The sequence below is a fragment of the Lethenteron reissneri genome, chromosome 35 (assembly GCF_015708825.2).
Source record: "Lethenteron reissneri isolate LAM-NWPU_2019-01 chromosome 35, ASM1570882v1, whole genome shotgun sequence".
Lineage (NCBI taxonomy): Eukaryota > Metazoa > Chordata > Hyperoartia > Petromyzontiformes > Petromyzontidae > Lethenteron > Lethenteron reissneri.
The window spans coordinates 11,593,960-11,665,565 of NC_083813.1; the positions used below are offsets into that span (position 1 = coordinate 11,593,960).

The 71,606-nt window shown below is 52.4% G+C and overlaps 2 protein-coding genes across 3 annotated transcripts; both read left to right on the forward strand.

The window, feature by feature from the left end:
• The first annotated feature begins 2,058 nt into the window (after positions 1-2,058).
• Positions 2,059-11,461, forward strand: LOC133350935 (interferon regulatory factor 8-like). Its single transcript, XM_061565780.1, has 9 exons — positions 2,059-2,197; positions 3,061-3,891; positions 4,662-4,899; positions 5,748-5,803; positions 6,399-6,513; positions 7,290-7,364; positions 7,754-8,155; positions 9,661-9,773; positions 11,319-11,461. Exons 2-9 carry the CDS (start codon positions 3,067-3,069, stop codon positions 11,457-11,459), a joined length of 1,965 nt encoding a protein of 654 aa, XP_061421764.1. The 5' UTR covers positions 2,059-2,197; positions 3,061-3,066; the 3' UTR covers positions 11,460-11,461.
• A 14,965-nt stretch (positions 11,462-26,426) lies between these two features.
• LOC133350937 (beta,beta-carotene 15,15'-dioxygenase-like) lies at positions 26,427-42,677 on the forward strand. 2 transcript variants are annotated; one of them, XM_061565782.1, is made up of 12 exons: positions 26,427-27,607; positions 30,379-30,507; positions 31,269-31,398; positions 32,037-32,184; positions 32,529-32,676; positions 33,980-34,197; positions 34,662-35,042; positions 36,413-36,518; positions 37,318-37,412; positions 39,384-39,495; positions 39,882-40,026; positions 40,896-42,677. In XM_061565782.1, the coding sequence occupies exons 1-12, from the start codon at positions 27,538-27,540 to the stop codon at positions 40,897-40,899; spliced, it is 1,686 nt and encodes a 561-aa protein (XP_061421766.1). In that variant the 5' UTR covers positions 26,427-27,537; the 3' UTR covers positions 40,900-42,677. The 2 variants fall into 2 exon arrangements, with proteins under 2 accessions (XP_061421766.1, XP_061421765.1); XM_061565781.1 differs by having other exon boundaries at positions 39,882-42,677.
• Positions 42,678-71,606: the final 28,929 nt, after the last annotated feature.

Below are 71,606 nucleotides of genomic sequence, written 5' to 3' on the forward strand. Positions count from 1 at the left end.
CCAGCTCTGCCACTGAGTAAATGCCACTGCACATGCAGGGGCGATTTCTCCTCTGCCTCGCTGCCCACACTCGCGAAGGTGCATTCACAATCCTCAGTCATGCGTTTGGGGGGTATCGCAAGTATAAAGCAACACACTGTCATACATTATTATTATTATGTTTTACCAAATTCCTTCCCTTCAACCTACTCCCTGTTTATCCTATTCTGCGTACATTCATTGCAAAATGTGTGTGTGTGTGTGTTGCGTGGGTGGGGTAGTGGGCAGTGTGCTCATGACCGGTTCTGGTTTGACATCAGAGGTCTCACTCTGAAGCAGTCGAGCGGGATTATCTTTTCATCGGCTGCCTGACGCTATATGGAAGATACCTGGTCTGTCGCTCCACAGGGAGCTTTGGGTCTTCTTAGTCATGGTCATGCCCACCATTCCCTATGCTTGCGAAACCTCGACCCCCTAATGGAGCATCTTCACCGGTTAGAAACATTTAGACTGACCTGACAACGATCCATCCGGTGTTTAACTAGGCTGGATTGTGTGAGGAGTTCACAAATCCTTGACAGATCTGGACAAAGTCCAATCGGTGAGCTCCTTCGGCAGGCAAGGCTGCGTTAGCTGAGTTATGTAGTCCGCATGCCCAGCCACCGCACGCCTGAACAGCTTTTGATCGGCTGGATAGAGGGGGCTAAATGTGCACGGAGTGGGCTAGAGAAGAAATGGAGTGATGTGGTACAAGAGTTTGCAGGGTTGAGTGGACTTGCTAATGACGGGTAACAGCGGTGTCAAGATCGGCCTCTGTGGAGGAGGCTCGTGAAGGACGCTACTGGGCAGTTGGAGGCAGTCACCCTCCAGCAACAAAGGAGGGCAGAGGAGCGACGCTCACAACGAGTGGAGCACCAGGTGGCGACAACACAGCAAGTTGGCACAGTAGGGGGCACAAGTGGTGCATTGGCCAGTCATCCCAGTCAGTCAACCCATGGCACCTGGGTCTGTCCCGTGACCTACTGTCAACGGGCATTCGACACTTCACGTGGCATTAAGGTGCACATAGCCTGGTCCAAGCGCCATGGTGACATCACCACCCCTTACTGGCCAAAGGCAGTTGTTATTGTAGTCGTGGGGAGGGGAGGTATAGCCGTGCGTGCCCCGTGACATGAACCTGGTGACGTGAGTTAAAATCCTGCTAACTGCTAACGCTAGTGACGAGTATCTAAACCAGTCCAGGGCTTTCCCAGATCAACTAAACCTCAAATGTGTGTCATATGTCAACATCGCCTTCGTAGGTACTCACGAGCAGCAACTTGCTGCAGCAGCCTGTAAAGGCTTCACGGAGGGATTGTTTTCGTCTGAAATGCCCGTGGTTTTCCTGGTTGCGAGATTCTGCATCCAGTCACCATGCAGTTGGTTGCTGATTACTTACAGACTTGACTGAGATGAAGATGCCCTATCTATTGTTTTTTGTCACGATTTGTAAAAAAAAAATTACATGACATTCATAAGTTTGTCCGTAAATTCGAGATTTGAAGCTTTCGTGACTGCAAGGATTCATACTCTTAGGTTTTTTTCGGTAAAGTCACGTAGGTAAAAATAAATAATAAAAATAATAGAAATAATAATAGAAATAAAGTAATAAATCACGACGTTTCGGAGGCAACACAAGTCTCCGTCATCAGGTGGGACCGTCACAGCTAAATTTACTGTATCAAGTGAGCTTGATACTTGCTCTGGAAATACCGCTAAAAACAAAAGCTAAAAGAAGAAAACACTACCAACAACTCATTTCGCTGAACAACGAGCATTCTGACGTTTCTAAAAATAGCAATTCCTGTAAATGCACAACTTCCATCAACAAATGTTATCAAGTCATCCCCCACCCCTATCCCGTGACCAACTCCCACACCGACAACTCCTCCCCCACATCACCACAACACCTCCCGCTCACAACTTTAGAAGGAAATCCACGCACCCATTCTCCCTCCTCGACTCGCCAGCCCCCTCACTCGCCCCTCGTCTCCCTCACCTCTCACTCCTCCCCGTGCACCTTAGAACCGCTATTTAAGATCACTCGACCCAGCGTCGGATCCTCAATCGCTTGCCCGGACAAAAGTCGTGAGGCTGCAAATTCTCTCTGCTTCCAACATCATCATCATCATCAGCCTCGGTATTCTTCGTCATCCTTTGCCGACAACTCCGTGCAGAGGTATCGCTTTTTTTCTTCTTACTACCTCCTAACACGTTGAAGTGTTCGTCTCAGACTCCACACTCGACCAAGTGTTTTTACTTTTTTTGTTAATGTTCGCTTCTGGAGTTTGAATTAATTCCGTGCTTTTGTCAATTTGGTTTTTCCCCACACTCCAGTCCTCAAGCGACGTCTTTCAGCGTGTATCAATTTACCACCCCTTCTAGTACAAATCTATTCGTTACACGCTGCACGCGCCCGATGATCGTTAAACAGTCCCACGAGACGCGTAAGCGACTAACGATGTCTGCCGCTGAACAGTTAGATTGAGCTCTCATTGTTCGTGTGTGTGTACACGTGAACACTTGTTCAACGCGTGTGTGTGTGTACATGTGTTCCGTGTGCGTGTGTACACTTGTTCAACGCGTGTGTGTGTGTGTGTACACGTATACAAGTGTACACGCACACATTGTCTCTCGCTCTCCCCGTGGTCGCGTGGATTTTTTTCTCCGGGTCCTCTAGGTTTTTCCTTCCACATTAAGAATCGCGCGCTTCGAGTATTCGGCTGCTAGACATTTCCACACGATGAGCCAACTTCGTTGAGCCATCATTTGTGGCCACGTCGCTTCCGAAAATAGAGCCGGATATCTCAGTGGGCCTTACCTGCTAAACAATCAAATATCGCCCCCCGATTTGCCGTACCCCGGGGACTTGCTCTGGGTCCCTACAACCCCGCCTCTTCCAACAGCACATTCTACAACGGGGCGCTCCGACGCGAATTGTTGCATGGGCTGTGCGATTTGACAGCAACTTTCGCGTTGCTCACGGCGTTTCCACGCGGTCCCCAACACCACCACCACCACCACTGGTTTCTCGCTCAGCAGGCGCAAATGTCGTCCACTCTCTTCGGGTCATTGGAGGACGTCGGATATCGCCCCGCACCGGTTCTCGACACGTGCGCCCAGCTCTCGCTGCACGGCGCACGCATTCCCGACCGGGTTGCCACGTTGCCAGCAATCGGCAACACCATCACCCGCAACTTCAGTTGCACCGACACCGGCGGCGGCAGCAGCAGAAGCAACATCGGCTGCAGCAGCAGCAACTTTAGCTTCGACAACATGGGCTGCGGTAGCAGCAGCAAATTTCGCTTCGGCAACATCGGCTGCAGTAGCAGCAGCAGCAACGTTCGCTTCGGCAACATCGACTGCAGTAGCAGCAGCAGCAACTTTCGCGTCGGCAACATCGGCTGCAGTAGCAGCAGCAGCAGCGACTTATTCCCAAGCAGCAGCAGCATCATCGGCTGCAGGAGCAGCAACTTCATCGCCGGCAACAGTAGCGCCGAATTATTCGCGAGCAACAGCAAAATCGGCTGCAGTAGTCGCAGCGGCAGCAGCAGCAGCATCTTAGCAAGCAACATCGGCCTCGGCAATAACAGCAGCAGCAACAGTCGAATTGTCCCGAGCACAAGCAGCAGCAGCACCACCAGCACCAGCCCGGCTGTGTCCCGCCGTCGTTCCGTGGAACCCGGCGGGGTGACGGCGCGCGCCTTCAGGGGCTCCGCGAGGCGACTGCGCTCCTGGATCGTGGAGCAGATCGACAGTCAGCGCTACCCGGGACTCGCGTGGGAAGACACAGAGCGGAGGACATTCCGGGTGCCGTGGAAACACGCGGCCAAGCACGACTACAACTTGGATGGCGACTCGGCGCTCTTCAAGGTGAGAGCCACGAGCCGTCTGTTCGGACGTCTGTGGCACGGGGAGTCTCTATGCAGGCTCTAAGAGTCTGTATGCAAGTGGGCGCCACGGTGGCAAGGATATATTAACCAGCTCGGCTGGTATACAGGAGATCCGCGGGTTCGATCCCGACCCTGGCTGCTGTCTATTTGGAGTGCGCGTGTCTCTATCTCTCACTCACCGTGGTCGCGTGGGAATTATCGTGCTTCTCTCCACCTCGCGCCTCGCTCGTCACCCCCACTGATGCCCCCCCACCCATGTGTGCAGATACTGCTGACACACGAGACACTACTGACCGTAGACGCTACTGACTCGATTGCATGTAGGGTGTGTAGGCATTTCTGCCCTACATGCTATAGTCAGTAGATACTACCGTTTGTTCGTACATGTGTTCACGCGTTCGTCTGTACGTCGGTCGTGGGTTCATGGGTTCTAGGAGTGTGTTTGTTCCTGCGTTAGTTTGTGCATTCGTTATTGCGTTCATTAATTCATTTATGCAAGTGCTCACACGTTGGTTCGTTCACGTGTTCATTCGTTTACGTGTTAGATTGTTCACGCGTCCGTTTACGTGTCCACACGTTCATTCGTTCCCGTTCGTTCGTTCATGTGTTCATTCGTTTGCGTGCTCGATCGTTTTTACGCGTTCGTCTGCCCGCACGCTCGTCCGTTTCACACGGTTCGCGCGCGCTCCGTCCACGTGCTCACGCGCGCGCGCGCTCCGTCCACGTGCTCACGCGCGCGCGCGCCTGCAGGCGTGGGCCGTGTTCCGCCGGAAGCACCACGAGGGGGTCGACGAGCCGGACCCGGCGGGCTGGAAGACGCGGCTGCGCTGCGCCCTCAGCAAGAGCCCCGACTTTGCCGAGGTGGTGGAGCGGCGGCACACCGGCGGTGCTCGGCCCTACAAGGTCTACCGCCTGCTGCCCGACGAGACCGCCGCCGGCATCAGCGGCCCCCCCACGCACCTCACCGGGGCCTCCTCCTCCCCCAGGGGTGAGCGCTCAAACTCCCCTCGCCGCTGAGGTGGCCCGGGGCGACTTAGGGGTGAGAGCTGAGGGGGTACAGATGGGCGCGAGGGCGGGGGTTAGGGTAGAGATTATAATGGTTAAGATGAGGGGTTCGGATGTGGGCTCAGGGGCAGGGTTAGAATTAGGTGACAGGGCGCAGGTTATAATAGTTAAGATGAGGGGTTAGTACGCCTTTTGGCGTCCTCTGGAAGAAAGCTGTTTCTGGTGTGGACCAATCAGTTTCAAAGACAATGAATATAATATCAGAGTATGTTTTTTGTTTGCATTCTGACCACAAGCATTGTGGTTAATGCACACAAGATTCCTTGTAAAAGGTTTCAGTTTGGTGTTTTAATATTTTAACACCTGTTTTGTTGCCAGAAAAAAAGGGGAAAACCTATTCTCATGAGGGGTTAGGGTTAGGATGAGGGGTTAGGGCTGAGGTTATGGTGAGCATGAGGGGTTAGGGTTAGTATGAAGGGATAGGGCTAGGGCTAGAATTAGGGGTTCGTGCTAAGGTTAGGATTAGGGCTATGGTTAAGGTTAGGGATAAGGTTAGGATTTGTGTTAAGGTTTGGGTCCAGGTTAGGATTAGGGTAAGGACACGAGATTCGTGCTAAGGTTATGATTCAGGCTGAAGTTAGGGTTCGGGCAAGTCCCACACTCCCGGTGTTAGGGCCCTGGCTGGAAATAGGACCAGCATTGTACCGAGTCACAGTGTTCGTGCTTAATGGGATGAGGATTGACTAGGAGTCTCAACAACTCCGCGCCCACCACATCGTCCCGTGCCGTGACCCCGTTGTGACCTCGTCGTCACCGATATTGCCCGTACAGGTCAGAACAACCGCGTCAGGAATGAGCGAGGTGCAAGCGGGGTGACAGATCTGCCGGTGAGCCCACGCAATCTTGCTGCTCTCTTGCGCGCTGAGCCATTGACGCTCGTCTAACATTGACGAACCCTGCAAAGCCGATGGTGGGAACTCCACCACATTCCAATGGGCCTCTTCCGCGAGTCTACAGTCCTCGACGCGAGTCCATGGGTCCTCTGCGTCAGTATATGGGCTTCTATGTGAGTCCATGGGCTTCTATGTGAGTCTATGGGCCTCTGTGTGAGTCTATGGGTCTCTGTGTCAGTATATGGGCCTCTATGTGAGTCCATGGGCCTCTGTGTGAGTTTATGGCCCTCTATGTGAGTCTATGGGCCTCTATGTGAGTCCATGGGCCTCTGTGTGAGTTTATGGGCGTCTATGTGAGTCTATGGGCCCTATGTGAGTCTATGTGCCTCTGTGTCAGTATATGGGCGTCTGTGTGAGTCTATGGGCCTTTATGCAGGTCCATGGACCTCTATGTGAGTCATTGGTGATCGGGCTTGGACCATGACCTCGCTATACCCTTGAGAGCCCCCCACTGCCCCAGTTTAATCAGGGTTTAAATGGCAAGCACAAGTGGTGGCGGAGTTGAACTCAGCCGATGTCTCAACCGCAGGCGGAGAGCTCGGAGAAACGCCCGCCACCTTCACCGTACCCAACCATCATCCCACCACTCGCCAGAACCGCAGAGGCTCCTCTACCCCAAGCATGGCGGCCCATCCTTGAACAAGGTGAGAATAACGAGTGACACATATTAACAATGTAAAGATCGGCATGTTCGTAGCAAAGCGCTATCCGCTACACTCCCACTCCCCACTCAAACACCCAAACACTCACACACACACACACCCACTCACTCAAGCACGCGCGCACACCCACTCACCACTCACTGCAATTCACGCCACTTCCTCTTCACGCTTCTTACCCTGCCACTGCTCCACGTTGGAAGTCTCCTCCAATCGCCTGCTGTCATCCAAAGCTCTTGTCAAAAATAACATTTCTCAATCCAATAAAAAAAAACGTATTGCAATGCTCGTCTATCTACGCCTCACATCATGCTGTTTGTTGCTGGCCGCTTGGTGTTGTGGACCTGTGCTCAGCAACCGCGATTGGAAATTACTTACCCCCCCCCCCCTGCCTTCCCAGCATAACCAACATCTCTAAACTCTCCCATCTCCAAACATCTTCCTTTATCACTATCTCTCATTTTGTCACTCGCAAAATGCATTTGCAAATAAATAAAAGCGCGGTCCATACACCTCCGTCACGTATCGTTCTCTCCAAATATGAAAATAGAAAAGTAGAAATGTTTTGCACATCCCATCAGAACCGTATTATCCAACAGGAACACGAGGCACTGGGCCTACGGCCTAAGAAAACTAAAGGACCTCCGTCAAAAATGTGACCATGTTTTTGGTTGTATGATAAAAAGTGTCACCAAGATATCTTCTAGCATAAATATATTTACATAGCAAGGGTGGTCAGCGTGTATGTTATTCTTCTTCAGATGACCTCTGCAAAGCTGAGGTCAGTGGCTTCACCCGCCCGATCACATTCCCATCGCTGCCTTTTCCCTGCTCCGGTGAGTGAAAATCTCAGCACGCCACCGATCGCTGCCGTGCCCATTGAGCGGGTAGATACAGAGAGAGATTAAAACACATTAGCACACCGCAACAATTCCAAAACATTTGTGATAACGCAACCACCAATCCGTATTCCATGCCCACTTTACTAACCACTACACTTCTGCTCTGCTCCCTCCATTGATAAATCTACCACCACCTCCCTACCACCAACACCATCCCACCACCACAATTCTACCACCACCACACCATCACACCACCCTGCCACCACCACCACCACACCACCACCACCACCCTACCACCATCACACTACCACCACAACTATCACACTATCACCACCACCACCACCACCCTACCACCATCACACCACCACCGCGGCCACCACCAGGCGAGCCGCTCGAGCTGGACGTGACGTTCTTCGTGCTGGGGGAGCGCGTGGGCCCGGCGCGCCGCGTGCGCAACGGCCTCGGCTGCCGCGTGGCGCAAGGGCAGCCGCCGGTGCACGACGAGGCGGTGTTCGGCTCGCGCGACCTCGAGCAGCTGCCCTTCCCTGACGTGGAGGCGGCGCTGAGCTGCCCGCTCCAGAGGAGCGCCTGCGCGCCTTTCCTGTCGCACCTCGAGCGGGGTCTCGTGCTGGAGGCGAGGGCCGAGGGCGTGCGGGCGAGGCGGCTGTGCGCCGCCAGGGTGTTCTGGACGGGGCCGCAGGTGGCGGAGGCGCAGGGCCGCCGGCCCAATAAGCTGGACCGCGGCGTCAGCGTGCAGGTGTTCTCGACGCAGCGCTTCTGCAAAGGTGTGTGGGAGGGGGGTGGTGCTGCGTCTCTCTGTGTCTCTCTGTGTCCCGCGTGTGTTGGGTTTGTGTGTTTCTGGCCTTCGTAGGCGCTGCTCGCCAACAGAACTTGCACCCAAAATGTCTGTGGCTCATGCTGCCAGCCGTGGCTGCAAGTTTGGTCGTACATGTTCTGTGTATCGTTTATTGTTACATTTGAATCACAGTTCCAATGATCACTGTTACATTGTTTTTATAGCTTTATTTTGGTGATTTTTAAAACGTTTTCATTTAGCCTTGTTTGTTTGTTGTAGTACAGAGTTAGCCTGATAACTTTAATCTGCATTGTCTTATGGTTGTTATTGTTTGACTTGCATCCCACTGGGATTTTTGCACACAGCGTTGAAATGCGGTGTTTTTTCTGGAAGACTTTGCTGTTTTTTCATGAATTTTTCTGTTGCGTGTAGTCACTTTAAGATGTTTCTTGTTCATGTTTTTGTTTTGTCAAGAGCCGCATGGCTCACAGGGTTATCTCCATCTCCATATATATAAAAGACAAATTTGTGAATATGTGTGTCTGTTAAAAATGTTTAGCGTACTTCCCGACATGCAACAAACTTGAAATTTGCAATGTGGGTACTTTCCAGACTGGACACCATGCAAAAAAAAAACTTTTTTGGGGTTTTTTTTTTTGGGGGGGGGAGCTCAATAATGCATGTATTTTTTTGCATTTCAAGTAAGCTGTGACGTCAAATCTGTCACGTGACCCGCACATGTGGAAGTGTAACGCATTGTAGTGTAGTGGTTAGCGCGCTGCGCTACGAACCCGGCGACCGGAGTTCGATTCCCGCTCACGGCCACCGCCGGTGACGTTTATTTGAACCGGTCTTGGGCCTCCCCTAGGTCGACTCAGCCTCAAACGAGTAACTGGTGTGGTTTGTGAACATCGCCACCTGGGGGGGGCAAAGGCGACCGGGCGTGGTGAATCCAAGTTACGGGCGAAGCCGGGAAGTAAAGCTAGTACATAATAAATTAAACTGAAAATTAAACTGTTAAACTATTTAAAACTGACTACTGTATGAACTTTTTTTTGCTGGGTAAGGACCACTGAGTTGTACAGATGTTTTTTTTTTTTCGTCCAGAAACTACCTGGTCACTAATGATAGCTCAACGAAGTAGTTCATCACGTGGCAATTATCGCAGCCAAATACGCTAAACCCACGTTTCTAAATGTGGAGGGGAAAACCGGAGGACCCGGAAAAAAATTCCACGCGACCACCGGGCGAACATTCTAACTCCAAATATACAGGTGTCAGGGTGAGGATCGAACACCACGACCTCTTGTAAACCAGGTGAGGTAGTTAACATCTGGCCACCGTGGCGCCAGGATCTACAGAGCGCTTTGTCACCGTCACCAACACCAGTGACTCAGTGAGTCGGGAACTCCTGGGTGGGAACAGGCGTAGCAGCAACGGTAACGACACGAAGAAGCCAACACGAGAATTCAATCACGGCGTTTGTGTTTTCAGAGCTGGAGGCGTACGCGCGTGGAGAGGGGCCAGTACCTCTGTTTGAGAGCATCTTCTGCTTTGGTGAGGAGTACCCGGACTCCGGAAAGCGGAGGAAGCTCCTCACAGTGCACGTGAGTGTCTCACAAGCGACGATTCGGCGTGCGGCACACCACATCAAGTATCGACCACCACGCCGGCGAGATTATTAGTTCATCAGTTCAGTTCATTAGGTATAGCCCTGTGAGCCATTCGGCTCTCGAGATGTTAACTACCTCGCCTGGTATACAATAGGTCGTGGATTCGATCCCGATCCTGACATATGCTGTATATTTGGAGTTTGCATGTCTCTCTCTCTCTCATCATCATCACGGTGGCTAGGAGATATTAACTACCTCGCCTGGTATGCAGGAGGTCGTGGGTTCAATCCCGACCCTGGCGCCTGCTGTAAATTTGAAGTTTGCGGTGTCTCTCTCTCTCTGTCCGTGGTCGCGTGGTGTTTTCCTCTCCACATTTAGAACCAACATCACGCGTTTTGGAGTATTTGGCTGCTATAACTTTCTACACGATGATAAGCCACTTCGTTTAGCTATCATGTGTGGCCAGGTCGCTCATTAAAAAGAGCTGTACAGCTCAGTGGGCTTTACCTGGCAACGTAATTTATTTTTTTGTTCATAGTAGACCTCTCGCTGCGGTTGCAGCTACTACCAGTCACGCGCCACCTCCCCTTATTATCATCTTGACTTTATAACCTGTAACACATGTGAAAGTCTAAGCCACGGGTGCGAGTGCGTTGATAGAAAGCAGAGATTCCCCCGTTTAGCCTTAGCGGAGTGTTGGGGCTAGCGAGCAGCAACTTAGGAAGGAGCACCTATGAAGGCCGGCACGGCACACGAGGGGCTGGGTGGCCAGCACCACGCCCGGACGCCTTTGTCTCCCGAGTGGGTGATGTTTACACACTGCGCCAAGTACTCATTTGATGCTGAGTCGACCTGGGGGAGGCCCAGCACCGGTTCAGATAATCGTCACCGGCGTTGGTGGCCGTAGCGCAGCGTAGCGCTCTCCGCTACATTACACTGGTCAACATAAAAAAAAAAAATTCTGGCCTGGACTGTTGCAGCTGTTTTAGACTAATTTCAGGGTGCTGATTCCAAATATGTTCTCAGATTTGCTCTATCACATCTCATTTTTATGCTATCGGCATACCCCATTTTCATTGATTTTACCCGAAATTAACTCTGTCACTTATGATTGCAAGTTGTTGCGAGTCAGGGACTGCTTTAGTGTTAAAATATGGTGCTGTATTTTTAGGATAGTGTGTTTATAAGATCATTTTATGTAGATATCCACATTTATTTAATATTTTTCTTCTGCAGTTTTTATTGAAAATGCAATATTTGATATCTCAAAATCCTGATGTGATAGACAAAAAATGATGCCAGATTTGGAATTAGCACCCCAAAATTACCTTAAACCCGTTGGAATACCTTGTGCCAGAAAAAGTGTTGACCAGTGCTACTGCTCCGCTACCCGCATCCACCACCACCACCACCATTACCACATTGCTCAGCGGTTGCCACTTTTTTTTCTTTTTTTTTGCCGAGAAGTTTGCGGCTCGAGCCCCGGCGAGCGCTCTGGTCACCACCGCACGCGGTGTCTGCGGCGTGGTTCCCGTGCAGGTGGAGCCTGTGTTCGCGCGCCGGTGCTGCGAGCTGCTGGAGGACAACTGGCAGGCGTCTCCCGGCAGCTTCCAGCTCTCGAGCGCCGACAGCGAAGACGAACTCGCCAACATCTTCAAGACGTTGCAGAAGTTGTGCTGAGACCTCCGGAGGGACGGTGGGGGGAAGGGAGGGGTGATGGGGATAGGGTTTGTTGGGGGGTGATGGGGGTAAGAGTTGGCAAACACGGGGAGGAGGAGGAGGAGGAGGCAAGAGGAGGAGGAGAATGAGATATAGAAGAGGCTGGAGTCACAAGGAGGCAGTAAGGGTCAGACAGGAGTGGAGAAGGGAGACCTGGGCAGCCGTCAGAATAAGAAGAAGACTGGGAGAGAAGGGGTGCAACATCAGGGCCTCTGCGACACAAGCACAGCCCCTCGTGTCAATCCACTGCTGGATGAGGGCCTCTTATGTGCCGTGGTGGCGAGATATGAACTACCTCGCTTGGAATGCAGGTGGTCGTGGGTTCGATCCCGGCCATGACGCTTGCTGTGTGTTTGAAGTTGATATGTCTCTCTCTCCCCGTTTTCGCGTGGAATTTTTTTAAAATTTCGGTCCTCCGGTGTGTCCCTCCACATGTAAAACCATGCGTTAAGATAATTGGTTGTTTACCCTTCTATCCGGCAACAAAACTGACACCTTTTTACAAGGAGTCATGTTTGCATAGACCGCAATACCTGCAGTCATAATACAAACAAATGACATAACTCTGATAATGTGCACTGTCCTTGAAGTTGATTTGTCCACACCCGAGACAGCTTTCCTTAGAGCCTAGTCTCACATGAGTTGGACCAGATGATGCCAACCCATGTGAGACTAGGCTCTAAGGAAAGCTGTCTCGGGTGTGGACCAATCAACTTCAAGGACAGTGCATACATTATCAGAGTTATGTCTTTTGTTTGTATTATGACTGCAGGTATTGCGGTCTATGCAAACATGACTCCTTGTAAAAAGGTGTCAGTTTTGTTGCCAGATAGAAGGGTAAACAACCAATTATCATATTTTTACTGGCAAATGAGGTTCCCATAGTCATGCGTTTAGAGTGCAGTATTTGGCTGCGATGAAGTTCTACGTGATAAGCCACTTCGTTGAGCTATCATTTGTAGGGGGGGGCGTATGGGGGGGGGGGCATTGAGGGGGGGGGGGGGTGGAGATCTTCGACGAGCCGATGACCCAAAGCGACCAGAACGAGAGGGGAAGGAAGGCTGAGATGGCGACAGACGGTGGGTGGTGTCTGGTGGACACTCGGGAGGGTTTGCCCACGAATGTGGAACCGGCAAACGTGGGCGGACAGACGATTACGGGGGGTGAGGGGGGGGGGGCGCACCACGTGGCTTGGGCAACACGTTCTGCTGCCACCTTCCCGTTCCTACTTTGTCCGTGCAATGCCATATATCTACTGCGTTATGTATTCCGTACTCGTGTCGCAGGTAAGGGGCCGTCCATAAATGACGTCACGCACCTGGGGGGGGGGGGGTCGGACATTTGTGACGATGTGTGACGAGGGGGGGGGGTGTTTGAGAAATGTGACGTCACATCAAAATGCGCAACTTTAAGACAGCACGTTCTACTTAATTATACTTTTTATTAAATGTTTTCTACTGCAACATCAGAGTGCAGCGCCACGTTAAATACGCACTACAATGACAATAGTTTAAAGCGATTTGAAGCATGTTTTTTTTTTGGGGGGGAAGAGCTTTGTGACGTCATATTTGAGGGGGGGGTCTGACTTTTTGTGAAGCCGTGTGACGAGGGGGGGGGGGGACAAAATCATCGACGGCGTTTGGGAATGCGCCTTGCGTGACGGACGCAAGGGTTGAAGATGGAACAATTAAAATGTTTTTTTTTTCAGGCAAAGGTGTAACCACCCCACCCCCTTTGGCTTTGGTGGGTAACGGTACCCCACCACCACCTCGCCCTCTGTTTCACGTTATGTCACCAGTGTGGTTTGTGTCATTATAAGTCACGCGTTGTGTCACGAGTGTGTCGCACCGTGCGCGTATCGTCCCGTCATCACGAAATGCCGTCGCGATCAACGTTGCTGATGTTGTCCTTCCGAAACGTTTTGTTTTTTTACACGCTCTATACTTACACCTGTGAATGACGAACTCGCGAATGGAACGTGTAAATGAATCGTCTGTCCAAAAAAAAAATTCTGATTGATGATTGGCGGGCACGGCGATTGTAAGGCGTCTCCGTTTTAATATATAAATTGTTATAGTTTTTTTATATTTATATTTAAATTAAGTTCTTCATTAATTTCGCGGGACAGCTGCCACTGGGGGTTTCCCTTTGAAAACGTGTCTGAGATGAGACGTGACGTAAGTCGCTTACAGACAGCCCCTGCGTGCTAGGAGACCGCCGCGTGATAGCCAAGACAAACAACACGAATTGTCATTCATGTACGGAGGGAAGTTAATTTGTTTTGACACCACGTGCCACCGGGGTAAACTTTCAGAAATAAAGCACGCGCACACAGCGCATGCCGACATTTTTATTGATGTGTCTGTTTATAAATGTCCACATTTCGCACCTGTACGGTCACAAAGGTCAATGATTTCTCCGCGCAAATAAGCCGACAGATTGATGCTCATCTGTTTATTTGATGCACCGCAAAGCCAATGGTGGAAATTCCACGTTCCATCAGATAACGACTGTTGAACTCGCCCACAAAGTGGTACCCATTTAATCGACCCGGAGAGATGTTGGGCTGGATCAATATCTCCCATCCCACCACCGGGATTTGACTCCGGCAGTCGATTGTACCCTCGAGTCACCTGGGAGGCGATCGCTATGCAAGCGGAATGCTGTCGCTCGTGCCGCGAGAAGCTGCCGTCATCAGCGCCGTTGGCAATGCTCGTGGTACTGTGGCTGAGCGGACTGGGTTTTAGCGGCGAGATCGTGAAAGCAAAAGTGACGTCGTAAGACACCACTTTCAGCGATAATAATGCGAGATGTCAGTCAGCTGGTCAAGTTTATTTAGGATGAGACCCACTGAGCTAATGAGATCTATTTCAATGAACTAAAACTAAACTTATTTTTTTTCATTTATCAGGTAAGACCCACTCAGCTATACAGATCTTTTTGTCAAAACCAACCTGCCTATCACAAATGAGAGCTGAACGAAGTGGCTTATCATCATGTTATAAAACAGCCAAATACCCGAAGCGCGTGTTACTAAACGTGGAGGGAGAAACCGGAGGACCAAGGAGAAAAATTCACACGACCACGGGGAGCGACATGCAAACTCCAAATATCCAGGTCTCAGGGTCTCGATCTAACTCACGTCCTCCTACATACCAGGTAAAGCAGATAACATCTCGTCACCGCGATGCCCAATAGCGATCCGGCCATAGTGGCAAGCAGGGAGCACGGGAAGGGAGGGTTTACAGGGGCTGCATAGAAACAAAAGTAGGGACGTTTCATCAACATAACTTAATTTAAAAAAATTACACACCAAGTATAACTCTGGACAACGGAAATGTAGATCACGTCACCCATTTGAGGAACTCACGAATGGCATTTCATAGCGGCGAGAATGATGTCACGGAGCTGACGCCACGTCCTGTGATGACACTTTAGAATTAGAAACTTTTTTTTTAATTCGGAAAGACCGAGGGTTCCGTATCTATCGCTGCGAAAGAGAGTCGTCTGACTCAATGATCACTGTTATTATTGCATCGTGAGAAAAAAACTGACAGAGATAAGATACTGTTGGATTTAAGCTGGACACAGAAGAGTGACCAACGTAAAAGACAAAGGTTGCACGTAGAATAAGGCCTGGTGATGCAGGCAGTGATGAGAAGGAAAGGGACACTATTTGGACACATTGGCAAATTCTAAGTTTGTCGATTCAGAAAAATGGAAGGAACCGGAAAGAAAGGAAGACCGAACAGAGAATGGCTTGACCACTACATTAAGAGATTGGTGCCAGAATAATGTTGCTACTACTTGAGCGTATCGGCACTACAATTGGAAACAAATGACGAAATGTTGCAGTGGACACCTACCGCTGAAGGCAATCTGCCCATGGATCGTGATGATGCGTAATCACGATGACAGTTAAAACGATCGCCCCGCTCTCCAAACAACCTTCACCATTACCGCCACACCGCAGAAACCCCAACCTCGTCTCTGGCTCGCTCTTGCGCAACTCTCAACCGCGGCGGCGGTGGTGGTGTTGGTGTTGGGAGGGGGGGTGAGGTGCTTCCCCCGAGATTAGCGCTCTGCAGCCTTTTCCTCGTTGCCCTGCCGCGAACAAAAACCTCCGCACCGCCGTCAGCTCGGGGTGCGCGCGCTCGCTCGCAGCGGCCGCGCGAACGAACCCGGCGGGCCGAGCTCGACTCGGCCACAATTGAGTGCCCGGTGCGGTGTGTTAACATCGCCGCTGGGGAGACAAAGGCGGTCGGGCGTGGCGCTGGCCAACGACCCCCGGTCGCGTGCCGTTCCGGCTCTCATAGCGCTTGCCCCAACACTCCATCAAGGCTATAAGGGGGATCGTTGTCTTTGTGGTACGTCGCTGACACGCAACCCCCGGTGTTTAGATTTTAATCTGAATCATCCTCAGGGATAACGCGAAGTGAAATGCACTCCGAAAATACATTCCCATAAGCCTCGGAAGTAAATTGTTACTGACAATCAGCACGCGTTCTACTCCACCCCCCACCCTCCTCTCGCCCGTATGCGGGTAGAATAGAGGCCAATGTCGACCAAATTATTATCGAGGCTTCACCACCCCCCCCCCCCCCGTTTCTGATGCGTACGCACATTGTCAGTAGACCCCCCCATACGTAAGCCTACATATTTGTGTGAACCCCCCTCCCCCCTCCATGCGAACGTACTAAATGGATCGCCCCTAAGGTGAATGTGAGGGACATGTTGTTTGTGTGTTGCTCTCTCTCTCACCATTTCTCTCTCTCTGTGTTAATGCACTGACCGCCATTCCTCCACACCTCGGACAAAGGTTTTTAGGCCAAGCCACTCCAAGTTGGAGGCCTGACTACGTGTTCTCCTAATGTAGGTGAGGTGCAATGTTGATCATATACGTGGTGGTCCCCAGCAGAGATTTGGAAATGGTCAAGTGCAAGCCCCTTGGAATGACCGCTTATCGCTGGGAGTCATTCAAAAGTTGATTGACAGTTAGCAAGTGAGAGAGGTGGGAAGGGTCAAGTCATTGGCGCGGGCGAATCTCGTACGACAACCCCCCTATCGGTATCAATCAGCGAGATAGGGCCCAGAGTGGGCCTCAGCCAGGAAGGGGAGAAAGAGGGTTCAGGGGCGGCTGAGTCTGGCGGTGAGCGAGCTGGAGATTGGTCGCGTGTGAACAAACGTAATGGCGTAGAGTTCTGCCTGAACTCTCACCTTCACCGTGCCATGCACACCAAGGCGAGTCGCCCCAGAAAGTCCGTCTAAGCCCAGCCAAACCCGAGTTGAGAGATCAAACGTTTGTGGGTGTGCAAGTGACTGTTGTGGTTAAGCAGGTATCTAAATCTATGAGAGGGCTTGGCGCGCACTGGAGGCCCTCAGTTTAGAAATCCCACCCTGCAGCCAGGGAGGCGTGTACAGGGTCCTCACCCCGAGGAGCCGTCTCCCTGAGCCGTGGGAACGCCGCTTAATGTCGGGTGGATGGGGTACTGGGTGGCGTGTGTGTGTGGGGCAAGGAGCCAATTTGAAGCGTTGTGCACGGCGCACGCAGAGGGTCCACCGCCGAGTAATTTACATCGTCAACAAATTTGTTTCAACCTCTTACTAGGCGAGACCAGGCACGTCCCGATGTGACCACGCCTCGCGCCGTCAGAGGCGGGACAAGTGCAGATTGGCCGGGAGCCCGAGGGGCCGACCTTAGGTTGTGTTCACGCCACCCCTGTGGAGAGATACACATGGACACATCCCCACCCGCCAGTTAGGTTGCACTATAGGTGCATACACGCATAAAGCACACACGGGCGCCTCCGACACCACATAGCAGGGTGTGGAGGATTAACCCCGGGGTGAGGTCGGCAGGTCCAGTGGTTACCCAGCTGCGGTGTGGGATCGTGAGTGTGTGGCGTATGCCGGTGCACTCGGAGAAGGGGGGGATGCCTCCAGAAGTGCGTTGCTTGGAGCAAGGACTGTCCTATACAGAAGACGAGGACACTGAGGAAGAGATGGAGACCTAATCTTGATTTGAAGCTTTCGTGACTGCAGGAATCCATACTCTTTGGTTCTTTCGGTAAAGTCACGTAGGTATAAAATAAAATAAATACCTACGTGACTTTACCTAAAGAACCAATGAAGATGGAGACCTGCCAGAGGCCCAGCGGCATGGTAGAGATTCGCACGATGCGCCCCCAAAGGAGTTGCTCGCGGACACTAGCGATGATGGTGCACGAGGGCCTGGCAGTGGCCAGAACTGCCCTGGGCAGGCATTCGCTATGCCAGCAAGTCCTCGCGTGGAGTCGGCCCACCAATCCCCCCACCCCTGCTCGCGTAGACTTCACGTTGCGTGACACTCTCTCTCTCTCTCTGTCTTCGGGAACCAAATAGCTTAAGCAGAAAAAAAAACATCTCTCTAGGTAATGAACAAGTACATGTGTAGAGACAATGAGCGGATAGAAGGACTAATTACGGGTGGGAGAACAGCACACAAACAACAGAAGAGAGTATGCACGCGAGCGACCACAAGGGGGGATAACTATCCGGAAGCTCCCAGAACCCGCGGGAGAGTTCGAGAAGAGGGGCGTGGCCAGGGGCGGGGCATGGCCACGCTGGGAGGATAAAAGGGCGGCGAGGAATGGGGTTTTGGGCTGCCATGGGGGTTCGGTGTCCTGGCTGTCGTTGCTGTCATCGCTGTCGTGTCGCCGTCGTCGCTATACAGTCAACCAGCTATATATTCAGTCAGCGCTATGTCCTACAGTGTGACTGTGTCGTCAAGTTGTAGCAGTAAAGTGGACGAGAATTAATAAAGAAGCCCTCTACGATGGCCCAGCTCGTAGATGGGAAGGGTGCAGGTCGGGTCAGTGTGCAGATGAGTGTGAGGCACAATTACAGTCATATGCCGTGGCACGGAACGGAGTTCTGCTGATGTATGGCTTCACGCGCGGTGTTCACACTATAACGCGTTTTCGTTCCAACGCGCTTCTCCCATTTGCGAACACTTTTCGCACAACGTGAAAACGCGCACCGTTAGAACGCGGAATGCGTGGCATTATAGCGCGGAACGGGCACCGGTATAACGTGAAACGGGTGCCGTTATAACGTGGAATGTGCACCGTTATAATGCGGAACACGCACCGGTATAACGCGGAACGGGCACCATTAGAACAACACAGTTTCTGAGCAGTCGATGACGAACTACTTTATTGAGCTGCGTGGCTTAGCAGTACATGGGGAAATTGTTTTCACTCAACGCATTTTTCGCTTAACGTGGCACTGTTCAGGAACGCATCTACCGCGTTAAACGAGGAGTTGCCATACTCCACAACAACGCATGATAAGTTTGTGTACAACATTGCTTTTTTGGGGGGGTTGAACAGGGGGCCCCATAGTTTTGATGGAGTCCTCGTGCCAACAATATCTGGTAAACAAGCAGCATTGTCTATAAGCAAGTCGGACAGCTGATGAGCACTCACAAGGTTGAAACCGGTCGAAATATCACTTGCCACTGACGTTAGTCCGGCGGCGTTAGCTGCTGGGTAAACCTCTGTTTAATGTTTGTTAATAAAAATGTTATTGGCCTCTGTGTCGATGATGGTGCAAGCAATTTCCACCGCTGTACTATTAGGAGAGTTGATTGCCAGCAGTCCAGACCGATTACGAATTGGCAGCCGAAGGTCCGCTGTTGGCAAATGAATTCGGTGTGTTGGTAATTTCCAATGTTGTACCGTTAAGTAATGGTGATGATGATGAAGGCAACTGTTGCTAATGATTAGAGGCAATGGGGTTGATGCTGTGACACGATTAGTGATGATAAATGCAATGACTATGGCATGACTTCACAGCAATGCAGATGAGGATGTGTGACGGGCTGTCATGAAGGCAATGGTGACGGTAATGATGCAACTGTTCATACAATTAATGTTGACGGATAATGACGTGTTGTATTTGTACAAGCGATGCTGCTGATGGTGACAATGATTCGATGATAATGCACAAACGATGATGATGATAGAACAAGTCAAGGTGATGTCCTGCTCAAAATAAGGACTGAAGGCACTCAGTGGTCATCTCCCGTGCACAGCCCTGAGCCAGCGGTCGGAAACTCCACGTCCCTATGCCAGGGGTACGAATATCAAAAATACAAAACCACCTTTGATCTCTCCACAACGTGGTACATATTTAACGACCCCTGAGATATGATGGGCTGCGTGAACCCCTCCTCCTCGACCAGGATTTGAGAGCGCAACCGCTGAAGCCACCTGGCAGGATCTACAATCGCAGCATGGCAATGATGCTGATGACACTGATGATTACGAAGTAAGTTGATGATGATGATGATGATCACGAAAAACGAAGCTCATAAATTGGGGCACTTCACGTTTTTGTTTGACGTTGACACTCACCGACAGCTGATCAGAAAGCTCGGTCGAGTGTAGCGATGACGCCGATGGCTGTGAAGAAATGTTGCGTTGTTTTTTTCGTCATGAATCTCGCCACGTTAAATCGATCCCGTGCCATTAATTCGCACAGCTGACAAGCGGGGCGGGTGACGATGAATTTCCTAGAAAATAAAACCGGGCCGGCATCCGCCTTTCCTTCCACCACCACCACCATCACGACCACCACCACCACCACCAATAACAACTCCTCCACATTCCACAAATAACCACTAAAGTCACAGACAAAGATCCCTCATATAGCCTCAATAGACTGTTGGGACAAGTGCTGTTAGCGAGCACCTACGAAGGCCAGCACGGTACACGAGGGGGTGGGTGGGCAATACCCCGCCCGACCGCCTTTGTCTCCTTAGTGGCGATGTTTTTTACACACCACACCAGGTACTTGTTTTGAGCTGAATCAACTTAGGGGAGGCCCAGCACCAGTTCAGATAATCGTCACTGGTGTTGACCGTGAGCAAGACTCGAACTCGGGTGGTCGGGTTCGTAGCGCAGCGTGCTAACCGCTACACTACCACCGCCACCAACCCCTCCACACACTACAACCCACCACTTGCCTACCACTACCGAAACCATAACTACCGACACACCATCCACCAACACCACTCATGCCACATCCCACAAATTTCCACCACTACCACCACCACCCACTCCTCCACAAACTACAAGCCACCACTTGACTACCACCACCATCATGACTACCAGCCCACAAACCATGTCCACAACCATCCACTCCACATGCAATACATTACTGTCACTCACGCACATCCAATTCGCAGTCGCTGTTCCAGATGGGGGGTGGGGCAGGGGGAGGGATGAGAAAGACATCGTAGCCTTGGATGTTAACATAGATTATCTGTGCCCACCAGCACCATACATAGCTGTCACTTGACGTGAAAACACGTTTAATGCATTACACATAAGCCGCGCGGCCTTCTGGCAGTCATATCTGTTCGGCGGTATCGTTTTCAAAGAAGCAACCTCTGGCACAGTTTCAGCATTCCGTGTCGAATCGGAAATAGTCAAGTTAGCTTAATAAAAAACCAATGGCTGATTGCATGAAACTAAGTGGACTGGCAATATGGGAAACAAACGAATTTCCTATTTAACTCAAGGCCTTTCGCGACCAGTATTATGATTCACAATTTACTTTTATCGCTCGAGTACAATGCGTGTCAGGCATTTGCCTGACGATGCTGGTTGTAACAACCAGCGTGCGTGGATTGGTCTACAGCATCACCGGCGGTGACAGAACACCATCGCGAGCCTTACACCGCGGTGTACGTTCAGCACGTCAACAAGCTGGCGAAGCCCAACGGCCTAGACGGCATATCCCCTGAACCACAGAAGCACCTTGGATCCCACGCACGGGGACGGCGAGCAAGTTTCTTCACCCGAATTGCGTCAGAACGCCAGCTGCCCACAACTTGGAGGAGGGTCAAAGTCACCGCACTGCCAAAGACAGGGAAGGACCTCAATGTGCCAGCTCGTTACCGGCCCATCTCCCTTCTGAGTGTTGTGTCTAGAACTGTTGGAGTGATCGGTGCTCGAACGCATCTCACGCCGACTCTCAACACAACATCGTGAGCGTCGGAACAGGCTGGTTTCCGCCACGGCCGAAGCGCTTGTTGACCAGGCCCTGCCCCCAGCATTTCCAACGTTTGCTGATGAGTGGTCTCAAAACAGGTGCACAGTGTTGGCGGACCTCACAGCAGCGTCACGATACCGTCTGGCACACTGCACATCAGCTTAAAGCTGTCACGGATCCTGCCGCGCTCAGAAGTCGACACCATCGAGCTTCTCAAAAATAGCTGCTTCCAGGTCAGCTCCCTTGCAGGTGGAAAAAAAAAAAAGGATTCCGATCTTGCCCCCAACACTCATCAACGTTGACATCAATGACCCGCCTCCTACAGAGTCACGACAATTTGTCCAACGCGGATGACATCGGCATTGCAACCCAAGCCTTTGACTTTGGCAGCCCGGAAAATTATCTGAACGGTGGCGTTGGCCATGGTAGCCGACTACTGCAGCAGATGGTGACCCTGGCCGAGTACAAGACCCGTTTGCAGTGCGTTTCACCTGCACAACGCCAGAGCCACCTACGAGCTCAAAGTTCCGGCATTTCTTAGTCGCGATGTTGGACAGGAGTCTGACAACGGCAAGTTGCTGCTCGCGGGACTGTCTGCTGGCCCGGCTGGCTGGCTCAACACTGGGGTGTTTGTGCCCGGTAAACTACGTTCTGCTTCCCTGTAGCCCTGTAGCAGAACAGGGATGAGGCGCCCGCATTACACTGCGCAACCCGTATGGACTCAATCGGCTTCACACCAAACTGGTGAACACTCTCCACCACCCGACACGGCCAATCAGTAAAAAAGTGTCACGTTGACAAAAGACAAATAGTTCACTGCTTTAGCCCACCGGTGTGTTGAAGCGTGAAACCACAACATTTACAATTTGAGTACGACGTTTCGCTGGTAATCGCATCCAGCATCATCGGGCAATTCGACAGAATGGTGGAGGGTTACGACACATTTATAAATAACGCGATCTAAACCCAAAAACGTTGATTATGAATAATATTGGTCGCGAAAGCCTACGTGTTAAACTGGTGAACACTCAGCTGAATGTCACCCTGAGAACCATCTCCGGTGCGATCGGGGCAACCGCACGATCGTGGCCGCCAGTACTCTGCATTACCCCCCCCCCCCCTCTCTCTGCCGCTACCAAAATTCGCCGCCAAGCTGCCGTGGCCAAGATGCTGGACACGATAGATGTGGCATCACCGGATTTGCTCATTCACTTCCATATGCTCCAAGCCGCCACCCCCGCGTGCGTCTGAAGTTCCGACACACCTGGGTGGGCATGGCCACAGCCCGAAGACTCGAGAATGCAGGATACCCGCACTGCCTGGGGCGAGGAATTGTGACGCGTGGATGTACCCAACAAGATCCTCATCAGTGATCCGTCTGTCCAGACGGCCGGCTTTGACCCCCCCACAAATGTGCCAGTGGGGTTCAGTTGAACCCTTTCCGGTGTGACCAGGGCAGGTTGTGTGCCACTTACGAACATCGATGGGACATCATTGTACGACTGTGTGACAGCCCCGCTGTGTGAATGCGTGTACCGTGAGACCGTGGCGCTGTGAAACAATGAAAGCTGAACGAAATTAAAGGGGACACCAGCCGATCAAATAAAGGGAAAACAAAGCGGTGTGCCACTTGACCATGTGACCATCTCGATCCACGAATTAATCGCTGCCACCGATGACATGTGTCGTGAATCTGCTCAATTATTTGCCCGCGAAATTAAATTGAATTTAACCGAAGATTATTAATTACAGTCGCGGAATTTAACTGAAAATTATTCATTAAAATATCTTGCCGCCTCAAGCGGCTCCCAGCTGCTAAGTTTGATGTTCATAAAAATAAAATTTGCTTGGGGAATCATCATAGCAGTCTCGTCTTTGAAATCTCGTTAAAAAAAACACGTTACTTTTGCTCCGCTAACCGCAGGTTATAAGTGTCAATAAAATATCGAACATTTCCAAGATGGGGGCCCCGGACGGGCGGGGTGGAATCGATGGGCAAAAATACCTTCACTTCCAAGTGTCCGCTCTTATTTAACCTCAACTTTAATCATATTAACACCACAGGTGGGCAGAGACACCCTCACTTCCAAGTGTCTCCCTTGTATTTCCCGTCACCTTTTAATCGTATCACAGCCCCGTCATCGTCTGTGATGTTAACGTGAGAAAATAGCATGTTAATGTAATATCGCAGAGGTCGGCGTCCGTAGGTGGCCACGTTGGCGCGAGAAATTCAACCTGATAATGTGAAATCGGAGAGCCGAAGCCACGGGGAAGGGAAAAAAATGTTTACATCGGAAGGTGGTAGGATGGGAACATCACAGCCAGTTATGACTTAAACTGGTTTATAACGTCCTTCCAAGGATTGCTAAGTCTGTACCCATGTTCTCGGATAAAATTGTGTCTGTCTATATGGATGGCTTCATGAACGAATCTTTGTTGATAGCCAGTGGGTTTGCAGAGTACATTCGTCTAAGAGAAATCAATTTCGTGTGAGCCCACCACATTAAAACAATGATCAGCCACGGCCGAGATATTGGTCCTACCGTGTTTCAGATCTGCCTTATGTTCACGAACACGGTCCGAGACATGTCGCTTAGTTTCCCCAATGTAACTGCTGCCGCAGACACAGATTAGTTTGTAGACGCCGGGGTATTGCATGTCAGGGATCACATCCTTCACAGATGGGATCAGATCACAAATTTTATGTACTGTGTTAAATCGAACCTGGATCTTGTGTTTGTTCATGATTTTGGAAATATTTTTGGTGATCCCTGCTATGTATGGCAAGGTGATGGTTTTGATTGGGTCCTCAGATGGTTCTTTCCCAACGGTTGGGGTGATAGCTTTACGGATTGTGTAGTCTGAGTATCCATTCATCTTGAGAGCTTGGTGTACATGTTCCAGTGCACTGGCTAGGTGATGGTGGTCGGAAATACATCGAGCTCTATGGTGTAGAGTTTTGATAAGGGAATTCTTCTGGGATGGATGGTGGTGGGAGTCAGGTTTTAGGTAGGCATCCGTATGGGTGGCTTTCCTGTAGACAGAGTGTCCCATTGAGCCATCTGGTCTCCTTTCGATTAAAACATCCAAGAATGGTAGCTTGCCATCATTTTCTACTTCTATGGTGAATTTGATGGCTGGGTGAATCGAATTGATGTGGTTGAGGAATTGGTTCAGAGCTGGTCGGCCATGTGGCCAGATGACGAACGTGTCATCTACGTCTCTCTTCCACAAGGACGGACGTAGGGTGGATGCCTGGATGGCATATGTATCACATTGGTTACAACTGGATATAAGGGAGAACCCATTGAGGTACCTTCAACTTGTTTGTAGAATGTTCCATTCCGGGTGAAGTAATATTAACAAAACGCCACGGCGCAAACACACCACTATTTGCTGCAAACAGCAAAAACCTTACTTGGCCAATAGCATAGAAGAGGCATGAGCATAATCGTTAAATATTAACATGTTTGGTTAGGGGAGGGGTGGTCAGAAACGCAAGAACCACTGATCATGCTATTCTGACAGTCGCATTTCCACACGCTGTACACATAGATGTAGACGAATATATATACACACAGATACAATTATACAATAAAACACGTAGACGCACAGCCACATGTACAGACATAGATGCACAGATAATATATACAGACACACATGCACATCATTACATATCCACAAATACTTATATAAGAGACACAACGCCCATTGCCATAATGACGGTGATATCACCACGATACCTGTGCCAGATTCACCACCTGTGCTCCCCAATACGCCAACTTGCTGTATTTTATCCGCACAGCACTCTGCTCATTGTTCTGAGCGTTGCTTATATGCCCTGCGTTGTTGCTGGAGGGCGACTGCATCCAACTCTTCAACAGAGCCCTTCACGAGCCTCCTCCAAAGAGGTCGATCTTGACCACCGCTGGTAACGGTCTTCGGAAAGTCCAATCAGCTCCACATATTTCTGTACTGCATCAGTCCATGTCTTTTCTAGCCTGTACCGTGCCAGTTTAGCCATCTGTATGCAGCCAAACAAACTCTGATTGAGCACGCGGTCGCTAGCATGTGACTATGTGACCCAGCCAAGGCAGCCTCGGCTGCCAGAGCTCACTGATCGTTTAGTGTGTAAGTTGGGTGTTCGTTAGTCGGGTGTTCGTAAGTCCAGTGTTCGTAAGTTGGGTGTTCACAAGTACGGGTGTTCGTGAGTCGGGTGTTTGAAAGTCGAGTGTTTGTAAGTGCCGGTGTTTGTACGTTGGGTGTTCCTAAGTCGGGTGTTCGTAAGTCGAGTGTTCGTAAGTTTGGTGTTCGCAAGTACGGGTGTTCGTAAGTCGGGTGTTTGTAAGTTGAGGACTGTCTGGAATGCAATTTGAGGCCACGAGAAGTGTCGAAGGATCGCTGATCTGACAGTTCACGGAATAGACCCAGTTGCCATGGGTTGACTGAAATGACTGGCAGATGCACCACCTACACACGACGTAACACCACACATGACAATATTTACCACACACTACACAACACTATACACAATACTGTAAGCCACACTACACTGTACACATTAAATATGAAAACAAAGATCCCACGTGTAGCCTTGAACGTCTTTTTGTGCAAGTGCTGTGAGTGAGCATCTTTGAAGGCCGCCACGGCACATGGTGGCCAGTACCACGCCCGGCCGCCTTTGTCTCCCCAGTGTGGCGATGTTTGCAGACCTCACCGGGTACACATTTGAGACTGAGTCGACCTACAAACAATGCGTGTATTAGCTAGCAAGCAGCCAAGCCAAAGTAATCTTCACAACGATTAGCCACCCGCCCATACCCCCCACACATTCATCTCCCGCCTCTCTCCCTCTCGCTGTTACAGATCAGCACTCGCAGTGCCCCGGCATCCCAGGCATTCATTCACCTTGCGGGCACCACACACAGAGTGACATTTAGACGCAACATAAACACACACGGGGGACATATCCGTCGACACACACACACAGACGTATACACAGACAATAGACACACACACAGACGTATACACATACAATACACACACAGACGTATACACAAACAATAGACACACAGACGTACACAAAGACAATAGACACAAACACAGACGTATACACATACAATAGACACACACACAGACGTATACACAGACACACACACAGAGTGACATTTAGACGCAACACAAACACACGGGGTATGTGTATACAGACGTATACACAGACAATAGACACACACACACAGACGTATACACATACAATAGACACACACACAGACGTATACACAGACACACACACAGAGTGACATTTAGACTCAACATAAACACACGGGGTCTGTGTATACAGACGTATACAGACGTATACACAGACAATAGACACACACACAGACGTATACACATACAATAGACACACACAGACGTATACACATACAATAGACACACACAGACGTATACACAGACAATAGACACACACAGACGTATACACAGACACACACACACAGACGTATACACATACAATAGACACACACACAGACGTATACACATACAATAGACACACACAGACGTATACACAGACAATAGACACACACAGACGTATACACAGACACACACACACAGACGTATACACATACAATAGACACACACACACAGACGTATACACAGACACACACAGAGACGTATACACAGACACACAGACACAATAACCAACTCTTTACAGGCTGGTCGGAGCAAAGTGTTGCTGTTAGCGAGCTCCTATTAAGACCGGGACGCAGCCACACAAAGACAAAGGTCCCCCGTGTAGCCTTTAACAGACAGTCGGGGGCAAGTGCTTGTCAACTTTGAAGACCGGCACACAGAGTCAGACACACACACAGAGACGAAACAGACGGGTCGAGAGAGGCAAGTGCTGATAGCAGCTGCTGTTGTTGATGATAGCGAGCACCCAAGCAGGATCAGCAGCAGCAGGATCAGCAGCAGGAGGAGGAGGAGGAAGAGGCGCGTGGTGGTGATGATGATGATGCCACTCAGGCGACAGGACGAGGAGGAGTGCACCGAGCCCGTCAAGCTGATGATCTCGGGTACAGTAGAAGAGGAAGTCTCTCTCTCTCTTTGTGCGCGTTGGTTGTGTGCTGGTTGTGTGTGTGTGCGTGATGTGTGTGTGCTGTGTTTGCGCGCTGGTTGTGTGCGTGTCGTGTGATGTGTGTACGTGTCGTGTGTGTGATGTGTGTGTGTTGTGTGATGTGTGTGTGTGTTGTGTGTGTGTGATGTGTGTGTGTGGTGTGTGTGTAGTGTGTGTGATGTGTGTGTGCGTGTCGTGTGTGTGATGTGTGTGCGATTGTCGTGTGTGTGATGTGTGTGTGCGTGGTGTCGTGTGTGTGAGTGTCGTGTGTGTGATGTGTGTTTGGTGTGTGTGGTGTGTGTGATGTGTGTGTGTGCGTGTCGTGTGTGTGATGTGTGTGTGTGTCGTGTGTGTGGTGTGTGTGATGTGTGTGTCGTGTGTGTGATGTGTGGTGTGTGTGAGTGTCGCGTGTGTGATGTGTGTACGTGATGTGTGTGTGTACGTGTCGTGTGTGTGATATGTGTGTACGTGTCGTGTGTGAGTGTTGTGTGTGTGATGTGTGTGTGTACGTGTCGCGTGTGTGTGAGTGTCGTGTGTGTGAGTGTTGTGGGTGTGATGTGTGTATGTGATGTGTGTGTGTGGGTGTGTGATGTGTGTGTGTGTGTACGGGTCGTAGGTGTGATGTGTGTGTGTGGTGTGTGTGTGATGTGTGTGATGTGTGCGTGTGGTGTGTGTGTGTGATGTGTGGTGTGTGATGGTGTGTGTGGTGTGTGTGTGATGTGTGTGTGTACGTGTCGTGTGTGTGATGTGTGTGGTGGTGTGTGTGTGATGTGTGGTGTGTGTGGTGTGTGTGTGATGTGTGCAGTGTGTGGTGTGTGTGTGTACGTGTCGTGTGTGAGTGTCGTGTGTGTGATGTGTGTGTGTAGTGTGTGTGTGGTATGTACGTGTCGTGTGTGTGTACGTGTCGTGTGTGTGATGTGTGTGCTGTATTTCCTTGTCGTAACTCAAAACTCGGAAGTGTCCCAGTATACAGTACAGCGTTTTAAAGACCGATTCTTGCTTTCGCGGGACATAACAATAACAATGATGATGATGAATAAACGCAAATACCGCCTGCCACGCGCCGTGTAATAGACTGTAGGGGCAAGTGCTGTTAGCGAGCAGCACCTATAAAAGCCGGCACGGCACACGAGGGGGTGGGGGTAGCCAGCACCACGCCCGGCCGCCTTTGTCTCCCCAGTGGCGATGTTTACACACGGCACCGGGTACTCATTTGAGGCCGAGTCAACCTAGGTGATCTACACACACACACCACACACACGATCTACACACACACACGATCTACACACACACACGCACTACACACACACTACACACACACTACACACACACCACACACCCTACACACACACTACACACACACACTACACACACTTCACACACACTACACACGCACTACACACACAGACAATGAGCTTTCTGCCGTGCGTGATTCACTCACGCCACTCTCGCAGCAATGCCAGGCCAGGCCCCGGGGGGGGGGGGGGTCGATTCGATCTCCCGGTGCGGCAGGTTTAAACGGTGGGGCGGGAGCGGGGTAAGATTGTAAGAGCAGATATTGCACATGCCAGTACCACGTGTTGTGGCGTTTCTTCTTCGGTGATTGCAATTTCTTTGTGTGGCCGATGACGGTGAATCATATGATAGATGCCCGCTCCAAATGTTCAAAAATAAGTCGCTCTATTTTTGTTATCAACCGCCTCTATTAATTTGTACGCATGAAGTTGTTGCTGTCTTGGGCGGAACCGATGTCAGCTCTGACCCGTGGGCTATTTGCATCAATTTAGCTGGCAATGGTGGTCTGGCGACGCGACAGAGAGACTGTGGAATCTCCTCCAGGACGCTTGCCAGAGTTGAGGGATTTTTGACATGTTTCAACGCATAAATAAAAAATAATAGCTGATGTTTAACGTATTGTGAACGTCCATGCAAACTGCTCGCTGTAGCCTTGGCTCCAGTTACAGCGGTGAGGGGTGCACTTTTGCCGATAAGACATCGGTATGAGGGCTGCCACACATTCGAAACCAATGTTGGTTTTGACAACACGATGATGATGATGGTGTTTTCACTGCCCAATTACATTTACAGCACTCAGGTTTCTATTCTCAACCTCCAAGATGCTTACCTTATCCTGCCACGACATTCCTAGCAGCCTCTATATTTTTGCTTGCACTCATAATACAGAAGCTCCTTTCATGAACTAAATAATAACAATAAAAATAAAGCCATTGATATATGTCCCAACATTTTTTTTCCAAAGTCCCATGACAATTTCGGTGCTTTTAGCTGCGTGAAAGTCACGTGTAAAAGCAATCGCCGAATACACAGGAGGGTCTTGCCCGTTTTTGGTAGTGGGTAATTGTGCTTGCGGAACGCTGCAGCATCACCGGGATTGTTCATTTCCCATAACAAGTTGGCACGGCGCGTCCGACTTGCTTGCGTTCGCTAATCTGCGCTTTCCTCTCTAGGGCCGCCCGGTGTAACTCCACGCAGGGCGTGTTTGCGCCTGCTCGTCACAGCCGGCGTTATTCGCGACAACAACAACAATGGCAACAAGACACAATTCGATGACCGCGCGACACCCTCCTCGTCGCGGCACGTGGCGCTCGGACGACTCGTCGATACGAATTTTGGTGTTGACATATCCGTGACTGTGCCTCTTTGTGTCTCCACCACCCCTCGTCTACTCTTACACCCCCCCGCCCGACCCCCCGCTGTGGTTAAACCCAGGAGGCCTGCCGGAGTGGCTGCGCGGTTGTCTGATACGCAACGGGCCAGGCAAGCACAGTGTCGGGGACACGCACTACTGCCACTGGTTTGACGGCCTGGCGCTGTTGCGCAAGTTCGACTTCAGAGATGGTGAGCGCAGCTGGTTGGGAGCCATCGGACCATCAGGGGGATAGATAAACTGAACTGTTTCGTTTTTTATTTGACGAGGTAGGGCCCACTGGTAGGGCATAGCTCTTTTTTTTACGAAGCGAAACAAATGATAGTTCAACGGAGTGGCTCATCATCATCACCACGTGGAAATGTACAGCAGCCAAATACTCTAAATGCACACGATGTTGATTTTAAATGTTAAAACCGGAGGACCCAGAGAAAAATCCACGCCACCACGAGGAGCGACATAGAGAAAGATATGCAAACTCCAAATAAGCAGGTGTCAGGGTCGGGATGTAACCCACGACCACCTGTATACCAGGCGATGTAGTTAACATTTCTCCACCGTGGCGCCCACAATCATTTCCATCATATGATCAATCAATCAGTATTGCGATCATGCGGTGCATCAATCAGTAATCTTGATTTGAAGCTTTCGTGACTGCAGGAATCCATACTCTTTGGTTCTTTCGGTAAAGTCACGTAGGTAGAAATAAAATATTGTTTTATTTTATTTCTACCTACGTGACTTTACCGAAAGAACCAAAGAGTATCAATCAGTAAATTTATCGGAATTATCCAACCACCATTGTCAGTAAATAACAATCATGGCATTCTCATCATAATCATGATTTCATCAAAAATAACCAAAACACAATTCATAGTCTCGACTCGTCACGTACACACGCGACGCTCTCTCCCATCTGTGCTGTCTCTCTCTCTCCTCCCCCTACCCCCAGGCGAGGTGTGGTTCAGCAGTCGCTACCTGCGCAGCGACACGTACACGAAGAACGTGGAGGCCAACCGCATCTTGGTGCCAGAATTTGGCACGAGGGTCCCGCTCGCAGAGGGCATGGGTCTCTTCCAGAGGTGCCGTTGGGCGTCCGCACGCCCTCGCCGTTACACGTCGTCACGCGGTTCCCTCGGTTTCCACGAGGGATTCCCTCTGGAGACGCTCACGAAGGAGCACATTTCGTGAATAATGATATTTGCATTACATTAAGTAAATACGTAAATAATATATTAAACGTGTTTAATAATGTATTAAACTCGGGAGAAAAATGTACAACGCAGACTCCCCGTGTAGCCTTTACAGACTGTTGGGGCAAGTCCTGTTAGCGAGCACCTACGAAGGCCGGAATGTCACACGAAGGGGTGGGTGGCCAGCATTACGCTGGGCCGCCTTTGTCTCCCCAGTTGTGATCTTTACCGCAGCAGGTACTCATTCGAGGCTGAATCGACCTAGGGGAGGCCCAGGACCGGTTAAGATAATCGTCACTGGTGTTGGTAGCCGTGAGCGGGCATCCAACTCGGGTCGCCGGGTTCGTAGCGCAGCGCTCTAAACCGCCTACGGTCAGCACGGCCGTCTGCGCGCGGTGCGAGAAAGCACATCAACGTGAATCCTGTGCCGCTCGGGGTCAGCTGCCACTCACTGGGGGGGGGGGGGGGGGACGTGAGGGAGGGGTGAACGTCTGTCCTGAGAGGGGTGTCCCGCTGCGACCCCGCAGGTCCCTGGCGCTGCTGCGGAGCGCGTTGCCCGAGGTGACGGACAACTGCTCGGTGAACTTGATGCGCTGCGGCACCGACGTGTACGCTCAGAGCCAGACGCCGCTGCTGCGTCGCATCGAGCCCACGTCGCTGCTCACGTCGGACAAGGTGTCACCACCGCCGCTGCCGCCACCACTGCCACCACCATCATGACAACGACCACCACTCCCACCGCCATTACGACCATGACCACCGCCACCTCCACCACCACCGCCATCTCGACCATGGCCACCGCCGCTACCGCCATCGCGACCACCACCGCCGCTACCGCCACCACGACCACCATAACTTCCACCGCCACGACCACCGCCCAGGACCGCTTCAAAGATTCGCCACTGTTTTTGGCCACGAGCAGGCATCGAATCCGGGTTTTGTAGCACGAGCATGCAAACTTGCTACACTGCCGCCCCCCCCCCCCCCACGCGCACGCACACATGCACACACTCACACAGGTGAACTTGGCCGAGAAGGTGGGGATGAACATGCTGACGGCTCACCCGCTGTACGAGCCGGACGGCACGGCCTACAACGTGGCCACGGTGATCGGCGAGAAGGGCCGCACCAAGTACAACCTCCTGCAGATCCCGCCCACCGCCGCCGGTACGTGGGCAAAACAAGGCAAAGCCCTCCGCCGGTTGGCTCCTGACAGCCCGCCGGGCCAAGTGCCGCTGTTAGCCGCGCACCTTGGAACTGGAATCGGAATTTAGATTTTTCACGCTGGAGGAAATCTGACGAGCCGTGAAGCTCTTTTACGAAGGGGCGCACGGCTCGCGCGTGTGCCGAGGGTGCATTGGACGGGCATGGCCGGCACGTCACCCACCGCCTTTGTCTCTCGCAGTGGTGATGTTTACACGCACCGCCAGAGTGCTGCGGTAATGAGATGCTAACTCCTTCTCCTGGCATGCAGGAGGTCGTGGGTTCGATCCCGACCCTGGCGCCTGTTGCTGTGTATTTGTAGTTTGCGTGTCTCTCTCCCCAACGTCGCGTGGATTTTTTCCTCCAGGTCCTCCGACTTTTCCCTCCACATTTCTAATGAACGTCACGCCCCCCATGGACGAGTATTTGGCTGCTGTAAATGTCCGCGCGACGATGAGCCCCCTGACTGAGCTGTCATTTGCGACAGCCACGTCGCTCCTGAAAAAAGAGCTGTGTCGCTCAGTGGCGCCTTACCTGGTGAAGTAAAACCAGAGTAGCTCTAGTTGAGTGTGCTCATTGAAGGCGTGTTGCTCGTAATCACCCCCCGATTAGCACGGGTGAAGTTCTGTGCCCCCCCTCACCACCACCACTTCACCCCTGCCTCGTGGTGCTTCAAGCAAACAGAATAATGGGCAATTTTGTGAAATTCCGACGATAATCTCAGTAATTAGGGGGTGCGTACAACTTGTCCTCTTAACGACAAGCCGTGTGATTACCACGCCCCGACTTCACGCCCTCTTCCGTTCTCTCCTGGCCTCTTTCCTCTCTGTTATCCCTCCTCTTCCCTCTTTCCTCTTCCCACCTCATCCCTCCATTCCTATACCCTCTCATTTTCTCCCCTCCCCTCCTCTCTCCTCCCCTCCCTTTCTAATCTTCCTCTCTCCTCCCTTCCTCTCCTACTCTCTGTTCCCCTCCAATCTCCCTCCCCTCCTCTGCGTCCCCTCATTTCCCTTCCTTTCCCCACCTTCACCCTCCCTCCTCTCCTCCCCTCGCCCCCGCTCTCCTCTCCCACCCCCTCTCCCCTCGTACCCCCCTCTCCTCTCCCACGCCACCCTCTCTCCCCTCCTCGCCCCCCCCCCTCCGTTCCCCTCTCTCGCACTTCTCCCCCCCTACACACATTCGTACGTGTGTACGCCGAACTCCGTTCGCAGCGTGCGTAGCCGGGCGAGTGCTAACCGGAGGCGCGCTCCTCCTCCATTGCGGGCAGGCGAGGAGCACAACTCGGGAGTGGGGAGGGCGCGGGTGCTGTGCAGCGTGCCCTGCTCCCGCATGATCAGCCCCAGCTACCTGCACAGCTTCGGCCTGTCCCACTCGCACGCGCTGCTCCTGGAGTCGCCGCACGTGCTGCACGTGCTGCGCATGCTCACCTCCTCGCTGCGCGGAGACAACATGGCCAGCTGCCTCTCCTACGACCCCGGGCAGAAGGTGCGGCGGCACGGTTGCGTGCAACTCCGGCCTGGTTGCGTGCAACTCCGGCCTGGTTGCGTGCAACTCCGGTTTGCAACTGATTTTACTCTCAGTCAGGGTCGACCACACCCTCGAGCAATCGGTCGCACGCAAACCAGAGGTCGCAATCGGGTACCCGATACCCGTACCCTACCGGATACCCGGCTACCCGTACCCAGCCGGGTACGGGTACGGGTACCCGTTTGTGACCCTGGTGCGGCCGGGTACGGGTAAGGAATCAAAAGCCGTTTGCGACCTCTGACGCAAACCTCCGACCGGCACGCCCGGTCTCCTGGCGAACATGGTGACGTTCAGGACCAACCCGTCGCTCGTGTCAGATCGCCTCCACAGGAGTCGTGACGTCGTTAAAGACACGGCAACTGACACAGACACAGCTCGTCACCTCCTCACTACCCCCCCCCCCACTCCCCGTGCGCCGTCAGACTCACATCCACGTCCTGGCGAGGAAGAGAGAGGACGCGGCACCGCCCTCCGCCCCTTCCTCCTCGTCGTCGTCGTCGCCTCCAGACGTCGTCACGTGCTACACGGACGCGGGCGTCTTCATCCACCACGCCAACACGTACAACGACGAGGGCCACCTGGTCGCGGACGTCACGTCGCACGACGGAGACGGAGTCTACGCGGCATTCTACATCGGCAAAGGCGAGGAGGAGGAGGGTCGTGACAACAAGAAGAAGAGAGTCAAGTCCATGAGCAACAGCAGCATTGGAGGAGGAGGAGGGGACGACGATGTGAAGGAGGGGAGAGCGCCCGCGAAGGGCCGCCTGCTGCGCTTCGTTATTCCGTTGGAGGCCAACGAGAAGGTGCGCGCGTGTGTACGTGTGTGTGTGTGTACGTGTGTGTGTGTGTACGTGTGTGTGTGTGTATACGTGTGTGTGTATGTGTGCGTCGACTCGGCCTCAAATGAGTACCTGGTGCGGTGTGTAAACATCCCCACTGGGGAGACAAAGGCGGCAGGGCGTGGTGCTGGCCACCAACCCCCTCGTGTGCCGTTCGAGCCCTACATAGCTGCTCGCTAACAGCACTTGCCCCAACAGTCGGTTAAGGCTATACGGGGGATCTGTATGCATGTACATAGGTGAGCGGGTTCATGGTCAGGTGAGAGAGTGAATCAGCAGGTTGATGTGTGGCTTAGTGTTCGTGTCCAGTAGGTGAGTGAGTAGGTGCGTGAGGAGGTAGGTGAGGAGGTAGGTGAGCGAGTGGATGAGTATGTTTGTGGGTGAGTAGGTGAGTAAGTTTGTGAGTGAATAGGTTGGTGAGTAGCGGGTGAGTGAGTAGGTGGGTAAGTGAGTAGGTGGGGGAGTGAGTACGTGGGTGAGCGAGGAGGTGGGTGAGTGACTGAGTAGGTAGGTGAGTAGGTGGGTGAGTTAGTGATTAGGTGGGTAAGTGAGTGGGTGAGTGAGTGGGTGAGTGACTGAGTAGGTCAGTGAGTAGGTGGGTTAGTTAGTGATTAGGCGGGTGAGCGAGTGACTGAGTTGGTGGGTGAATGAGTCGGTGGGTGAGTGAGTAGGTGGGTGAGTGAGTACGTGGGTGAGCGAGGAGGTGGGTGAGTGACTAAGTAGGTAGGTGAGTAGGTAGGTGAGTAGGTGGGTGAGTGAGTGAGTGAGCGAGTGAGTGAGTAAGTGTGTTGGTGAGTGAGTAGGTGGGTGCGTGAGTAGGTGAGTGGGTGAGTGAGTGAGTGGGTGAGTAGATGGGTGAGTGAGTGGGTGAGCGAGCGAGTGAATGAGTAAGTGTGGGAGCGAGTGAGTGAGTGACTGAGTTGGTGAGTGAGTAGGTGGGTGCGTGAGTAGGTGAGTGGGTGAGTGAGTGAGTGGGTGAGTAGGTGGGTGAGTGAGTGGGTGAGCGAGCGAGTGAGTGAGTAAGTGTGGGAGCGAGTGAGTGAGTGACTGAGTTGGTGAGTGAGTAGGTGGGTGCGTGAGTAGGTGAGTGGGTGAGTGAGTGAGTGGGTGAGTAGGTGGGTGAGTGAGTGAGTGGGTGAACGAGCGAGTGAGTGAGTAAGTGTGGGAGCGAGTGAGTGAGTGACTGAGTTGGTGAGTGAGTAGGTGGGTGCGTGAGTAGGTGAGTGGGTGAGTGAGTGAGTGAGTGGGTGAGTAGGTGGGTGAGTGAGTGAGTGGGTGAAGCGAGCGAGTGAGTGAGTAAGTGTGGGAGCGAGTGATTCTGACCGCGGTCGCAGGGTGTGGAGATCGGCACGAACCTGGTGACGCTGCCAGGCAGTGAGGCCTGCGCCATCCGCGACAAGGACGGACACCTGTACTGCATTCCCGAGGAGATCGCACAAAGTACGCCCCCCCCCCCGCTACGATCATTACCCTGATCCCCTGTTGTATATTTGGAGAGTGCATGTCTCGCTTTATCTCTCTCCCCGTGGTCGCGTGGATTTGTCTCCGGGTCCTCCGGTTTTTCCCTCCACATTTAGAATCAACGTGCAACGGTTGCGATATATTTCGTCGAGGCATCGTTTGTGGCCAGGTCGCTTCTGAAAAAGAATTACTCGCTCACTTGGCCTCACCTAGCAAAATAAAAAAATAACTAAACTAAAATCTAAACTATTTTTATTTTTCCAGGTTAAGCCCACTGAGCTATATAGCTATTTTTCAGAAGTGACCTGGCCACAAATGATACCTCAACGAAGAGTGGCTTATCACGTGGAAATTTATAGCAGCCAAATATTCTAAATGCACGCCGATTATAAATGTGGAGGGAAAACCGGAGGACCCATAGAATAATCCACTCGACCACGGGAAAAACATGCAAACTTCAAATATACAGCAGGCATCAGGGTCGGGAACGAACCTACAACCTCCTGTATACCAGGCGAGGGAGTTAGCATCTCGACCACCGTGGCGCCATAGATGGTGAGCGGTGGAGGCAAAGAGGGAATGTGGAGGGAGAGATGGCGGGAGATGGATGGAGGGATGGTAGGTGGGCGAGGGTGGCGTGTCTGTGCGGAGCGGTGGTGTAGCGGTTAGCCCGCTGCGGTGTGTGAACATCGCCACTGGGGAGGCAAATGTGGTCGGGCATGTTGCCCAAATGGAGTCAAACTCAGCTCACGTTTCTTGCCACCACTGTGCCCCCCAGGCGTGGACCTGCCCTGCATCAACCCGGCTTTCTCCGGGGTCAAGAACAGATTCCTGTACGTGGTGGAGACGCAGGCGGGCATGGTGGCAACCAAGGTGGGAACGGCCGCGCGACAGCAGGGGGAGCAGAGCTGGTGCATCTGCCGGTCGTCTCAGTCGGTTAACCCACGTTCACCTGCGTCTGTCCCGTCACCTCGTGCCAGCAGCGAGCCTTCGACGATTCACACGGCTTCGGAAGTGCACCTAGCCTGGCACAAGCGACGTGGTGACGTCACTGCCATTTGTGGTGAACAGCGGTTGTTGTTGTTGTTGTGTTTGTGTGTGAGCGTCCCTGTGGCACCTGGGTCTACCCCGTGACCTCCTGCCAGCGGGCGTTCGACACTTCACGTGGCCTCAAGGTGCACATGGCCTGGCACAAGCGTCGTGGTGATGTCACCGCCACTTAGTGGCGAATGGCGGTTGTTGATGTTGTTGTTGTTTGTGGGAGGTGGTGGCTCAGCGGTTAGGGCGCTGCGCTACGAACCCGGTGACATGAGTTCGATTCTCGCTCATTACCAACATCGGTGACGAAATAAATCTGAACCCCTCCTGGGCCTCCCCTAGGTTTACTCAGCCTTGGATGAATACCTGGTGATATGAGTCTCTCTGTAAGTCTATGGGTTTCTATATGAGTCTGTAAGTCCGTGGGTCGCGAAGTAAGTTCATGGATCTCAATGCAAATATATTTATCCCAGTAAGTCTCAGTCTATGGGTGTCATTGTAAGTCTATTGGTCTCTATAAGTCTATTGATCTGTGTCAGTCCAAGCCACTATGGGTATCTGTGTATATCTATGGGTCTCTATTGAGAACGCCAGCCCAGGTATCAGCTTCATCCGCTTGATGCGGAGTTTCTCCAATTTTCTTGCTTGAAGAAAAGTATCCTTACCTTCAAGGTTAGCCAGTTTAATGTGTCGGCTTTCGCGACCAATATATTATCCGTAAAAAAAAACTGTTTTGTTTGGGTTAGATCACGTTTTTGGGTTAGATTTTACGACCTAACCCAAAATAATTCTTGTTTATACACAACTGTCAACCCATACGGTTTACTCGTTATGCTTGTACGAGGAGTTTTCAGGTCCATACGGCCTAGAGCCGTTTCAATACGGGCACAAACATTGTTTTGTCTATTTGTTTGCGTTTCTCCCTTGTGATGGGACTGTGTAGGATGGACGTTGACATTTATAAGGGCACTGGGTAACCAATACGGTCTGAATTGGTCTGTAATAAGGTAGGGGCACTGATAAGGAGTTGACAGGTATGAGTATACGGACAATATTGGTGGCGAAAGCCTACGTGTTAAACTCTTTTGGCAGTCTGTACATCGTGTGGGATCATGCTGCCACCTCGCGGCGAAGCAATGAACTTCGTGACATCGCGAGCCTCCCGCGCGTACTCCCCTCCCCGTGTCTTTCTAAAATAAAAAACAATGTTGTTTTTACTTTACCAGGTAAGGCCCCACTGAGTTATGTAGCTCACTGGCTATCACAAGGGATTGCTCAACGAAGTGGGTTATCGCCATGTGACAATTTATGGCAGCCAGAAAATCCACGCGACCACAGGGAGAGAGACACAAACTCCAATTTTCAACTGACGTCAGGCTCGGGATCGAACCCACGACCTCCTGCATACCAGACGAGGTAGTTTACATCTCCTAGTCACCGTGATGATGATGATGATGATGAGAGAGAGACACGCAAACTCCAAATATACAGCAGGTGTCAGAGTGGGATCGCAGCCATGACCTCCTGCATACCAGGCGAGGTAGTTAACATCTCCTAGCCACCGTGATGATGATGAGAGAGAGACACGCAAACTCCAAATACAGCAGGTGTCAGAGTGGGATCGCAGCCATGACCTCCTGCATACCAGGCGAGGTAGTTAACATCTCCTAGCCACCGTGATGATGATGAGAGAGAGACACGCAAACTCCAAATATACAGCAGGCGTCAGAGTGGGATCGCAGCCATGACCTCCTGCATACCAGGCGAGGTAGTTAACATCTCGCCACCGTGCCCCCCCACGGGTAGATTTTGAAGCTGGATCTGTTGGAGAAGACTCGGAGAGAGTGGCGAGAGCCACGTGGCTGGGTGGGGGAGCCCGTCTTCATCGCCAGACCCGGGGCTACGGACGAGGATGATGGTGAGAAACACAAATATCCTCGATGATGATGATGCTGCTGCTGAAGTTGCTGCTGCTGATGCTGCTGCTGATGCTACTCCTGCTGATGCTGCTCCGGTTGATGCTGCTGCTGATGCTGCTGATGTTGCTCGTGCTGATGCTACTCCTGCTGCTGCTGATACTGTTGATGCTGCTGTTGTTGATGCTGCTGCTGTTGATGCTGCTGCTGATGCTGCTGAGGTTGCTCCTGCTGATGCTACTCCTGCTGCTGCTGATACTGTTGATGCTGCTGTTGTTGATGCTGCTGTTGATGCTGCTGCTGCTCCTGCTGATGCTACTCCTGCTGATGCTGCTGCTGATGCTGCTCCTCCTGCTGACGATGTCGCTGCTGCTGTGTGTCGACGCAGGGCTGCTGCTGGTGGTGGTGGGCCCCCTGCACTGCGGCGAGCAGGCCCTGCTGGTGGTGCTGGGCGCTCGCGACCTGGAGGAGCTCGCCCGAGCCCCCTTCCCCTCCGCCCTGCCCCTCGACATGCACGGCATCTTCCTGCCAGCGTGAGGGGCACTTCCCTCCCACTGGACCATACCGCTCGCTCGCTCGCCCATTTGGTCGTTCGTTCGTGCGTGCGTTTGCTCGCCGACTCGTTCATCCATTCGTGAGCTCGCTCGGTCAACCACACGCTTGCCTACTCGTTCATTCACCTCCTCGCTCAGTCAACCACTCGCTCGCTCACTGGTTCATTCACCTACTCGCTCAGTCAACCACTCGCTCGCCCACTGGTTCATTCACCTACTCGCTCAGTCAACCACTCGCTCGCCCACTGGTTCATTCACCTTCTCACTCAGTCAACTGCTCCCTCGCCCACTGGTTCATTCACCTACTCGCTCAGTCAACCACTCACTGCCCCACTGATTCATTCACCTTCTCACTCAGTCAACTGCTCCCTCGCCCACTGGTTCATTCACCTACCCACTCAGTCAACCACTCGCTCGCCCACTCGTTCATTCACCTCCTCGCTCAGTCAACCACTCGCTCGCCCACTGGTTCATTCACCTACTCGCTCAGTCAACCACTCGCTCGCCCACTGGTTCATTCACCTACTCGCTCAGTTAACCACTCCCTCGCCCACTGGTTCATTCACCTACTCGCTCAGTCAACCACTCCCTCGCCCACTGGTTCATTCACCTACTCGCTCAGTCAACCACTGGCTCGCCCACTGGTTCATTCACCTACTCGCTCAGTCAACCACTCCCTCGCCCACTGGTTCATTCACCTACTCGCTCAGTCAACCACTCGCTCGCCCACTGGTTCATTCACCTACTCGCTCAGTCAACCACTCCCTCGCCCACTGGTTCATTCACCTACTCGCTCAGTCAACCACTCGCTCATAAATCATTAACTGGCTCACCGTCTCAACCCACAGATGAGCGGAAAAGACCCAGAGGCCGAATGAAGGAATGAATGAAAGAACGAAGCATTGAATGAAGGAATTAATTAAGGAAGCAGCTACACGTGGGGGTGGGCAGTTGACGCGAATCCAGGAGGGGTTTATATTACACCTCTACCACCACCACCACCCCTCCACTCGTTTGTAATCCTCTCTAAGTCCTAATGAATCCGCCTGCTCAGGGATTTTAGTGGTCCCCCCCCGCCACTCCCCACCCCACTCTCGTTTCGTCCCGCGCAGAGCCAAACTAGCAGTCGTTAACGGGATAGGCCAAAATATACTAATAATTATCACTATGTAGTGTAACAAACAACGCGGTCGAGGTCTTTTTCGGCCAATAAACGACGAGCGGCGTCTCCGCACCCCCCCGCACGCGCAAATGGAACAGATGGAGTTTCACGCTCGCTGAGTGCTGTCGCTTCGTGGCCAGCCCGGGGTATGGCACCTCCTAGATGTCAGCGGGGGGGGGGGGGGGCGGGGGGGGCGCGGGGTTGAGTTTCCCAACATCTGCGCGCGTGATACGCCAACCCCTCGCTACCCCCACGGTGCCGCGTTACATGCGGTCACGTGCTGCGTAGCCGCCACCACCGTCACCGCCGCCGCTGCCCGGCTGGTAGCACCCAAGTGTATCGCAGGACGCTCCTAAAGATTAGCCTCGAGACTCGGTGAGACTCGACTGGGAGAATGCCACGGTGATTGACCGTGTCGGCGTTATGTGTGAGTGTTGGGGTTGTGTTTGAGTGGGGCCATTGACGTGTGCGTCTATTGCCTGCGTGCGTGTGTGAGTGGGGAGCGGTCGTGTAGTGGTTAGTGCGTGTGTGAGTGGGGGGCGGTCGTGTAGTGGTTAGCGCGCTGCGCTACGAACCACCAAGGCGGCTGGGCGTGGTGCTGGCCAACCACCCCTTCGTGTGCCGTGCCGGCCTTCATAAGTGCTCACAGCACTTGCCCCAACAGTCTGTTCGGGCTATACGGGGGATTTTTATACTGTATCGTGTGTGAGGAGCGGTGGCGTAGTGGTTATCGCACTGCGCTACGAACAAGAGTTTGATTTCTGCCCACGGCCAACATAAATTTTTCGACCGGTGCTAGACCTCCCCTAGGTGGACTCGGCCTTAAATAAGTACGTGGTGCAGTGTATAAGCATCAGCGCTGGGGGGACAAAGGCGGACGGGCGTGGTGTTGGCCACGTATTACCTTCATGTGCCTTGAAGGCTAGAAGCACTTTGGCCCTAATAGTCTGTTAAATGATGCACAGGAGGGCTTTGTCTTGTGCGTGTATGCACGTTGCAGCGTATGCTGGAGTATGTATGTGGTCAGTTCACTTTTGCTGCTCATCAATGTGTGTGTGTGTGTTCGTGTGTTCGTGCTGGGGAGTAATTAGCTCGCTGCACTACACAGCGGGCAACCCGAGTTCGATTCCCACTCACGGCCAACAACGATTGTCTCAACCGCTACTGCACCTCCCCATAGGTCAACTCGGCCTAAAATGAGTTCCTTGTGTGGAAGTGTGTAGACATCGCCACTCGGGAGACGAAGGCGGCCGGGCGTGGTGCTGGCCACCCACCCCCTCGTGTGCCGTGCCGACCTTCATAGGTGCTGCTCACTAACAGCACTTGCCCCAAAAGTCTGTGAAGGCTAAGGGGGGGGGGGGCAGGGGGATCTTTGTCTTTGTGTTGTTGTATGACCAGTCGTCCCAATGTAGCATGACCCTCCTGAAAATAAACACATTGAGACTAGTCATGGGTAAGTAAATAAAGGATGTTATTGCGATTATTACCGAGTGGAACTCAGTGATCTGTTTGTGCTAATCTCTGGTGTCCCTCGCCAGTACACGCTCTACATTTCATCCCAAGTACACGGTCTACATTACATCCCAAGTACACGCTCTACATTACATCCCAAGCAGGCCTATAAAGGAGGGATTCGGTGACATTAAGGTTCTGGCTGGCTCTGAATGAAAGCACACACAACACACACCAACAACAGCCGCCATTCACCACTTAGTGGCGGCGGCGTGGGCACCACGATGCTTGTGCCAGGCTATGTGCACTTTGAAGCCACGTGAAGTGTGCAAAGCTCGCCGCTGGCAGGAGATCACAAGTCAGACCCATGGGTTCGACTGCTTCGTTTTAGCCGCGCGGTGCTCCGCTCGTTGTTGTGAGAATCCCTCATTTGCCCTCTGTTGTTGTCGGAGGGTGACTGCCTCCAATTGTCCAGTAGCGTCCTTAACGAGCCTCCTCCTCCACAGATACCGATTTTGACACCGCTGGTACCAGTCATTGGCAAACCCATTCAGCTCCAAATCCTCCCCTACCTTAGCCCATCTCATCTGTAGCCTGTGCCAATGCCCGTTGAGCCGCCTCTGTCCGACCAACACAAACACATATGCAATTGAATATACATTAGACAAAGTCATACGGACACGTTCATACACACAGCCATTGATGCACACCGACAGTGATAGAGCCACACACACACAGTGTATGTATGTGTGTGGCAGATTGAAAAACACAAACCCGAGACACACACAAAGACACAGCCACACACAGAGCCACCCAGCCAGACACAGACACAGTCAGACACAACCACACAGAGCCACCCGGTCACACGCAAGTGCCAGACACAGACACAGTCAGACAGGGCCAGACACAACAAACGAAGATCCCCAAGTACAGCCTTTGAGCAGACTGTTGGGGCAAGCGATGTTCGCGAGCACCCTGTGAAGACCGGCACGGCACGGGAGGGCCAGACGTAACTCCACAGCCACCAGACTTAGCCAGACGACGCAGACACAAGCAGACACAGACGACACCGAGCAGACACACACACACACACACGGGGCCACACACAGGGCCAGACGAATGGGCGCTGCCACCGGGCCGTGTTTAAGTGGTCGGGGGGCAACGCCAGCACAAAGGAGGCGCCGTCTTGAGACGCATGGAGGTGGAAACCCAAAATGTCACATTCGTAGAAAGGACTCCAGCTCAGCCCCCCGCCCCCCTCCTCAACAGGAGGGGGTGGGGAGGTGGGGGGTGGGGGGGTGGGGAGTGGGGAGGTGGGGGGTGGGGGGGGTGCCTCTCCCTCCACGCTCTTCTAGCCACCCCCCCCCCTCAACAGGAGGGGGTGGGGGGGTGTCTCTCCCTCCACGCTCTTCCAGCCCCCCCACCCCCCCTCAACAGAAGGGGGTGGGGGGGTGCCTCTCCCTCCACGCTCTTCCAGCCAGCCACCCCTCCACCCCCTCGACACAGCGACCCTCACGCACGCTCCGAAAGGCAATTGCAAAGACTTCGGGGGGCTCGTGCTGTTCATCAGCACCAACCGACGCAGGCCGAAACGGCATCACGCCCGGCCGCCTGTGTCTCCCCAGTGGTGATGTTTACCAAGAGTGCGTGTGTTCAACTTCTTTCGCACCGTACGCAGCCGACCGCGCTAATCGGAGGTTTGCACACCACATCAGGTACTCATTTGAAGGTGACTCGACCTTAGAGTACGCGTGCTTCTTGTGTGCGTGTGGGGTAGTCAGAGTGTACGCGTGTGTCGATCTGTGTAGGGAGCGGTAGTGCAGCGGTCAGCGTGCTGCGCTACAAACTCGACGACCCCAGTTCGATTTCCGCTCACAGCCGGCACCAGTGACTATTATCTGAGTCGGTCCTGAGCCCCCACTAGGTCGACTCGGCCTCATATGAGTACATCGCGCCTGGGGAGACAAAGGCGGTCGGGCGTGGTGCTGGTACACGAGGGGGTACCGTGTCGGCCTTCATAGGTGCTCGCTAACAACACTTACCCCAAGCGTCTGTTGAGGATATACGGGGAATCTTTGTCTTTGTTGATCTGTGTGGGGTGGGGTTGGGGGGGGAGCGGTGGCGCAGTGGTTGACGCACTGCACCACGAACCTGGCCACGAAGGTTCTATCCCCGCTCACGGCCACCGCCAGTGACGATTATCTGAACGGGTCCTGGGCCTCCCTTAAGGCCGACTCGGCCTCAAATGAGTGACCCCGGTCAGATGTGTAAAAGCATCGCTACTGCAGGGGGGGAGGGGGTGGGGGGTAAGACAAAGGCGTCCGGGCGTGGTGTCTCTGGCCACATCACCCCTCGCGTAGTGCCGTGTCGGCCCTTCACGAGGCACTCCGCTAACGGCACCACAACAGTTCCGCCTGCTGCTACGCGGGGGATCTTTGTGTCGGGGATCATCTCGCACAGACCCTCCCTTTCGTCCCACACTATTCGTAATTTCAGCAGTTTTTTTTGTTATTTCAGATGCAATAAATATCTGCAAGAATGCAACCTTAAGCATATATTTATTAAACAAATCACAATTATATACTACAAAAGAAAATGTACAATCTTTGTCAAGACATTGAAAGTGGCAATCCAACCAAGATCCTTTATTAGGCTGCCAGAATGTAGCTGTAATTGCATCTTACATTGGGATGTTTAATTTGTTGTATGTGTATTTAATACAATTTTATTTAGTTTTTTTCCCGGGCTGTCTGACAATGTCTTACGCACGTCCGCATCGTATGCACACACACAAAACAAGACAAAGATCACCCGTGTAGCCTCAGCTTTACGGCGCACGAGGGGTGGATCGGTAACCAGCGCCACGCCCGGCCGCCTTTGTCGCAATCGTGGCGATGTTTACACACCGCACCAGGTACTCATTTGAGTCTGAATCGACCTAGGGGATCATCACTGGTGTTGATGGCCATGAGCGGGAATCGAACTCGGGTCGCCGGGTTCGTAGCGCAGCGCCCTAGCCGCTTGAATACCGCTCACACGAAGACAAATATCCCCCGTATAGCCATCACATACATTTGGGGCAAGTAATGTTAGCGAGCACCTATGAAGGCCGGAACGGTACACGAGGGGGTAGGTGGCCAGCACCACGGCCGGACACACACACACAGACACACACACACAGACACACGCACACATATCTGGCAGAGGCCAGATATGATTAATTATGTTTGTTCGGATTTGGCGTGTTAGCGATGTGGCGGCACCGATTGTTTAAACAAGCAACATTCTGAAGCGGTTTCGACGTTCAGTGACTCCTCCTGTGGCAGTTCGCCAACAGCGGGTCGAGCCATCTCGACTCTGCTGATGAGACATTGAATGTTGAATCCGGTCCAGAGTTTTTTTTTCGTGTGCGGTGAACCCACAGTCCTGCTGAAATGATGCACTAACGTAAAGAATGGGATGTGTAAAGAAAAGAAAAATACTGTTATTTTGTAAGTGGACAGACGGATGCGAAGGAGGCAAACTGTCCGCTTATCTCTGTCACGATATATATATACTTACCACGACGACCCTAATTGCGAGGCATTTTATCTCACGCATTGTATAGTTTATGGTGGTCCGACTCGAACCCCTATCTGGCAGAGAGACGGGACTCTTCTCTGTAAACAACCGGCAAGTTGATCGGCATTGCTTCAAGCCTGCCGACGAGACGCTGAACCTCGGAACGGGTGCAGAGTTTCCCTAACATTGCGAAAAATGTTTGATGACATAACTCACTCCCCAAAACTGCCGTGGTGCTGATAAGATATGCGTTGAAACAATAGCCGTGCCGTTTCAATAGCTACTTGCCAGGGGAACTTGCCCCGATAGTCTGCTTGTGTTTGTTTACGTGCATATTTGTTTACGTAACACATTCCTGCGGAGGAAGCTGGTAGGAACGTTGAGTTACTCGGTCAATGGCCAGGGTCAACGGCGGCGTGGTGTATTCCGCAAATATTCCCGACTGTGAGGGCGGGCACAAGCCGGCGTGAGTCGGTTAAACGTTGATAAGGACACCACGGTGTGACCAGCCCCTCCCCACCCAGCCCCACCCCTCCCACCCTCCACCCAGCCCCACCCTCCACCCAGCCCCACCCTCCCCACCCAGCCCCTCCCAACCCACCCCACCCAGCCCCCCCACCCTCCCCTCCCCATCCATCCCCTCCCTCCCCACCCCGCCCCTCCCCTCCCTCCCCTCTCCACCCAGCCCCACCCCTCTCATTTTGGATGCACGACGGACGGACGGACAGAATAATCTCCTGTGGTCTGGTGTAACCAGGAGATTACTACCAGTAAAATTCACTCCATATAGTAGTCAGTCTGTATGTGTGTATGTACTGTGGGTGTGGATACATAGGGTGTGTGTCTATGTATGGCAGCATGTGTGTACGTACTGTGGGTGTGTATACATAGGGTGTGTGTCTATATATGGCAGCATGTGTGTATGTATCAGTGTATTTGGGTGGGGAGAAGTGGTGTAGTGGTTGACGCACTGCGCGATGAACCCGGCGACCTGAGTTCGATTCCCGCTCACGACCAATAATAGGGGGTGAATATTTAAACCGGTCCCAGGCCTCCTCTAGGTCGACCCAGCCTTAAGTGAGTACCTCGTGTGGTGTGTAAACATCATCATTGGGGAGAGACAAAGGCGGCCGGACGTGGTGTTGGTCGCCCACTCCCTCGTGTGCCGCTCCGGCCTTCATAGTTGCTCGCTTACAACACTTGCCCCAACCGAATGTGTAGGCTATACAGGGGTCCTTTATCTATCTGCGTTTATTTGTCTATGTGTGTGTATAGATATGAGCGGTGGCGCAGTGCCACGCTACAAACCCAGTGACCTGCTTTCATTTCGCAGTCACAACGAACATCAACAACACATGGCATGTGAACCTATCATGGACCTCCCCTAGGTCGTATGCGAACATCAACAACATCAACAACAACAACCGCCACTCGCCACTAAGTGGCGGTGACCTCACCACGCCGCTTGTGCCAGGCTATGTGCACGTTAAGGCCACGTGAAGTGTCGAACGCCCGCTGACAAAAGGTCACGGGACAGATCCAGGTGCCATGGGTCAACTAACTGAAATGAATGTGCCCCCGACTGTGCAAACTTGCTGTGTTTAATCCACCCGACGCTCCGCTCGTTGTTGTGAGCGTCGCTCCTCTGCCCTCCGTTGTTGCTGGAGGGCGACTGCCTCCAACTGCCCAGTAGCAGCGTCCTTCACGAGCCTCCTCCACAGAGGCCGATCTTGACACCGCTGGAACCGGCCATCGACAAGTCCACTCAGCGTCACTGGAGAGACAAACGCGGCTGAGTTTGGTGACTGCACGCCTGCGATCCGGCGCTTTGGTGGGTTGACGGATCACGCAGAGATCGCGGATCACGCAGGGATGGCGGGGTCGGCGGATCACGCAGGGATGACGGGGTCGGCGGATCACGTTGCGGACGTTGTCGGCGGTACAAGGGACTACGATCGCCGCGCCCCCCTTCTCCCTCCTTTCTCCAGCCCCTCTCCCGACCCCCTTTGTCTTCCCAATGCAATGATGCTCGATTACTTTTCAGCCCACCCCCCCAGCTTTATGTTGCCCACCCCTCCCCAACTAGGACCTGGCTTATCCCAACCCCTCTTGCTCAATCCCTCTTGTTTACTGCCATCAGACCTACACCAACACTCACAAGAACCCCACTTCTTCATTTCAAATTATTATCATGCGATGTGCAATTATATAATGCACGTAAAGCGCCTTGGCAAATACGCTCTCTAAATCTCACTAATAAGCTAAGACGGGGGTGGAACACTCCCTGGGCGGAGTTCAGGTATCACTCGCGTCGCTGATGATGAAGATGATGATGGGGAATCGAACTGGGGTCGCCACGGGTTCGTCGCGCAGTGCGCCAATTGTCCTCGACGTAATTGCACGCCCGTCTCGCCACGTCTGCGGAGGGGTCGCGAGTGTCAGTCTGGGTGTACACAATAGGAATGCATTTCCCTCCTACGCCGATCGGTCTCAATGAATCAACTGTCTGGATTCAACCCCGCGGATAGCACCGCCCATCGAGAGGGCTGTGGTCAGCAGTTATGTAAAATTCGAGACGGGGCAGAGCCCCAACACAACATATGGAATAGGAAAAAATGATGATGATGCTGATGCGTGTCCGCCTGAAAGGTCACGAGTAATTTACGCGTGCATTGTGCATTTGTCATGCGTAAGATACGATCTGGAGAATCAGCTGTTTGTGAGATGGGGGGGCGGGGTGGAATTGAGAGATGTTTTCTCGAATTGCGCAGATGAAGACGAAGACAGATGGTGTTGGTGGTAATTATGGTCAAGGTGATGATGATGATGTTGATGACGACGATGATGTGATCATGGTGGCCATCGTGATGTCGAGGAGGATGATGATGATGATGATTTCGGTGGTGGTTGTAATTATTATTGTGATCGTAATGATGATGATTATCATTGTGGTGGTCACGATGATTATGATGATGAGACAATCATGATTACAATGGACAATCATCATGATGATTGCTGCAATGATTTTCACTCCAATGATGATGCCGATGATGGTGACAGCAAAGCTGATGATGATGATGATGCCGATGATGATGATGATGGTTGATCGTGATGATTGTGGTGATGTCGAGGATGATGACGAAGCCGATGACAAGCCGACGACTATGAACGTTATTATTTTAATTATTATTCGGCTGGTTTTGTATTCACCCTGACACAAGACAAAGATTCCCCGTATAGCCTTCACAGACTATCGGGCGAGTGCTGTTAGTGAGTAGCACCTCTGATGGCCTGCACGGAACACAAGAGGGTGGGTGGCCAGCACCACCCTGACAGCCTTTGTCTCCCTAGTGGCGATGTTTACACACTGCACAAAAGTAATACTTTGAGGCTGAATCGACCTAGGTGAGGCCCAGGACCGGTTCAGATAATCATCACGAGTGTTGGTGGCCGTGTGCGGGAATCAAACCCGGGTCGCCGGGTTCGTCGCCCAGCGCGCTAACCGCTACACTACCGCTCCCCACTACGAGCGTGACACACACAAGGACAAAGATCCCTCTTATAGCCTTAACAGACTTCTGGGACAACACACACACACTCATGCCCACACACACACACTCATGCACACACACACACGCGCACGCGTATACTAATCCTCTACAGTGATCACCATTCTCCCCGACTCTCCGACACCGCCTCCCTCTCCTCTCTGTCAAACTACTGGACACACGTGGATAAAGAGCTTCATAGCTCATCGGATTCCTCCAGTATAAATACATACTCTTTGGTTCTTTCTTTCATCAGGTGGACGCTTGCATTGCGCCCGAAACGTCGTGATCTATTTTATTTTATACCTACGTGACTTTACCAAAAGAAACAAAGACTATGGATTCCTGCAGTCACGAAAACCTCAAATCAAGATGATAAAAAACATACTTCTGATCCCCACCCCACCCCTCCTCACTCTCTCCACTCACACTCACACACGGCACGGCGTGTCCACTCCACTCTACTTCTCTCTCGCGCCCTCCTCTCCATCCCTCGCTCCTTATTATCACGCCGCTGGTTCAGCGGAAGGAATCCCACGGACACTGACCACGACTCCGGGTCACCGCGCCCCGGTGTTCCGAGAAGCTCCCTTGCCGACGGCGCGTGCGTGCGTGCTCGCGAGCGCATTTGGCTCTCGCACTCACACGGTGGCTGTTTGCGATCCGCGAGTCTCCGCTGTTGAAAGTTTTTCAAGTAACATTCTTTTTGTTTTTGAGTGCAGCACGATTACGGGTTTGGACGGCTTTTTTTTTTAGTGCCCGGTTTTGAAATGCATCGGCACCGGGGCTAACAATGGTATTGGTAACGTGGTGAGCCATTCCACGTTAGCATGCCGGGGGTAGCTGAGTGGTGCAGTCCGCTCGCTCCACCAGAGGACGCGAGGTTGGATTGGGCAGTCATCAATGATGCCCGCATGATGGTTCGCACCTCAGCAGATCTGCAGTTTCGTGGAGTCCCCGATGGTTCCACTTATGCAGGAAACATCCACCACACGATCTGTCCACTCTATTCTCTTTATGCACACGTTGACGGCAGCGTTGTTCAGCTGCTCGATGCCAATGTCGAGCTCTGCTACTGCTGCTGCTCACCACTACGAAAGGGGCTTCATCAGAGAGAGAGAGAGAGTTTGTGTCGTGTCGCTATTCCTCCTCCTCCGTTGAAGGAACGCAGACCGCAGTGGGTTTGCTACACGATCCAGGATGTGGATAGCATGACCACAGTCTCAGTACTGTGGTTTGTCTTGAATATGTCTGTATGGGTCTCTATAGGTCCCTACGTATCGCTAAGGGTGTGGGTTTACTCTATGGCCACAAACGCACCGCTGTGCCTTGGGACGTTACGTTTATATGTCAGATGGATATCTGGTTGCAGTGCCGCCCTCTTCTTGATGTTTCTGATGCAGTTGATGGCTCCACCTGTGACTTCAATTCCTGCCCCACGCGATGTTGATGTTGTTGTTTATTTGTTGTTGTTGTTGTTGTTGGGACGCGGGCGAGTGCAGTGCCCCCTGTCGTTGTAGATGTCACGGCTCTTCCAGAGTCGGGTCTTCAAGAGAACGTCTGTTGAGAGAAACGCGGCTCATCAACAGCTTGGCCACACTTTTCTCAATGCATCGATAGCGACTTAAGAAAGAAAGCAACAAGATGACCACAATGCAGTTCTTCAGGAACTGGCGGTTTTGCATACTTCATATGTATTCATTCAAAGCTGAGAGATGTGTGCATGCATAGTTCACGTTTTCGGCTGCTGCTGCTGCTGCTGCTACTACTGTTGTTGTTGTTGTTGAAACCTCTGTTGATATATTCAAGGCCCGGAGCTGTTGGGGGCTGAACTCCGGAAAACAAAATCCCTTCCGCTCAATTCTTCCACCGCCCCTCGCCCCCCCGCTGTTGGCCCGATCCGGGAGCAGAGGGAGGAGGGGGGTGGAGGCTCGCGAGAGAGAGAGAGAGAGACGGAGAACGTGGGTGCAAGGGGGAAAAGTTGCTGCGGTTACAATTCAACAGGACAGAGAGACAAAGCCACCTCTGTTCGAGCCGCGGGGGTCTAAGTTTTGACATCAAGGCCACGGTGGAAAGGTCAACATTCCCTCCCCCGTGGCGGACTGTCAAAGGCCAGCAGGGGAGAAAAGGTTCCCTCCACACGGGGGCCTTTGTCGAGGTCACTCGAATAACATCCGCGCGGATTTTAGGTGCCAAGCCGCGAAGGTCACCAAGGTTGGCGTGAACGCGAGCCGTTGTCGCGGCGCTCCGCGTACGAATGTGCTGCACGTCGCCCACCTGCCGGTCGGAGGTGCACACACCACCCCGCCTCCCCGCACGTTGTTGGGATTTAAACTAAAATAATAATAATTATGATTATTACACAGCAATACCCCGGTTTACGTCGAGGATGCGTTCCTGAAAGTTTGCGAAGACGAAGGTCGAAACGACGTCAATCAAATGATTTGGCTTAGTCTCCAAAATCACGAAACACACCAACGTAAACAAAAATAATATATGTTCTACAGAACGTTACATTTGTTGAATTGATTAAAACGTTGCATTCGTAGCATTCGTCCCAACGTTGCATTCGTTTAATGCGCTACGCAAAGCGGTTCGTGTGAAGGGTAAGTGGAAGCAAAGGCTGAGAGGCGATGGATGAGCACGGTTGGTTACGTACGATGCGAAAAAAGTTCAAAATACAACAACAATCGCCAGTCACCACTAAGTGGCGGTGACGTCACCACGGCGCTTGTGCCAGGCTAAGTGCACGTTGAGGCCACGTGAAGTGTCGAACGCCTACTGGCAGGAGGTCACGGGACAGACCCAGTTGCCATGCGTCGAATGGCTGAGATGACTGGCCGATGCACCACCTGTGCCCCCTACTGAGCCAACTTGCTGTGTTCAAGCCACCAGGCGCTCCACTCGTTGCTGGAGGGCGACTGCCTCCAACTGCCCAGTAGCGTCCTTCACGAGCCTCCTCCATTCACCTCCACGTCCTCGGGGACCACTTCACTCCATCTCTCTCGCCCGTTCCGTGCCAGTTTAGCCCCCTCGATCCGAACGAGCTAACGCTGTTTAGGCAAAATACAAACGCATGCTCACACATCATTGCCAAGGTGTGGCCAATGCCATGCATTCACGAGACTCAGCTGGTTTCACTGTGGTAAAAACAGCGGATAAAACTCATCAAGTGTACAGAGGGAAGAGCATGCACTTAAAGGTGCCCCGCGATAGAGATGGGTTTGACAAACCAACTACTTGCTGTACTGCCACATCTCCTGCCATACAACCCAGCCAGGGGTTTGGGAGTTCCCCAAATCTCTACGTGATCCGCCGACCCTTTCCTCTATCCGCACGTGGCAGATAAACCCAACCAGGCACACAGAGAAATGCATACCAATCAATGCTCCAGTCGTATATATACACACAGTTACCCACTTGCTGTACTGCTACAACTCCTGTCATGCAACCCAGAGTGGGGTTTGGGAGTTCCACACATCTCCTCGGGATCCACCGCCCCTCGCCCCCATCTCGACAGCTCAATGACGCGCACCACCGCGCACGCTTACATAACAACGGGCGCGTCCCCAACATTACTCACGTACACGTGCCTTGGCCAGAGCCGTCCCGAGGATACGGAGAGACACGCAAACTCCAAATATACAGCAGGCTTCAGGGGGTCGGAATCGAATCCACGACCTCCTGTGCACCAGGCGAGGTAGTTAACATCTCTAGCACCGGGATGTTAACAACGACGCCCTCAATCTAAACCAGAATATTACGTACGTATGTTTAATACATTGTGACAGTCGAAGCCTCCCCCCCCCAACCACAAAGCGTGGGGCCCGGGGCAGTCGCCCCGATTCTCCACCTCGTGGTCGCGTGGATTTTTCTCCGGCGTCCTCCGGTTTCCCTCCCTCCGCATTTTGGATCAACATCACCGCGCGTTTAGAGGATTTGGCTGCCGTCAATTTCCACGCGATAAGCCACTTGTGATAGCCCGGTCGCTTCTGAATAAGAGCCGCATAGCCCAGTGGGCCTATGGACGGGCCTTGGTCTCCGTGCACGACGTGACACACGGCGTGCGATTGACGCCACGTGCGTAAATCCAGGAGCAAATTGGCCCGTCAGACAATGCGACAGGCTTCTTCGTTGATTGTTGTTGTTATTGAGTAAAATTACTGAAAGTCTGAGTCGACCTAGGGGAGACTCTACTTAGTCTACTACCACCGGGTCGGATAATCTCCACCGATGTTTGCCGCGTTCGGGAATCGAATTCAGGATACCGGCTTCGAGGCGTAGTGCGTTAACCAGTGCACGATCGCTCTCCATCACCAAAGACAAAGATCCCCCGTGTAGCCTTAACAGACTGTATGGGCAAGCGCTGTTAGCGAGCACCTATAAAGGACAACACCACGCCCAGCCGCCTTTGTCTCCCCAGTGGCGATGTTTACACATCTCACCAGATACTCATTCGAGGCTGAGTTGACCTAGGGGCGGCCCAGTACCGGTTCAGATAATCGTCACCGGTGTTGACCGTGAGCGGGAATCGAACCCGGGTCGCCGGGTTCGTAGCGCAGCGCGCTAACCGCTACACTACCGCTCTCCACACACACACCACCACCACACACAAGCACCCACACACATCACTACCACCGCAGCAGCAGCAACAGCAGCAGCGGGTACGACCACCAGCCAGAGACATGCCTGTCCCGTCGCGTTGGCCATTATAAACCGGGCCAGTAATAACCGTGCAGGGAGATCAATGAATGGGTCCTTTGTGGGGCGCCGTGCGCGATTCCTATCGCGCACGGGGCATTTGTCCCACTGCCCCGCATGAGAACGGAGACATTCCTCGGGTCCGCGAGGGGAAGACGCGAACTTCTCTGCACGCGCGGCCAGGAACGGTCAGCGTGGAAAGTGCCACGCGTGCGGAAGGAGAAATCCGCGGAAGCTCCCACGAGCGAAACTTACGGAGAGGGGGGTGGGTGGGAAGGGCCAGGGAAGGGCGGACAAGTTTATGACGATTCGTCTCTTTTTTTTTGTTTTACAGTCGAATTTAAAAGTTGAATAAGGTAAACAAAGGCGCAGCACTGCAATGTCCGCGTTTTTACGCCGGTCACGCGACTTGAAAGAGGCGAGAAGCACCCGGATGTTGCCCTCGCCGCACGCGAACCGCCGGTCGATGTTTTGACCGACGGCGCCAATGAGCGCGTTGATTCGTGCGGGATGACACCGTAGTGCCACGTTGTGTACGGAACCTCCGCACGGATGGATTCAATAATCCGTCGCTGTCCTGCCGTATCCGTTGCCACCCTCGCATTTGGCAAACCTGCGGCGTCCCCATCCTGGTGATAATCAAAGCAGGCTCAACTCCTGCTTCGCCTCTGAGAACGCACGAGATTTGTGTGTGTGTGTGCGATGAATCGTTTGAGGCGGAGTGCGAGGGGGTGATGAGTCGACGGTGCTGCCTTGTTCACTGTTCGAAGACCCTCCCCACCCCCTCTACCGGGATGATACAAAGGCGGCCGGGCGTGCGTCTCGCATCCAAGTACTTCACCGGGCTCCAATCAATGCTGAAATTTCGAGGCCATGCCGAGATCAACGGCGCGTTCAGGGATACATTCGGTCACGAGCAGTAATAACATTTGGGTCACAATCACACCAGGAGAGAGGTTGCAACGTTGGAACTTCCACGGATGTCTGCTCGCTGTGCCTATTGCTTTTTTTCCCTTGCTCTCCCTCTCATTTCCCCATCCAATACGGATTCTGTGTCAGGAACTGGGGCCAAACTCACTGTAATTTATCCCCAAAGGGCACCGGGCACGTTCATGCCGACTCCGTGGACGTGCAAATGTGGGTCACGCATTCTACGGCTGCCTCTGTCTGTGTGTGTGCACGTGTGTGGAGTGGGGGAGGGGTAGCGTAGTTGTTAGCGAACCTGGTAACCCGAGTTCGAATCCCTTCATTACTCACGGCTAACACCAGCGGTGAACATTTAAACCGGTCCGTCCTGGACAGGCTTCCCACCGACATGAGCACCTCGTTGGTGTGGTGTGCGAAACGTCAGCACTGGGGAGACAAAGACGGCGGGGGTAGAACTGGCTTCACCGCTCCCTTGGTGTGTCGTCTCTCGCCTGCATGAGATGCTCGCTCACGGGACTTGCCCCAAGTACCTTAATCTTCGTCAGTGCACGTGATAAATACATCTGTGGTGCAATGGTTAGATTACTGGCTACAGGCTAACGTCAGTGGGCATAAAAGAGGGGGTGGGGGTTACGGGCGGGTGAGGGGGAGACGGAGAGGTGGGGGGAGACGGCGAGGTGGGGGGTGGGAGAAGAGGGGGGGTTGGAAGGTCACGCCCTCGCCAATTTTTAAGAAAATCAATTATTGCTGGGATAATTATTAGCTCACCGACCTCTGAACTCCACTGTCAAAAAACATTTACTTGTTCTGAAGATGCAAGGCCCGAACCCGACGCTGCCAAAAGGCGTCTACAGCACGACCGTGTGAGCGTTTGCACTACAAACGTGGTTTCAGAACGCACGTGGTACAGAGCTCACGTGGTACAGAACGCACGTGGTACAAAACTCGCGTGGTGCGGAACGCACATTGTCATGGCGAATGTTTCCTCTGAGCAACATGCAGTTGTTTTACGTGACTGCAAGGATTCATACTCTTAGTTTTTTCGGTAAAGACTTTACCGAAAAAACTAAGAGTATGCAGTTGTTTTGTCGTTTGCACCAATTATATCACGATTGGGCTATCGGCGTTCCGAGACGGTGAATGCCACCCGGATCCACTCGCGGATCAGTGTAACCAGCCCATCGTGTTAGATAGGGAAAAGGCCCGCGGAAGTAAATATCACAGATCTACTTCAATGGGATCCCTTCTTCCTCTTCAATTGGCTTCTGGTCCACAAAGAGAGTCAGTGGACAGCACTTTTTCCGCGTGTCCTGCCACCGAGAGTTAATGTTCCGTCGCATCGCAGCGACACTGATGTCATTGATTCCTCGAATGTGGAATTTAGCCAAATTAATTGCAGATCCACAATTTGACGTGATGGAGATATTTTTGAATGAATAATCATAATGTCAACTTAGCCGGGCGGTGGTGGCTATGCTCACCACCCAGCACCTCGGATAGGCACGATTGGCTACGTGTGGTGCTAACGAATTTCAACACACACATACGCTGCGTCACCGCTCCCCTTGTGTTAAGCCCCGCACACTCGCTGACGGGCGCCAATCACACAATAAATAGACGATGCATCTCCTTACCGCACGTGTCTCTCCACGTAAAACAAAATTAGAAGTATTTTTTGTCACATCCCTTTAGCGCCACCGCCTTCTCAGAGTGCGTCTCAGCGGCATTTGGCTATAGAGTTCAAAGCAAACTCTGGACCGGCTTTGACGTTCAGTGTCTCATCAGTAGAATCATGCTCGCTTGCAGCGATGCTGGTGAACAGCCACCTGTTCATAGGCAAGGTCCCTCTCTCTGTTTCCTGTGGGTCCCAGTTCGAGGCAAAACTCGACAGTACAATGCCCAAAACAAACCGATCGTTGGTGTCGGTGTAGAGAATGTTTAGGTAATAAGCTTGACAATTCATTTCTTTAGAACTGCGTTTTGTGTTTAGTGTGTTGTCCTTCCCCCCAATTCCGATTAGCTACATACACTGCAAACTAAGTTCGACATACATACATACATGCACATATCTAAATCAGCCCAAGCCTCCCGTAAACCACGTGACGACTGTGTTGCCACACCCACTCCGACCCCCCTCCCCTCTCCCCGCCCACTGTGAAAACAGACGCCACTCCTCCTCCTCCATGCAGCAGCAGCAGCAACGTGGAGCCCCTGACGCAGCCTCTCCCTCTCCTCGTGTCCCCTGATCTCCCGTGCTCCCGATTTCTCCGCTCCTTCTCCATCCTTCACCTCTCATCTCCCATCCCCCCTCTTCTCTCTTCCATTTTTCGTTCCCCCCCACGCATTACATCCTTGCCGCGCTGCGTGCCGTCGGGTCCAGAAATTGTGAGTATACAAATGATGAAAACAATTGGGCTTCATCAAGTGCGCTTGTCGCACGGGCTAATGATGATGATGGTGGTAGAACAGCCCCGCTATAAACACCACCATCATCTTTCTATGTAAAGCTTTCGTGACTGCATGGATTTATATTCTTGGTTCTTTCGGTAAAGTCACGTAGAAGGGAAATAATAAAACAATAAAAATAAACATAATAAGATAAAATTCTCACGACGTTTCGGCCACAACGCAAGCGTGCTAATGTCTTTCCGACAGCCCTGTTCTTCACCTGAGGACGGCTGCTTGCGTTGTGGCCGAAACGTCGTGAGAATATTATCTTATTATGTTGTATTTGTATTATTATATTATTTCCCTTCTACGTGACTTTACCGAACGAACCAAGAATACCAACATCATCATCAGCAGTGGTGGCAGTAGGATCATCATCATCAGCAGCAGCACCATCAGCAGCAGTGGAACCGCTTATAGCGTTGTGAGCCTTCATCTTCACGTGACGAGCGTGGCACATTTGGCACAGATCATTTATAGCGAGAGGAAGAGGCTGGAGCAACTATGGACTGAGCTCATAGTGCTGACATATCTCACCGTGGTGGGTGGGTGGGAGGGATGGAGGGGATTTTAGGAGTGGAGTGGGGGGGGGTTAGGGTATATTGAGACGCGGAGAGAAGTTTGCATGTACGTACGTACGTGCAAAGACAAAGATCCCCCGTATAGCCTTAACATGCTGTTGGGGACGAGGAGAACTGATCTAGACCGCTAACGGCACACGAGGGGGTGGGTGGCCAGCACCACTCCCGGCAGCCTTTGTCTCCCCAGTGGCGGTGTTTACACACCGCACCGGTTACTCATTTAGGGCTGAGTCGACCTAGGAGAGGCCCCGGTCCGGCTCAGATATTCGTCACTGCTGTTGGCCATGGGCGGGAATCGAACTCGTGTCGCCAGGTCCGTAGCGCCACTCGTGATGCAAACACACCCACGCACACACATGTGTCCATTTGTGGACACATATAAATAAACATTAATATACACACACAAATACGCGTGCAAGCATTCCTACAGAGACACAAAGACAGAGATACCCCTGCCTCGACCGTTACCCACCACTGTTGTCAGCGAGCCCCTATTAAGAACTTTTCATGAGCACACTAACCCATATATGGGAACGCTTTCAAGCCCTCTGCAATGACCCCCACAGCTTACGGACAGGTGATGGGCGGAGTGCTTGATGACATCTCGTCGAGCACTACCTATGGGAGGTGCTTTGTGTTGATGGAGCTGATGGCGAGGCCCCGTCTCTTCGTGGCACGCTCCAGGTTTTAAGTGCGAGGCTCCAGGATCAGCAGCAGCAGAGCCTCTAACTCCGTCTGGTTGGCCAGTAGGGAGGCATCCCTTGACAGCCCCCTGGGCGTCGATCAGCCGCCCATTATATTTGTACAAGATGCGTGATCAAAGAAGATGTTCAATAGTGTAGGGGTCAAAGGACATTTCTGTCGTACCCCAAGGTAAACAGGGAATGGCTCTGACCCTATCATGAAGGTCCTTGGTGATTGTCAGAAGAGGGTCAGGGACTCCGAACGCACGAAGAACAACCCAGAGCCCACAACTGTTGATGCTGTCAGAGGCCTTGACCAGGGTTAATAAAGCAGAGCCGTAGGTCCTGCCCGAAATTCCCTACACCTCCGTTGCAACAACAGACGCACTTCGAACGAGCACATCGCTAAACATCAACAACCGCCGCTCGCTCGCTGGCGGTGACGTCACCACGGCGCCTGTGCCAGGCTAGGTGCACGTTGAGGCCACGTGAAGGGTCGAAGGCCCGCTGGCGAGAAGTCACGGAACAGACCTCGGTGCAATTGGTTGACTGACCGAGATGACTGGCAGATGCAACAACTGTGAATCCTACTGTGCCAACTTGCTGCGTTTTATCCACCCGGCGCTCAGGTCGTTGTTGTGAGCGTCGCTCCTCTGAACTCGGTTGTTGCTGGAGGGCGACGGCCTACAACTCAGTAGCAGCAACGTCCTTCACGAGCCTCCTATTCCACCTACTCCACCGTTGAAGGTGAGATCACCTGATCAGCTGATCTCACATCGTGTGAAACTTGGTGACCTAATTTCTCCATCTCCACCAGGGGTCCGAGATGTTCTCTCCTTTGACTGTCGTTCCCCCCCCCCTCCCCCAACGCAACTCCGGACCCCCCCCCCTCACCCGGTCTTGCTGACAGCACCATGAAACACGAAGCCGAAAATGATCTTGAGACGCGGATAACGTCGGCCGAACTTGAGAAGGGTGGTCGTATAAGCAAGTTATTCTAATTATTACCGGCATTTGTTTTACATCAAGGGGTGCTTTTTGTGTGTGTCTCTAGACACGGAATCCTCACCCGTTAAGCGCGACAAATGGTCGTGAAATAAATATATATTGGGGTGAAAAATAATACATTTGAGACGAGGAACAGCCCGGGAGAATGATACGGGCGTCAATAATCAATTCGCGCTTTGGTCGAATGTCAGAAATATCTCCAAACCAGGAACCTCCCGAACGCAATCGTCCCGAGACTCGGTAGGGAGCAAGCAATGGGGAATTTAATTACCCAGGAAAGCCACGCTGAGTCGTATGACTTCTTTTCAGGAGGGTCCTGCCTCTGCTACATTGGGGTTTTAAATCCAAGAAGTTTTCAGCCAATCAATGTTGAGGTTGTCTTTATTATTATTATTAATCACGTGGGGAGCAACGGGTCGGGGCCTTGCGCGAGGGGGAAACACTCTATCCCGCGTACAGACGGAATAAACAGATGGGCGATTCGCCCACCTACGTTCTCCTGGCGTGCCGCGGGGTACGGCTCATTCCCGACTGCCCACCCACGGGAACAAAGACGGTCACTGGCACCGCACGCTTTCAGATGCGCTTCTATCCTGCGGTACATGTATAGCAAGCCCAGCACTCTAAACGCACGTTGATTGTAAATGTGGAGGGAAAAACCCCGGAGGACCCGGAGAAAAATCCACGCGACCACGGGAAGATCACGCGAACTCCAAATACGCAGCAGGCGTCAGGATCTGAATCTAACACGCGACCTCCTGCGTGCCAGGTGACGGAGTCAACATCTCGCTAGCGCGGCGCCCTCACTCAAGACTCGCAATGCAGACACGTGGTCGTCGGGTTGGATCCGACCTCCCGGTGCGGCAGTTGGAGCGGTGACGTCACAGTTCACCGATAGGGGCGAGCTGTTCACTGGGAACTCACCACTGCCCCCACCCCTCACCAACCATGGCAGCAAACCCCGATGATCTCTGTAATAATTAAATAATTTGGCGAGTTGGAGACAAAATGATTCACGCTGATGGCTGCGAGGGCTTCCGGAAATGTCGCTTGTGAAGCCGAGGGGTCCATCAATCAGCCGGGATCAGGGGAGACAACGTGGAGCGCCCGGTGCGACTTGGCCGAGAGACAAGGGGAGGGGAGGGGAGGGAGGGAGGGGGGAGGGAGGGAGGGGAGGGGAGGGAGGGAGGGGAGGGGAGGGAGGGGGAGGGGAGGGGAGGGAGGGGGGGATACTGGCGCGAGTGTCCAAGTGGGGGGGTGGAGGGGGATGGGGGGGGGAGTTGGGGAGGGGTAGTATGTGATCTACAGCTGTGTGTAATGTGTCTGTGTAATGTGTGTTGTGTGTGTGTGTAACGCTTGTGTTGTGTGTGTAATGTGTGTTTACTGTGTGTGTGTAATGTGTGTTGTGTGTGTAATGTGTGTTGTGTGTGTGTGTAATGCTTGTGTTGTGTGTGTAATGTGTGTTGTGTGTGTGTAATGTGTGTTGTCTGTGTGTGTGTGTAATGTGTGTTGTGTGTAGCGGTAGTGTAGTGATTAGCGCAGAGGTCGGCAACCAACACGCCAAGACGAGCCGGTTTGTTCGAATTCTGGAGACCAATCGGAAGTTGCAAGAGCCGCCACGCAACGTGAAGGACGTCACGAACCAGTCTTGAAAGAGCCACCGCATTCTGCCGACCCCTGGGTTCGCGCAAATCGCTACGAACTCGGCACGATGAGTTCGAGTCCGGCACAGGGCTAACAATAGTGGCCTCCTCCTAGGTCGACTCTGGCTAAAATGAGTACCTGGTGCGGTGTATAAACGTCGCCACTGGGGAGACAAAGGCGGCGGGGCGTGGTGTTGGCCAGGCACCCCCCCCCCCCCGTGTGCCGTGCCGGCCTTCATAGGTGCTCGCTAACAAAACTTGCCCCATCAGTCTATTAAGGCTATGGTGGGGGGGGTCTTTGTCTTCGTGGGGGGGGGGGGGGGTGTTGAGGAGGCTCGTGAAGGACGCTGCGACTGGGCAGCTGGAAAGCAGCCGCTCTCCAACAACACACGGAGGGCAGAGAAGCGACGCTCACAACAACGAGCCGAGCACCGGGCGGATAAAACGCATCGAGCTGGCGCTGTGGTGAGTACAGATGATGACGCATCTGCCAGTCATCTCAGTCAGTCAACGTATGGCACCTGGGTCTGCCCCGTGACCTCGTTGCCAGCGAGCCTCGTCAAATTCACGTGGCCTCGAAGTGCACCTAGCCTGGTACAAGCGCCTGTGGTGACGTCACCGCTACTGAGTGGCGGAGGGCGGCTGTTGTTTCGGGCATGGTGCCAGAAAGACACTTTAAAGTTATTTCTGACTTTCAAGTGTCAACTTTGACTTGTTTCGCATTCGCTAGGGAGTGCGGAATCCACTTCGGCAAATTAAGCTCGGACACGTGTCCAATAGAACGGTCCAATTCATTGATTCACGACCCAATAACGAAGTCTAATGGATATCTGAACATCTGAGAACATTTCCCATCGTCAATCTGCGGTGAGCATCTGACGTGTAAAACAACTGCATTTAAGTGCGTCTATGGGACTCTATGTGAACCTGTGAGTCTTGATACGAGTCGGTTAATCTATACGTGAGTCTGTAAGTATTTAGATCTCTAAGTCTGTGGGTCTTCATATGAGTGTAGATTTCGATGCAAGCGTGAGTCTGTGTGTCTCTTTGTTTGTCTGTGATTCTATGTGAGTGTGGGTTTCGATGTGAGTGGGAGTCTATGTGAGTCTCTGGGTCTCTACGTTTGTCTGCGTCTCTCCACGTAAGTTTGGGTCTCTACGGTTGCAGAGGTACGCTGTTGGAGCCCAGCATCCGCCCTGGGTCAATACTGCGAGTGTACAAACAATAAGAAGATACTACGCTCCGTTTGCTTCACAGTTCACGATAAAGACCCCCCGCCCCCACTCGTGTTGATATTCGAAAAAGGCGGTATATGCCATAGGCTGCAGGCGTAACGATCCAACTTTGCCAAGTTAGTACTTACAAAACCAAAGTGTACACCGAAAATGTATTAATTAGCAAACAAATCCGCATGGCGACACGGCCCACCTACTGTGAAACTCAACAGCGCCTGACTCTGCTCGCGGTGGCGAGATGTTAACTACTCTCGCTTGGTATACCGGAGGTCGTGGGTTCTGATCCCGACCCTGATGCCTGCTTAATTTTTGGCGTTTTCATGTCTCCCTCTCTCTCTCTCGCCTCGTGATCGCGTGGATGTTTTTTCCGGGTCCTCCGTTTCTTTTTTTTACCTCCACATTTAGAAGCAACATCACACGTTTAGAGTATTGTCTGCTGCTATAAATGTCCACAGTCCACACGATGATGATGCCACTTCGTTGAGCTCCCCTTTGTGATGGCCAGGTCGCTTCTGAAAAGGAGAAGCTAATAGCTCAGTGGGGCCTTACCTGGCTAAAGTGAAGGAAAAACGTTACAAAATAAAAATAAACTGAACGTGGAATTTCCACTGCGGACTTTTGGACCCCCAGGTCGGAAACGCATCCCAGTTGTTTACGTTTGGAGAGACAGAAGAACGGGCTCGTTTCACTCGTGGATGCCCACCCCCCTCCAGCCCCCCCCCCGCCTTCCCTAGAGCTTTCTAGGAAACATCGGACGGCCAACAGCGACGAGGCGGTGGGATCAACACCAGCAGACGGGACAGCCGGTCAACCTTGCCAGCCGTTGAACCTTGCCAAGATTTTCAATTCTCCAATTGTTCACCTTTGCCAGCTGACGGAGCTTGCCGGACACTCAACTTGCCAGGTTTTCGATCTGTCTGCTAAAGGACCTTGCCAGATATTCACTTTGCCGATGATTCACCTTTGCCAGCCATTGAACCCTTGCCAAATATTCATCTCGTCTGCTGTTCCACCTTGCCAGGTATTCCCATCCTCAGCTGTGAACCTTTCCAGACGGTCAAACGGTCAAACATGAACGCACCAAGCTCGCTGTTTGACCTTCCCAGAGATTTCACCACGCCAGCGACGACCTCCACATATCTGCTCGTGAGCGCGTGCGATTGTGGTGGACGACCACCGATTCTGAGCAAAATTCCAGCCTCGACATCACCTTGCTTCGAAATTTTCTGGGGTCTGATGGGAGATCCTCAGAGTCCGTGTGGATAATTTGGCAAAAAGCGCAGGGCCTATCATAGTGGGGGGGGGGGTGCACGGGCCCAGGTCAACTCACACACCGTGCCCCCCCCACTAACGCTTTCAAACTCAACCGGAAGTATTACATCCGGTGACACCGCCAGGTCGAAGCGGGCCCCCCTCCCTCTTCCAGAGCGCGGGGCCCAGGGCGGTCACCCCGCCTGAGTCGTTGTACCCTAGGGACGCCTCTGGCCCCAACATGATTCGATGCGTGTATGTATGTTGCCCTTCCTTCGCACCGTACCGTGCTAACAATATAATCGGCGGTGCGGGGGGAAGTACAACAAAACTCGGACAAACGGCCAGACGCAGATGGTCGGGCACTCGCGTGAATGATGGACACGAACGGATAACACCCACGGAGTCGGTGTTGCATTGCACGTGGACGCGCTTCCGACGCCGTGATTACCACTTAACCCAAAATATCGCGTACGTAATGCGCGCGCTGTCTGCTGGTGTATATCTGGGCGCCGTGTGTATATATATTTACACATATTGCTGGCGTTATTATAAGCCTTTACGTTATGCCATTACTTAACCCCTAGCTCAAAATACATCGGGAGAATATATAGAGTGTGCGCCACGTGGACTTAAAGGCGCACTGCCATGTGTGTGGGGGGGGGGGGGGGAGGGCGGCAGGGTGCCTTTAACGCAACGGGATATTATCCACGGGGCCCAATTATGGTGGATCAGCCAAAACAATGACACCCCTGTGCACTGTTACGAGGATGCAACAGACGAAGCATGTGGATGGGCTACTGGACATCTGTGAAAAATATCTTCATAGCTCATCGTATACCTCCAAAGTCGCCTTGAGTCTCAAAACTCTTCTGCAAGAGGCTCCTATAGTTTCAGGACGTTCGGCCAATGTAAAGGCGCAGCCCTGCAATTGCCTACTCACGCCCACCGCTGTTTGAAGCGGCGCCAACGAGAGGGGCGCGGGGATGGGAAGATTCAATACATCTGTAGGCCACTATTCCGACTGCAGCGCCTGGGAGATATGACCCATTCTAGATTTGAAGCTTTCGTGACAGCAAGGATTCATATTCTTAGGTTTTTTCGGTAAAGTCACGTAGGTAAAATTTTGAAATTAAAATTAATAAAAGTAAAGTAAAAATAAAAAAAAAATCACGACGTTTCGGAGGCAACACAAGCTTCCGTCTTCAGGTGGAATCGCCACAGCACGATTGTTGTATCTTACTTGAAACAGCAATCGTTATTTTTATTTTATTTTTTATTTTACTTTTATTCATTTTAATTTTTTACCTACGTGACTTTACCGAAAAAACCTATGAATATAGATATGACCCAATCAACGCAGCACTGCGGCAGCTGCGAAAGCTCCCAATCCCTTCCTCGTAAGTCACGGTTCTCATCAGTCGTATAGGCAGGCTGTCGAGTGTGCAGGGGCGTGCATTTGTTTTGTTATTGCTACAACAGGCGTGCGAGTGAGCGGAGTCCGTACGTGAAGGGCTGTGGTGGCGTGCATGTGGATATCACGATGACGGTGGCTGTAGGGGAGCGGTGGCGCAGCAGTTAGCGTGCTGCGCCACCACGACCCCAGCCACCCGAGTTCGATTCCTGCTCACGGCCAACACCAATGACGATTATCTGAATCGGGCATGGGCATGTCCCAAGGTCGACTCAGCCTCAAATGACTACCTGGTGTGGTATGTAACCATCACCGCTGGGGAGACAAAGGCGGCCAGGCGTGGTGTTGGCCACCCCTCCCCCGTCGTGTGCTGTGGCGGCCTTCACAGGTGCTCGCTAACAACACTTGGCCCAACAGTCTGTTGAGGCTATACGGGGGATCTTAGTCTTGTTTTTGTTGTTGGTGGCTATAGGACAGGAGGGACAGGAGGGACTGGGGGACGTGGGACTGGCAAGAGGGGGAGTGGGGGGGCTTCCTCGAGACAGCGAAGAAGATGATGGAAATAGCCCTCGCATGAGAATCCATAAGGAGGTGAATTCCGTGGACAAAATACAACCGCTGTCCCAAACACACACACACGCAATAACATATGAATATATAAACACACACGCAATAATAATATATAAACTTTTACACACAATAACAATAATATATAAATATATATGTACAATAACAATAATATATAAATATATATGCACACGCGCGAGCGAATTTATGTAAATAACTGTTCGCACCGCTGCTGCTGCTGCCATTATGAATCGGAGAAGTGGAATGCCCTCTGCCGTCGTGAGAGTTTGGGAGAGTCGAGGGAGAGAGGCAAGCGGGGAGGTGGGGGGGGTATAGGGTGGCGGGGGTTGGCAAAGTTGCAAAACTAACTAGGGCGGAAAGTAGTTTTGAGAGTAGCAGCTCCTGCCACAGCGTTCACATCGGTCACAGGCAGCGACGTCCCTCCTCACCCCCTTCTCCGCGTCTCCCCGAGCGGGGCTGTCGAGGGGGGCGTGGGAACACGGACGGTTGCGGTGAAGGGGGTGGGAGGGGAAATCTATAAACTAAGCTCTCATATTTTTTTTATTTTTGCCAGGTAAGGCCCCCCAGCTCTTTTTTTCAGAAGCGATCTGGTTATCGCAAATGATAGCTCAGCCCAGTGGCTTCTTATCAGCATCATCACGTGGACATGTACAGCAGCCAGATCGTCCGAACGCGTGATGTTGATTATAAATGTGGAGGGGGAAACACAACCGGAGGACCCGGATAGACAAATCCAGGCGACCGCGAGGAGAGAGAAAGAGAGACAGTTCAAACTCCATGTATACAGCAGGCATCAGGGTCGGAATCGAACCCACAACTGATTGTATACCAGGCGAGGGAGTTAACATCTCGCCATTGTGGCACCCCTAATCCCCCCCCCCACACACACACAATCACCACCCACCAACATTTGTGGTGCGGAGATAGATACAAGCCAACTCCGGTGCCCCTCACTAACTCCTGACCTACAAAGCACTAAATGTTTAACCCCGCAATGTCTAGGGACACGGATCCTTCGTTATACAACAACGAAGGGCCCTCTGATTTCTTCGGATCGCCTTCTGCTGAAGACTCCGAGGTCACGGCTCTGCCCCTGCAGGGCTGATAGCGATGTTGCCACTGTGCGCCTCCGAAACTTTAGAACTACGCTTTGCCTATTGCTAATAAGGGGCCGTCCATAAATGACGTCACGCGATTTTGGACGATTTTTGACCCCCCCCCCCCTTCGTTACACGACGTCACAAAAAGTCAGACTCCCCTCAAATATGACGTCACAAAGCTCTGCTCCCCCCCCCCCGCCAAAAAAAAAAACATGCTTCAAATCTATTGTCATTGTAGTGCGTATTTAATGTGGCGCTGCACTCTGATATTGTAGGAGATTAAAAAGTATATTTAATTAAGTAGAACGTGTTGTCTATATTTTAAGTTGCGCATTTTGATGTGACGTCACATTTCTCACCCCCCCCCCCTCGTCACACATCGACCCCCCCCCTAGGTGCGTGACGTCATTTATGGACGGCCCCGAAGGCAATCAGAGTCGTTAGATATAATTAAGTCTCGTCTTGACGTCTCACCTCGTCAAACTGGCCTTGAACTCCCGTCTAGTTCTTGCCGTTTACCCTGCAGGTTCTGAGCAGTGTGGATAAGTGAGTGGGTGGGTGAGTGGGTGGGTGAGTGGGTGGGTTGGTGAGTGGGTGTGTCGGTGAGTGAGTGGGTGGGTGAGTGGGTGGGTGAGTGCGTGAGTCGGTGAGTGAGTGGGTGGGTGAGTTGGTGGGTGAGTCTGTGAGTGAGTGAGTGAGTGGGTGGGTGAGTGGGTGGGTGAGTGCGTGAGTCGATGAGTGAGTGGGTGGGTAAGTTGGTGGGTGAGTCTGTGAGTGAGTGGGGTTGGTGAGTGGGTAGGTGAATCGATGCATGAGTGGGTGGGTAAGTTGGTGGGTAAGTGTGTGAGTGGCTGTGAGTGAGTGAGTGAGTGGGTGGGTAAGTGGGTGAGTGAGTCGATGAGTGAGTGGGTGGGTGAGTGGGTGTGTGTGTGTGAGTGAGTGTGTAAACTAGCCTTTAGCCCCTGCCTAGTTCAAGACGTTTACCCTGCAGGTTCTGTTCATTTCCTGCTTTCCATACACGGAATGGAGGGATATCAACGGATGAGATCTGCCACTTTAAAACATTTAAATTATTGTCATTGCCGTGGAACCACGTGCATATTTGATGCATGTGACGACGTGTCGTCAAAAAGCTTCCCGACGTGACCACAACAATAGCTACAACCACAACTTAACGCTCCTGTCGCAACCACGAGAAAGACAACCACCACTATGCCAACCTCCACCACTACGACTCTGACCACCACCACTCTTGCACTTCCATCCCAAACACCACGGAGTTCATCTCAACAACCACCAGAGTTCGGCGACAGTGACCTTTACACGCGAACAGCGAAGCCCAATACCCGAACGGTGCCGTAGTCTGTCTCAACGAGCCTAGGGAATTCTCACTCGAACCACAGAACGTCCTGAGGCTGCCACAGAGTGTGGTTCAACAAGCCACACGCAGTCCACGCCGATCCTAAAACTGGCGGTGACCACAGCCACCGTGCGTCATGCGGTCCATCATAGAGGGGTTCTCACTGACGGCACTTACCCCCCCCCCCCCCCACAGCCTGCGTATGGGGCTTTGTCAGTGGTGTGCAAGCTCGTTAGAAGGGAGAGGGTGGTGGTGGTGGGGGTGGGAATGGAAACTCGTGTTTCGCGGGGCCCCCTTTGGCGTCTCCCCGTACAGTCGGGGCTCCGAGGTTGCCAATCGGAACACCGTGAGAGCTGCGCAGTCAATGCTGTGAGTAGTTTAACTTTGACTTACGGCACAAGGGGGGAAGGTGGGGGAGACTTCCCCACCTCCCACCCCGAGGGGGGGGGGGGGCAGGGAGAAAGGGGAGAGGGGGGGAGACATCGGAGTGGACGGAGAGAGGGGGGGAGATGGGAGAGAGAGAGAGAGAGAGAAAAAGAGGAGAGTGAGAAATTGGAGAGTGGACACAGTGAGGAAGAAGGGGGCGAAAGAGGAGAGAGGAAGGGGGAGAGTGGGGGAGAGAGACGTATGGGAAAGCGAGTGGAGGGAGATGGGAGTAGAAGAGTTGGCAGAGTGGGGAGACACAGGACAGAGGTGGAAGAGGGAGGAGAGAAGATGGGTGAGAGAGAAACTTTTTACTTTTAAACAACTTTTATTGCCGCCAGCAGCGACAGCACTGGAGGCGATTTCGATATGAAATACACAAAGTCACCAGCAAACAAATGAAAATAAATGCTATAAATCAACGCGCTGTGGCGCTAAATGCACCGCGCACAACACGAAATCAAAGTCACGTGGTGGTGATGGTCATCGCGCACGCCACGGTGACGAGCGAGCGCTTCAGAAGGTGAACACCACGAGGGTGCCGTCCACGCTGGTACAGATGGCTTTTCCGGCTTTCCAGCGTTCGAAGAAGACGTGCACATCACCGACATGTGTGTGGTACGCGTGCTCCAGCCGGAGCCGCGCCTTGAGCAGGCCCCTGAACACTGGAAGCACAGAGCAGCCGTCAGTGTCACCTTCCAGCATCTTTTCTTCTCGTTCTGTACACGCCTGAGCACAGGCGAAGTTGGCGAGGTCATGGCGCTTGTTAGCCAGGTAAGGAGAGCAGGGGAGAGCAAAGAGAGAGAGAGATGGGAGAGTGTTGGAGAAAAGCGGATAACTTCTTCCTTACTCACATTCAAACAGCGGCAACCAAGACAAAGATCCCCCGTGTAGCCTTAACACACTTGTTGGGGCAAGTGCTGTTTGCGAGTAGCGACTATGAAGACTAAGCACGGCACACGAGGGGATGGGTGATCAGCACAACGCCCGATTCGTTTTGTCTCCCCAGTGGCGATATTTAAAGACGCCCACCAGGCTCTCATCTGGGGCTGAGTCGACCTAGGGTAGGCACAGGACCGGTTCGCAGAATCGTCACAAGCACAGTGTTGCCAGGTCGGAAATACTCCCCCAGCCACCCACGCATCCAGCCAGCCACTCTAGTCAGAATCAGAATATTTATTTTTATTGGAAGAATCCGATAAGCTATAACGTTTTTTTCACAGCTTTGCAGTAAGGAGGCACGGGGTCAGAACGTTGCAACAACAACAAAAAGTACTAAACACGATCGGAGTGCAAAGTATAGGAAAGGTAAACAAATCACATAAAATTTGACAATTAAAATTCAGTATATATATTTGTTTACCTTAAAGCGCACTAAGGCATCAACTTATTTTTTTTTCAGAGGGCGACCTGGCCACAAATGCTAGCTCAACAAAAGTGGCGTATCATTTGGCAATGTATAGCAGCGAAAATAATCAAAAAGCAAGTATCATCATCATGACGATCAACGCATGATGATGGCGATGACGTTCATCGTAGTGGCCATAATCATTGCTGCAATGGCAACGATCATGGTGATGGTGATGATGACGATGGCGACTCAAACGCTAGGCCATGGGGGTAGCCTTCACCACGTGGCCACGTCGCACTGAGATGCAACGAAGTCGCGGGCCGTAATCTGGCTCAGGCGGTGGCGCGTGCCACGAATGACCCACAGCACCACCTCGCTGCCCGTCTCGTCAAGGAGCAGCAGTCACCAATCGGTACGCGACGCCCCGACGGGCATCCTCGCTCGCAACAGCGGTAGCGGATTTTGTTCTCAGCCGCCGGACAAAGACGACCCCCTTGGATCGCGCGCTTCCAGACGCGCTTCTGTGGCCGTCTGGAACGCTCTTCCCGTCCGACATTAGGGGGCCACTGCAGCTGTGCACTTTTAAATCAGCTAGATTAAAAACTCAATTCTTTACATCTGTTTTTTGTTGTGTGTTGTTGTCTTTCCCACGCACCTCCGGTTAGCACTGTTGGCTACGTACGGTGCGAAAGAAGTTAGACATAGTATGCACATAGAGGAGAGAGATGAAGGGAGAAGGTCGAGGGCGAGAGGAGGGAGGGTGAGAGAGAGAGAGAAAGAGACGAGAGTGAGCTGGCGTGAGAAGAGAACGAGAGACGAGAGGGGAAGGAGGGGGAGCAAAAAGTAAGAGAGATGAAGAGGGAGGGAGGGAGGGAGGGAGGGAGGGAGGGAGGGAGGGAGGGAGGGAGGGAGGGAGGGGAGGCGGGCAGGGAGGGGAGGGAGAGACGTGTTCAAGCAGAGCTCCTTAGTTTCCCTCAACTTTAATTTTCTTCACCTTTTTCTTGGGATTTATTTTCACCAACAGTGTCTTGCTTAATACACATTTGTGATCGGTTTGTTTATTTAGACGTCTTTCTCTCTTTGTTCTTTTCCGTTGTTTCCACTCTTCAGGGCGCGGCTGTGC

Coding starts and splice junctions, on each gene's coding strand:
- LOC133350935 (XM_061565780.1), top strand. CDS start 3,067: ATGTCGTCCACTCTCTTCGGGTCATTGGAGGACGTCGGATATCGCCCC. Junction 4,900..5,747: donor GGCCTCCTCCTCCCCCAGGG/GTGAGCGCTCAA, acceptor TTGCCCGTACAG/GTCAGAACAACCGCGTCAGG. Junction 7,365..7,753: donor GCTGCCTTTTCCCTGCTCCG/GTGAGTGAAAAT, acceptor GGCCACCACCAG/GCGAGCCGCTCGAGCTGGAC.
- LOC133350937 (XM_061565781.1), top strand. CDS start 27,538: ATGATGATGATGCCACTCAGGCGACAGGACGAGGAGGAGTGCACCGAG. Junction 32,677..33,979: donor GATCCCGCCCACCGCCGCCG/GTACGTGGGCAA, acceptor CATTGCGGGCAG/GCGAGGAGCACAACTCGGGA. Junction 36,519..37,317: donor TCCCGAGGAGATCGCACAAA/GTACGCCCCCCC, acceptor TGTGCCCCCCAG/GCGTGGACCTGCCCTGCATC.